Source organism: Pan troglodytes, chromosome 12 (assembly GCF_028858775.2).
Source record: "Pan troglodytes isolate AG18354 chromosome 12, NHGRI_mPanTro3-v2.0_pri, whole genome shotgun sequence".
NCBI lineage: Eukaryota > Metazoa > Chordata > Mammalia > Primates > Hominidae > Pan > Pan troglodytes.
In genome coordinates, this window is record NC_072410.2 from 27,813,739 (window position 1) to 27,880,171 (window position 66,433).

At 42.7% G+C, this 66,433-nt stretch overlaps 1 protein-coding gene across 1 annotated transcript; it reads right to left on the reverse strand.

Annotated features, from left to right (window-relative positions):
* Nucleotides 1-35,893: 35,893 nt before the first annotated feature.
* ZNF892 (zinc finger protein 892) lies at nt 35,894-52,387 on the reverse strand. The gene is made up of 5 exons (XM_515618.9): nt 52,056-52,387; nt 51,160-51,248; nt 48,069-48,171; nt 47,507-47,596; nt 35,894-45,436 (listed from the first exon to the last, which is right to left on the reverse strand). The coding sequence occupies exons 1-5, from the start codon at nt 52,072-52,074 to the stop codon at nt 44,169-44,171; spliced, it is 1,569 nt and encodes a 522-aa protein (XP_515618.3). The 5' UTR covers nt 52,075-52,387; the 3' UTR covers nt 35,894-44,168.
* Nucleotides 52,388-66,433: the final 14,046 nt, after the last annotated feature.

A 66,433-nucleotide genomic window follows, 5' to 3' on the forward strand; every position in this document is an offset into this window, starting at 1 on the left:
ATCACTGTGATTCAGCACTGCTGCTCCTCTACAGAGAAGCCCAGCACCTCTGCACTTAAAAGTTAGTCAAAGGCAGCAGACTGCCTGTCCTGGAGCCCAGGGCTCAGGTTTAGCCTATATTATCAAGAAGAATAGATCACAAGTGAAGCCATCGGATCATAACACTCGCCTCCCACTGGTGCCCCTACAATCAAGTTCTGTCCCAATGTTTGTTGGCCACCACAGCCAAGAAAATGCTCCATGTTCACTTTCCTCTCCCAGATGCTGGGGAAGATTGCATATTCCAGGCTCCATTGTAGTTGGCTCAGGGACATGTGGCTAATTCTGATGAGCAGGCTGTAAGTTAAAGTCAAGTGGGTTACTTCTTGGCTGAAGCACAGCAAAGTAGGTGTGAGGTCACCTGGCTTTCTTCTCCATGGGGGAGACCCTGAAGCAGCGTGCTGAGATGGTGATGTAATAAGATGGTGGTGCCTCCATCTGCCTGGATCTCTGGGGTCTTGTCAGAGCCGCCAAACTCAAGCCTCCAATCTCCCCCAAATACACACATACACACTCCAATCCCAGTGAAGAGTGGCAGAACATTCAACCCCAAAATAGGCCACTTTGACATAAGGATTACCTCAAGCTAAGGCAACTTGAAAACAGCAGATGCAACGAGGGCACTCTGATCTTCCTTCTCTCCCGGAAAACAGGAGACAAAAACTCCCACGTGAAAGGTGCCCTCCTTTCTCCAGAAGAAAGGAACATTCTTCAGTGGGGAGTTGTCGCCAAGAGAATTCCCTGCAAACAGACCTTGTTAAAGTAATTCTCTCCCTTGCACCTCGCCACATATCCAGTTATTCTCCGCAATCGCTTCTCCTTGTCTAACCTGATACACATGCAGGCAGGTCTTGCCATTTCTTTCAGCCTTTGATCCCTTATGAGAATTCCCATGTTATGTAAAACTTACATAAATGTGTTTGCTTTTCTCCTGTTAATCTGTCTCATGTCAATCTCATTCTCAGGCCCAGCAGAAATCCTAACAGGTGGAGGAAAAGGTTTGCCCTCCCTACAGTTTCTGGTGATGAGGATGGGACCCTAAAAGGTTAAGATGCCCCATTTGCTCTAGAACCTATGGACGGGGCCCTGGGAGAGGTAGGAATTCTTACGGAGTCAGGCATTGTGTCTGTTGTGCCTAGTCAAGGGATCCAGGTGTTGGATACAGTGAATTCCTCTTCAAAGGTTCCACTTTTTCAACTCCCTCGTTCTTTGTCCTCTATTTTCAAAGCCTAACTTCTTTGCCTCCTTGCCCCTAGTTACGGTAAACAACCTTCCAGCCATTGCCAATCTGTAACCCACATCTGTTCCCAATCTGTAACCCACGTCCATTCCCAATTTATAACAATCCACATCTGTTCCTTATTTGGCACCCTTAGTTTCAAAACTGCTCTTCCCACTGCTGTAGCCCCCAACCCTTGCTCCATTAGAAGTAGCCAATCAGGATCAGCTTAGATTGTGCCATCCAACTCCAGGCAGTGGGGACTGGACAACAGTAGCAGGGACTGACTGCATTAGGGATAAAAACCCCTTCCCTCCTTTGTTTGGTGTGCTCTCGCAGTGACAAGAGTGAGCAGCACCCTTCTGCAGAAGTAAATTTGCCTCGAGTGGAGCCAAGATGGCCAAATAGGAACAGCTCCAGTCTACAGCTCCCAGCGTGAGCGACGCAGAAGATGGGTGATTTCTGCATTTCCAACTGAGGTACCAGGTTCATCTCACTGAGGATTGTTGGACAGTGGGTGCAGGAGAGTGGGTGCAGCACACCAAGTGTGAGCCGAAGCAGGGCGAGGCATCACCTCACCCGGGAAGTGCAAGGGGTCAGGGAATTCCCTTTCCTAGCCAAGGAAAGGGGTGACAGACGGCACCTGGAAAATAGGGTCACTCCCACCCTAATACTGCGCTTTTCCAACGGTCTTAGCAAATGGCACACCAGGAGATTATATCCCGTGCCTGGTTTGGAGGGTCCTACGCCCACGGAGCCTCGCTCATTGCTAGCACAGCAGTCTGAGATAAAACTGCAAGGTGGTAGTCAGGCTGGGGGAGGGGCACCCACCACTGCTGAGGCTTGAGTAGGTAAACAAAGCAGCAGGGAAGCTCGAACTGGGTGGAGCCCACCACAGCTCAAGGAGGCCTGCCTGCCTCTGTAGACTCCATCTCTAGGGGCAAGGCATAGCCAAACAAAAGGCAGCAGAAACCTCTGCACTTAAATGTCCCTGTCTGACAGCTTTGAAGAGAGCAGTGGTTCTCCCAGCATGTAGCTGGAGATCCGAGAATGGACAGACTGCCTCCTCAAGTGGGTCCGTGACCCCCGAGTAGCCTAACTGGGAGTCACCCCCCAGTAGGGGCAGACTGACACCTCACATGGCCGGGTACTCCTCTGAGACAAAACGTCCAGAGGAATGATCAGGCAGCAACATTTGCTGTTTACCACTATCTGCTGTTCTGCAGCCTCCACTGCTGACACCCAGGCAAACAGGGTCTGGAGTAGACCTCCAGCAAACTCCAACAGACCTGCAGCTGAGGGTCCTGACTGTTAGAAGGAAAACTAACAAACAGAAAAGACATCCACACCAAAACCCCATCTGTACGTCACCATCATCAAAGACCAAAGGTAGATAAAACCACAAATATGGGGAAAAAACAGCAGAAAAACTGAAAATTCTAAAATCAGAGCGCCTCTCCTCCTCCAAAGGAATGCAGCCCCTCACCAGCAATGGAACAAAGCTGGACACAGAATGACTTTGACAAATTGAGAGAAGAAGGCTTCAGATGATCAAACTACTCCGAGCTAAAGGAGGAAGTTCAAACCCATGGCAAAGAAGTTAAAAACCTTGAAAAAAGATTAGACGAATGGCTAACTAGAATAACCAATGCAGAGAAGTCCTTAAAGGACCTGATGGAGCTGAAAACCATGGCACAAGAACTACATGATGAATGCACAAGCCTCAGTAGCCAATTCGATCAACTGGAAGAAAGGGTATCAGTGATGGAAGATAAAATGAATGAAATGAAGCGAGAAGAGAAGGTTTAGAGAAAAAAGAATAAAAAGAAATGAACAAAGCCTCCAAGAAATATGGGACTATGTGAAAAGACCAAATCTATGTCTGATTGGTGTATCTGAAAGTGACAGGGAGAATGGAACCAAGTTGGAAAACACTCTGCAGGATATTATCCAGGAGAACTTCCCCAGTCTAGCAAGGCAGGCCAACATTCAAATTCAAGAAATACAGAGAACACCACAAAGATACTCCTCAAGAAGAGCAACTCCAAGACACATAATTGTCAGATTCACCAAAGTTGAAATGAAGGAAAAAATGTTAAGGGCAGCCAGAGAGAAAAGTCGGGTTACCCACAAAGGGAAGCCCATCAGACTAAGAGCTGATCTCTCGGCAGAAACTCTACAAGCCAGAAAAGAGTGGGGGCCAATATTCAACATTCTTAAAGAAAAGAATTTTCAACCCAGAATTTCATACCCAGCCAAACTAAGCTTCATAAGTGAAGGAGAAATAAAATCCTTTACAGACAAGCAAATGCTGAGAGATTTTGTCACCACCAGGCCTGCCCTAAAAGAGCTCCTGAAGGAAGCACTAAACATGGAAAGGAACAACTAGTACCAGCCACTGCAAAAACATGCCAAATTGTAAAGACCATCAAGGCTAGGAAGAAACTGCATCAACTAACGAGCAAAATAACCAGCTAACATCATAATGACAGGATCAAATTCACACATAACAATATTAACCTTAAATGATAAATGCTCCAATTAAAAGACACAGACTGGCAAATTGGATAAAGAGTCAAGACCCATCAGCATGCTGTATTCAGGAAACCAATCTCAAGTGCAGAGACACACATAGGCTCAAAATAAAGGGATGGAGGAAGAGCTACCAAGCAAATGGAAAACAAAAAAAGGCAGGGGTTGCAATCCTAGTCTCTGATAAAAAAAGACTTTAAACCAACAAAGATCAAAAGAGACAAAGGAGGCCATTACATAATGGTAAAGGGAACAATTCAACAAGAAGAGCTAACTATCCTAAATATATATGCACCCAATACAGGAGCACCTGGATTCATAAAGCAAGTCCTTAGAGACCTACAGAGAGACTTAGACTCCCACACAATAATAATGGGAGACTTTAACACCCCACTGTCAACATTAGACAGATCAATGAGACAGAAAGTTAACAAGGATATCCAGGAATTGAACTCAGCTCTGCACCAAGCAGACCTAATAGACATCTGCAGAACTCTCCACCCCAAATCAACAGAATATACATTCTTTTCAGCACCACACCACACCTATTCCAAAACTGACCACATAGTTGGAAGTAAAGCACTCCTCAGCAAATGTAAAAGAACAGAAATTATAACAAACTTTCTCTCAGACCACAGTGCAATCAAACTAGAAGTCAGGATTAATAAACTCACTCAAAACTGCTCAACTACATGGAAACTGAACAACCTGCTCCTGAATGACTACTGGGTACATAACGAAATGAAGGCAGAAATAAAGATGTTCTTTGAAACCAACGAGAACAAAGACACAACATACCAGAATCTATGGGACACATTCAAAGCAGTGTGTAGAGGGAAATTTATAGCACTAAATGCCCACAAGAGAAAGCAGGAAAGATCTAAAATTGACACCCTAACATCATAATTAAAAGAACTAGAGAAGCAAGAGCAAACACATTCAAAAGCTAGCAGAAGGCAAGAAATAACTAAGATCAGAGCAGAACTGAAGGATATAGAGACACAAAAAACCCTTCAAAAAATCCATGAATCCAGGAGCTGGTTTTTTGAAAAGATCAACAAAATTGATAGACCGCTAGCAAGACTAATAAAGAAGAAAGAGAAGAATCAAATAGATGCAACACAAAATGATAAAGGGGATATCACCACCGATCCCACAGAAATACAAACCACCATCAGAGAATACTATAAACACCTCTATGCAAATAAACTAGAAAATCTAGAAGAAATGGATATATTCTTCGACACATACACCCTCCCAAGTCTAAACCAGGAAGAAGTTGAATCTCTGAATAGACCAATAACAGGCTCTGAAATTGAGGCAATAATTAATAGCTTACCAACCAAAAAAAGTCCAGGACCAGATGGATTCACAGCCGAATTCTACCAGAGGTACAAGGAGGAGCTGGTACCATTCCTTCTGAAACTATTCCAATCAATAGAAAAAGAGGGAATCCTCCCTAACACATTTTATGAGGCCAGCATCATCCTGATACTAAAGCCTGGCAGAGACACAACAAAAAAAGAGAATTTTAGACCAATATCCCTGATGAACATCGACGCAAAAATCCTCAATAAAATACTGGCAAACCGAATCCAGCAGCATATCAAAAAGCTTATCCACCATGATCAAGTGGGCTTCATCCCTGGGATGCAAGCCTGGTTCAACATATGCAAATCAATAAACGTAATCCAGCATATAAACAGAACCAACAACAAAAACCACATGATTATCTCAATAGATGCGGAAAAGACCTTTGACAAAATTCAACAACGCTTCATGCTAAAAACTCTCAATAAATTAGGTGTTGATGGGACGTATCTCAAAATAATAAGAGCTATCTATGACAAAACCACAGCCAATATCATACTGAATCGGCAAAAACTGGAAGCATTCCCTTTGAAAACTGTCACAAGACAGAGATGCCCTTTCTCACCACTCCTATTCAACATAGTGTTGGAAGTTCTGGCCAGGGCAATCAGGCAGGAGAAAGAAATAAAGGGTATTCAATTAAGAAAAGAGGAAGTCAGACTGTCCCTGTTTGCAGATGACATGATTGTATATCTAGAAAATCCCATCGTCTCAGCCCAAAATCTCCTTAAGCTGATAAGCAACTTCAGCAAAGTCTCAGGATAAAAAATCAATGTGCAAAAATCACAAGCATTCATATACACCAATAACAGACAGATAGCCAAATCATGAGTGAACTCCCATTCACAATTGCTTGAAAGAGAATAAAATACCTAGGAATGCAACTAACAAGGGACGTGAAGGACCTCTTCAAGGAGAACTACAAACCGCTGCACAATGAAATAAAAGAGTATACAAACAAATGGAAGAACATTCCATGTTCATGGGTAGGAAGAATCAATATTGTGAAAATGCCCATACTGCCCAAGGTAATTTATACATTCAATGCCATCCCCATCAAGCTACCAATGACTTTTTTCACAGAATTGGAAAAAACTACTTTAAAGTGCATATGGAACCAAAAAAGAGCCCACATCGCCAAGTCAATCCTAAGCCAAAAGAACAAAGCTGGAGGCATCTCGCTACCTGACTTCAAACTATACTACAAGGCTACAGTAACCAAAACAGCATGGTACTGGTACCAAAACAGATATATAGACCAATGGAACAGAACAGAACCCTCAGAAATAATGCCACATATCTACAACTATCTGATCTTTGACAAACCTGACAAAAACAAGAAATGGGGAAAGGATTCCTTATTTAATAAATGGTGCTGGGGAAACTGGCTAGTCATATGTAGAAAGCTGAAACTGGATCCCTTCCTTACACCTTATACAAAAATTAATTCAAGATGGATTAAAGACTAAATGTTAGACCTAAAACCATAAAAACCCTAGAAGAAAACCTAGGCAATACCATTCAGGACATAGGCATGGGCAAGGACTTCATGTCTGAAACACCAAAAGCAATGGCAACAAAAGCCAAAGTTGACAAATGGGATCTAATTAAACTAAAGAGCTTCTGCACAGCAAAAGAAACTACCATCAGAGTGAACAGGCAACCTACAGAATGGGAGAAAATTTTTGCAATCTGCTCATCTGACAAAGGGCTAATATCCAGAATCTACAATGAACTCAAACAAATTTACAAGAAAAAAACAAACAACCCCATCAACAAGTGGGCAAAGGATATGAGCAGACACTTCTCAAAAGGAAACATTTACACAGCCAAAAGACACATGAAAAAATGCTCATCATCTCTGGCCATCAGAGAAATGCAAATCAAAACCACAATGAGATACCATCTCACACCAGTTAGAATGCCGATCATTAAAAAGTCAGGAAACAACAGGTGCTGGAGAGGATGTGGAGAAATAGGAACACTTTTACACTGTTGGTGGGACTGTAAACTAGTTCAACCATTGTAGAAGTCAGTGTAGCGATTCCTCAGGGATCTAGAACTAGAAATACCATTTGACCCAGCAATCCCATTACTGGGTATATACCCAAAGCATTATAAATCATGCTGCTATAAAGAAACACGCACACGTATGTTTATTGTGGCACTATTCACAATAGCAAAGACTTGGAACCAACCCAAATGTCCAACAATGATAGACTGGATTAAGAAAATGTGGCACATATACACCGTGGAATACTATGCAGCCATAAAAAATGATGAGTTCATGTCCTTTGTAGGGACATGGATGAAGCTGGAAACCATCATTCTCAGCAAACTCTCACAAGGACAAAAAACCAAACACCGCATGTTCTCACTCATAGGTGGGAATTGAACAATGAGAACACATGGACACAGGAAGGGGAACATCACACACTGGGGCCTGCTGTGTGGTGGGGGGAGGGGGGAGGGATAGCATTAGGAGATATACCTAATATTAAATGATGAGTTAATGGCTGCAGCACACCAACATGGCACATGTATACATACGTAACAAACCTGCACATTGTGCACATGTACCCTAAAACTTAAAGTATAATAAAAAAAAGAAAAGAAGTAAATTTGCCTCACTGAGAAATCCTTTGAGTGCTCATTTTCTTTGCGACTCCGAACTCTTATTTACAACACAGGCCAAGGTTTTTCCTTGTCCCTTCCTTTCCAAATTTGGATTGGAAGGAGGAAAACATTTGTAAGAATTAGATATTTTAATTGCAACACTTGTGAATTTGGTTCTGGGTACCCACTGGTCATTGATCCACAGCCTCCCTAAAGAGTCTTCGTTTTCTTGTCTCTGACCTTTGAAAGTGTGATTTGTCACAGGGGGAAAATCCTAAGAAGAGATTCTCCTTTCATCTTGTTTCATGTCCTAAGAGTTTTGCTTTGTAACCAGCAAAAATATTCTCTGGTCTCTGTCAGATAGGGACGCAAGTGATCAGGCTTCCATCAGGCGCCAGCCTGTGGCTAGCAGTCCAGAAGCTCTTGGGGAAGCTCATCCTAAAATCGGGGTCACAGTCCACAGGGGTCATTGCCGTCTCAGCCTTCCTTGCCTTGTTAACAATGAGGGTCTCTGCTTTCCTAGGCTCTCATGGGGACAGTCTTTGCATTGGGGAGTTCCACATCCTTTGCACACTCTTTGGGGATGTCTCTGCCTCTATAGGTAGTCCAAGAAAGGCTAACTAATGTTAAGCCTAAAAAGGCTTATTGGCTTTGAGTCATAATTAAAGTAGGTGTACCTTGGAAGATTTGGATTTTTATATCTGAAAGGATTGTTTTAGAGAGTTCTCATCCTCAACAAATGTCTTATTGTTACCTACAGGAAGATCAGACTGAAAGGAAAAAGTGAATAAGGCCAAGGTGAGAATCAATGTTTATATAAATTAGTAAGTTTGTATTCCTGTATTTATACCTAACTCATGGCTAAGATTTAAGATGAAAACTGTAAGATCTCTGTTTGCATTTGTATGTTCATATCTACATATGTATGTTATGTATAGGTGATTTTTTTACCACCAAATGGTGATTGCCAAAATTAATTTGTAAAAGAGCTCTACTGAACTGGCTTAAAGAATAATAAGCATTTATTAATATGTAATATTTATTATTTAAGCATTTATTACATAAATAATAAATATTTATGTAATATTTATATAAGCATTTTTTATATAAGCATTTATTTACATAAGCATTTATAAATACATAAATGCTTATATAAATAAGTATTGACATCAATGCTTATTTAAGCATTTATTAATATGTAATATTTATTTATTATTTAAGCATTTATTACATAAATAATAAATAACTGTGAATATTTATAATTATTTATAAATAATTTATGAATATTTTATATTTATAAATTTATAATTTATGAATATTTTATATTTATAAATTTATAATTTATGAATATTTTATATTTATAAATTTATAATTTATGAATATTTTATATTTATAAATTTATAAGTAACTTATAAATATAAACAAATAATAAACGTTTATTACATAAATGCTTATTATTATAAGTATTCTTAAAACTCTCAGACATATAGAAACTAACCCAAATGTTTTTCATGTTCATATGATCTGAGATAATGTTCCATAAATAAAAGCTAGTTTAAGTTTGTTGGTTTAATTAAATCAGGCATGTCTTGAGAGTTGTCAACATTAACTGTACTGCAGACATACAACTTATTCTACCTGGGTTTACTAATCAAGTAAACTTATATTATCTTTACTAGTTGTTCAAGATTATAAAATTATAAATGCAACCTAACAATAAAATACACAATAAAAATAGATTGCTTGACATATGCCAACTGCTGCAATAAAAAGAAAAACGAAGAAAACATTGGAAAGAACTTATTTTAACCTTTATATTCTTACTTCCATGATTTTTAAAATATTGCCTGATTTATCTACAAAATAAGATGACTACTAGCTTTGTTTAATGTCTCATGAAATTTTCACAAACAATTCAAACATAATTGTTAAAAGCAAGTAAATTAAGTGACATAAAAGTTTATAAATGGACTTTTTAACAATGGTTATGTTTTATATGTCTGTTTAAAAATAAGTTCCAAAATCTTTTTGGAAATTTGAAACTTTAAAGTTCTACTAAGTTAAAAGATGAATATTCATTGACTATCTAGATCATTTCCAAATAAGATAAAATACTGAAACATTATTATGCGTGTTTAAGTTTCTCTAGTTTTTGGCTTCCTGTTTTTTGTAGAGAGACAAAGGCTATTTCATTCTATTAATAAATATGTTATTTTTGTCACATCAAAAAATTACATTACGAAAAAGAACACACCTAAAAAATGATGAGATGGTATATTGGTAAAATGTGCTGGTATACTACAGGATGTTAATGTTGAGATGATTCAAATATTGTTTACTTTCTAGGTTGCTCTGTAAAAGAAAGGTTATTAATGATTAAAAATTATAATCAAGGCCGGGCACTGTGACTCACGCCTGTAATCTCAGCACTTTGGGAGGCTAAGGCGGGCGGATCACAAGGTCAGGAGTTCAAGACCAGCCTGACCAACATGGTGAAACCCCGTCTCTACTAAATATACAAAAAAAAAAAAAAAAATAGCCAGGCGTGGTGGCGGGCGCCTGTAATCCCAGCTACTGGGGAGGCTGAGGCAGGAGAAACGCTTGAACCCAGGAAGCAGAGGTTGCAGTGAGCCGAGATCGTGCCACTGCACTCCAGCCTGGGTGACAGAGCAAGGCTCTGTCTCAGAAAAAAAAAAAAAAAAATATATATATATATATATATATATATACACACACATATAAAATCAATATATGTAAATGAAACTATTAGAAACCAAAAGGGTGAAGGGTAAAAACCCTGTGTTCAAAGTATGGGAGAAAAACAGGATGTGTTTTTATATTAAAAGTCTGCAGTCGGATGCTGTGACAGGTCCCTGCAGTCCCAGCTACTTGGGAGGCTGAGGCAGGAGGATTACTTGAGCCCAGGAGTTCACATTCAGCCTGGGCTATGTAGTGAGACCCCCAATTCAATCAATCAATCAATCAATCAATAAAGTATGCAAAAAAGTAGAATGTGTTTTTGATTTTAAAAAGAATGAAGGGCATGTTTCCATTAGGTGAAAGTAGAGTAATTTTGTCCTAAAATAAAATGACCGGTTATTCCAAAATAAAAGAAAAAGATGAAACCTAAATGAATATAGAAAGTTGCAGAAGTTCTGAGGAAAAGAAATTTTGTGTTGCAAGGTCAAAGCTGGCTAGGATTAAATAGATTTACTTATAAATATTTTTAAAATGTGCTGATATAAAATTAGAGATTAGTTTTTTTTTCTCTCTGTTAAAATAACCAGGTTTCTTAGGTTATTGGTCTATTCCTAATAAGAGATTATGAAGGGTTTTTCTTTACTTTTTTAGGGATCTGCCTGGGAAACAAAAAGTCTATATCCTATCAAAATAATTTGTTGTGCTTCGTGTTCTTTTTAAAATATAATTTCATCTGTTGTTTTAGATTCAGGAGGTACATGTGCTGGTTTGTTACCTGGGTATGTTCCATGATGCTGAGGTTTGGAGTATGACTGATCCTGTCACCAAGGTGCTGAGCATAGTGCTCAATAGTTAGTTTTTCAACCCTTGCCTCTCTCTCCCCACTTACTCCTCCCTCTAGTAGTCCCCAACATCTATTGTTTTCATCTGTGTGTCCATGAGTACCCAGTGTTTAACTCCCACTTATAAGTGAGAACATGTGGTATTTGGTTTTCTGTTCCTGTGTTAATTTGCTTAAGATAATGGCCTCAGCTGCATCTATGTTGCTGCGAAGGACATAATTTTATTCTTTTTTACAGCTGCATAGAATTCCATGGCATATGTTCCACATTTTCTTTATCCAATCCACTGTTGATAGGCACCTAGTCTGATTCTGTGTCTTTGTTATTGTGAATAGTGTTGCAATGGACGTATGAGTGTGTGTGTCTTTTTGGTGGAATGATTTATTTTCTTTTGGATATATACTCAGTAATGGGGTTGCTGAATTGAATAGTAGCTCTGTTTTAAGTTCTCCAAGAAATCGCCAAACTGCTTTCCATAATGGCTGAACTAATTTACATTCCCACCAGCAGTGTATAAGCATTCCCTTTTCTACATAGCCTTCCCAGCATCTGTTATTTTTTGTTTTTAATAATAGCCATTCTTACTGGTGTAAGATGGTATCTCATTATAGTATTGATTTGCATTTCCCTGATGATTACTGATGTTGGGCATTTTTTCATATGTTTGTTGGCCACTTGTATGTCTTTTTTTGAGAAGTGTCTGTTCTTTTGCCACTTTTTAATGGGGTTGTTTTTAATTGTTTAAGTTCCTTATAGATTATAAATATTAGACCTTTGTTGGATGCATAGTTTGTTAATATTTTCTCCCATTCTGTGGGTTGTCTGTTTACTCTGTTGATGGTCTCTTTTGCTATGCATAAGCTCTTTAGTTTAATTAGGTCCCACTTGTCGAGTTTTGCTTTTGGCACAATTGCTTTTAAGAACTTAATCATATATTCTTTCCTGAGGCCAATGTCCAGAATGGTGTCTTCTAGGTTTTCTTCTAGGATTCTTATACTTTGAGGTCTTACATGTACATCTTTAATCCATCTTGAGTTAATATTTGTATATAGTGAAAGGTAGGGGTCCAGTTTCAATTTTCTGCATATGGCTTGCTGGCTATTCCAGCACTGTTTATTGAATAGGGAGTCCTTTCCCCATTGCTTATTTTTGTCAACCTTGTTGAAGCTCAGATGGCTGTAGGTATGCAACTTTATGTCTGGGTTCTCTATTCTGTTCCATTGGTCTATGTGTCTGTTTTTGTACCAGTATCATACTGTTCTGGTTACTGCAGCCTAGTAGTACAGTTTGAAGTTGGGTAGTGTGATGCTTCCAGCTTTGTGCTTTTTGCTTAGGATTGTCTTGGCTATTTGGGCTCTGTTTTGGTTCCATATGAATTTTAAAATAGTTTTTTTCTAATTCTGTAAAGAATGTTGATGGTAGTTTAATGGGAATGCCATTCAATCTATAAATTACTTTGGGCAGTATGGCCATTTTTATGATATTGATTCTTCCTATCCATGAGCATGGAATGTTTTTCCATTTGTCTGTGTCCTCTCTAATTTCTTTGAACAGTGGTTTGTAGTTCTTGAAGAGGACCTTCACTTCCCTTGTTAGCTGTATTCCTAGGTATTTCATTCTTTTTATAGCCATTATGAATAGAAGTTCATTCGTGATTTGGCTCTCTGCTAGTCTGTTGTTGGTGTATACGAATGCTAGAGATATTTGCACATTGATTTTGTATCCTGAGACTTTGCTGAAGTTGCTTATCAGCTTAAAAAACTTTTGGGCCAAGATGATGGGGTTTTCTAGATATAGGATCATGTCATCTCCAAAGACAATTTGACTTCCTCTCTTCCTATTTGAATACCCTTTATTTCTTTCTCTTGCCTGATTTCCCTGGCCAGAACTTCCAATACTATGTTGAATAGAAGTGGTGAGAGAGGGCATCCTTGTTTTGTGCTGGTTTTCAAGGGGAGTGCTTCCAGCTTTTGCCCATTCAGTATGATATGGCTGTGAGTTTGTCATATATGGCTCTTATTATTTTGGGGTATGTTCCTTCAATACCTAGTTTATTGAGAATTTTTAACATGAAGTGATGTTGAATTTTATCGAAGGCCTTTTCTGCATATTGAGATAATCACGTGGTTTTTGTCTTTAGTTCTGTTTATGTGATTAATCACATTTACTGATTTGCATATGTTGAACCAACCTTGCATCCTGGAGATTAAGCCAACTTGATTGTCGTGGATAACCTTTTTGATGTGCTGCTGGATTCAGTTTGCCAGTATTTTATTGAGGATTTTTGCATCAATGATCATCAAGGAAATTGGCTTGAAATTTCTTTTTTTGTTGTATCTCTGCCAGGTTTTGGTATCAGGACAATGCTGGCCTCATAGAATGAGTTAGGGAGGAGTGCCTCCTTTTCGATTTTTTTGAATACTTTCAGTAGAAATAGTACCAGCTCTTCTTTGTACTTTTGGTGGAATTCAGCTGTGAATATGTCTGGTCCTGGGCTTTTTTTCATTGGTAGGCTACTTATTACTGCCTCAATTTCAGGACTTGTTATTGGTCTATTCAGGGATTTAATTTCTTCCTGATTCAGTCTTGAGAGGGTGTATGTGTCCAGTATTTTATTCATTTCTTCCAGATTTTCTAGTTTATGTGCATAGAACTGTTTAAAGTATTCTTGATGGTTGTTTGTATTTCTTTAAGGTCAGTGAAGATATCCCCCTTATCATTTCTGATTGTGTTTATTTGATTCTTCTCTCTTTTCTTCTTTATAGTCTAGCTAGTAGCCTATTTTATTAATTTTTTTTTTTTTTCAAAAAACCAGCTCCAGGCTGGGCACGGTGGCTCATGCCTGTAATCCCAGCACTTTGGGAGGCCGAGGTGGGCGGATCACGAGGTCAGGAGATCGAGACCACCCTGGCTAACATGGTGAAACCCCCCCCCATCTCTACTAAAAAATACAAAAAATTAGCCGGGTGTGGTGGTGGGCGCCTGTAGTCCCACTTGGGAGGCAGAGGCAGGAGAATGGCATGAACCCGTGAGGCGGAGCTTGCAGTGAGCCAAGATCATGCCACTGCACTCCAGCCTGGGCAACAAAGTGAGACTCCGTCTCAAAAAAAAAAAAAATCAGCTCCAGGATTCATTGATTTTTTAAGGCTTTTTCATGTCTCTTTCTCCTTCGGTTTCCCTCTGAGCTTGGTTATTTCTTGTCTTCTGCAGTTTGTTTGCTCTTGGTTCTCTAGTTCTTTTAGCTACGATGTTAGGATGTCAATTTCAGATCTTTCTAGCTTTTTCATGTGGGCATTTAGTGTTATAAATTTCCCTCTTAACATTGCTTTAGCTGTGTCCCAGATATTCCGGTATGTTGTCTCTTTGTTCTCATTAGTTTCAAAGAACTTCTTGATTTCTGCCTTCATTTCATGATTTACCCAAGAGTCATTCAGGAGCAGGTTGTTCAGCTTCCATGTAGTTGTGTGGTTTTGAGTGAATTTCTTAATCTTGAGTTCTAATTTGATTGTGCTGTGATCTGAGAGACTGTTTGTTATTATTTCAGTCCTTTGCATTTGCTGAGGAGTGTTTTACTTCCAAATATGTGATCAATTTTAGAGTATATGCTACGTGGTAATGAGAAGAATGTATATTCTGTTGTTTTGGGGTGGAGAGTTCTGTAAATATCTATCAAATCCACTTGATCCAGACCTGAGTTCAGGTCCTGAATATCTTTTTAAATTTTCTGTCTCAATGATCTGTCTAATATTGTCAGTGGTGTTAAGGTCTTGCACTATTATTGTGTGGGAGTCCAAGTTTCTTTGTAGGTCTCTAAGAACTTGCTTTATGAATATGGGTGTTCCTGTATTAGGAATATATATTTATAATAGCTGTTTTGGTTTAATTGAATGCGTTATCATTATGTAATGCCCTTGTCTTTTTTTTAATCTTTGTTGGTTTAAAGTCTGTTTTGTCAGCAACTAGGATTGCAACCCCTGCTTTTTTCTGTTTTCCACAGGTTTGGTAAATTTTCTTTCTTTCTTTTTTTTTTTTAATTGATCATTCTTGGGTGTTTCTCACAGAGGGGGATTTGGCAGGGTCACAGGACAATAGTGGAGGGAAGGTCAGCAGATAAACAAGTGAACAAAGGTCTCTGGTTTTCCTAGGCAGAGGACCCTGCGGCCTTCCGCAGTGTTTGTGTCCCTGGGTACTTGAGATTAGGGAGTGGTGATGACTCTTAACGAGCATGCTGCCTTCAAGCATCTGTTTAACAAAGCACATCTTGCACCGCCCTTAATCCATTCAACCCTGAGTGGATACAGCACATGTTTCAGAGAGCACAGGGTTGGGGGTAAGGTCACAGATCAACAGGATCCCAAGGCAGAAGAATTTTTCTTAGTACAGAACAAAATGAAAAGTCTCCCATGTCTACCTCTTTCTACACAGACACGGCAACCATCCGATTTCTCAATCTTTTCCCCACCTTTCCCCCCTTTCTATTCCACAAAACCGCCATTGTCATCATGGCCCGTTCTCAATGAGCTGTTGGGTACACCTCCCAGACGGGGTGGTGGCCGGGCAGAGGGGCTCCTCACTTCCCAGTAGGGGCGGCCGGGCAGAGGCGCCCCTCACCTCCCGGACGGGGCGGCTGGCCGGGTGGGGGGCTGACCCCCCCCACCTCCCTCCCGGACGGGGTGGCTGGCCGGGCGGGGGGCTGACCCCTCCACCTCCCTCCCGGATGGGGTGGCTGCCGGGCAGAGACGCTCCTCACTTCCCAGACGGGGTGGCTGCCGGGCGGAGGGGCTCCTCACTTCTCAGATGGGGCGGTTGCCAGGCAGAGGGTCTCCTCATGTCTCAGACGGGGCGGCCGGGCAGAGACGCTCCTCACATCCCGGACGGGGCGGCAGGGCAGAGGCGCTCCCCACATCTCAGACGACGGGCGGCCGGGCAGAGACGCTCCTCACTTCCTAGATGGGATGGCGGCCGGGAAGAGGCGCTCCTCACTTCCTAGATGGGATGGCGGCCGGGCAGAAACGCTCCTCACTTTCCAGACTGGGCAGCCAGGCAGAGGGGCTCCTCACATCCCAGACGATGGGCAGCCAGGCAGAGACGCTCCTCACTTCCCAGACGGGGTGGCGGCTGGGCAGAGGCTACAATCTCGGCACTTTGGGAGGCCAAGGCAGGCTGCTGGGAGGTGGAGGTTGTAGTGAGCCGAGATCACGCCACTGCACTCCAGCCTGGGCACCATTGAGCACTGAGTGAACGAGACTCCGTCTGCAATCCTGGCACCTCAGGAGGCCGAGGCTGGCGGATCACTCGCGGTTAGGAGCTGGAGACCAGCCCGGCCAACACATCGAAACCCCGTCTCCACCAAAAAAATACGAAAACCAGTCAGGCATGGCAGCGCGCGCCTGCAATCGCAGGCACTCGGCAGGCTGAGGCAGGAGAATCAGGCAGGGAGGTTGCAGTGAGCTGAGATGGCAGGGGTACAGTCCAGGTTCGGCTGGGCATCAGAGGAAGACCGTGGAAAGAGAGGGAGAGGGAGACCGTGGGGAGAGGGAGACCGTGGGGAGAGGGAGTGGGAGAGGGAGAGGGACTCCAGGTTTGGTAAATTTTCTTCCATCCCTTTATTTTGAGCCCATGTGTGTCTTTGCACATGAGATGGATCTCTTGACAGCATACTGATGGGTCTTGGCTCTTTATTCAGCTTGCTAGTCTGTGTCTTTTAATTGGGAGCATTTAGCCCATTTACATTTAAGGTTAGTATTGTTATTTGTGACTTTGATCCTGTCATGATGCTAGCTGGTTATATTGCAGACTTGTCTATGCAATTGCTTCATAGTGTCACTGGTCTGTGTACTTCAGTGTGTTTTTGTAGTGGCCGGTAACAGTTTTTCCTTTCCATATTTAGTGCTTCCCTCAGAAGCTCTTGCAAGGCAGGCCTGGTGGTGATGAATTCCTTCAGCATTTGTTTGTCTGAAAAGGATCTTATTTCTCCTTTGCTTATGAAGCTTAGTTTCGCTGGATATGTAATTCTGGGTTGGAAATTCTTTTCTTTAAGAATGTTGAATATTGGTCCCCAATTGCTTCTGGCCAGTAAGGTTTCTGCTGAGAGGTCGGCTGTTAGTCTAATAGGCTTCCCTTTGTAAGTGACCTGGCCTTTCTCTCTGGCTGCTCTTAACATTTTTTCTTTCACTTTGACCTTGGAGAATCTGATGATTATATGTCTTAGAGTTGATTTTCTCATGGAGTATCTTACTGGGGTTCTCTGCATTTCCTGAATGTTGGCCTATCTTGCTAGGTTGGGGAAGTTCTCCTGGATGATATGCTGAAGTATGTTTTCCAACTTGGTTCCATTCTCTCTATCTCTTTCAGGTACCGCAATCAGTCGTAACTTCAGTCTCTTTACATAACCTCATGTTTCTCAGAGGTTTTGTTCATTCCTTTTCATTATTTTTTTCTCTATTCTTGTCTGCCTGTCTCATTTCAGAAAGATAGCCTTTGAGCTCTGAGATTCTTTCCTCTGCTTGGTCTATTCTGTTATTGATACTTGTAACTGTATTGTGAAGTCCTCATGTTGTGTTTTTAGCTCCATCAAGTCAGTTATGTTCCTCTCTAAACTGGCTATTTTGGCTGTCAGCTCCTGTATCATTTTATAATGATTCTTAGCTTCTTTGCATTGGGTTACAATATGCTCCTTTAGCTCAGCAAAGTTTGTTATTACCCACTTTCTGAAGCCTACTTCTGTCTCTTCAGCCATCTCAGCCTCAGCCCAATTCTGTGCCCTTACTGGAGAGGTGTTGTGGTCATTTGGAGGAGAAGAAGCACTCTGGCTTTTTGAGTTTTCAGCACTTTTACATTGATTTTTTTCTCATCTTTGTGGGCTTAGCTACCTTCGATCTTTGAGGTTGCTGACCTTTGAATGGGATTTTTGTGGGGTCTTTTTTGTTGATTTTGTTTTGTTTTCTGTTTGTTTGTTTTTCTTTTAATAATCAGGCCAGTATTCTTTAGGGCTGCTGCAGTTTGCTGGGGTCCACTCCAAACCCTAGTTGCCTCAGTTTTTCTTGTGCCTGGAGATATCACCAGTGAAGGCTATGAAACAGGAAAGATGGCAGCCTGCTCTTTACTCTGGAAGCTCCATCCCAGGGGGGTGCTGACCTGTTGCCGGCCCAAACATGCTTGTTGGGGGGTTTGACCCAGTCAGGAGAAATGGGATTAGGGATCCACTTAAAGAAGCAGTCTGGCTGCTTTTTGGTAGAGCAGGTGTGCTGCTTTGGGGGCAGTGGGGTGGGGACCCTTCCAGGTCTGGACAGTTTGGACTCTCCAAAGCCAACAGGCTGGAATGGCTGAGTCGACCAAATCACAGAGATAGCTGTCCCTCCCCTTGGGAGCTCCATCCCTGGGAGAGATCAGAGCTCTGTTCGTATAACCCTGGCTGGAGTGGCTAAAGCCCCTGCAGGGAGGTCCCACCCAGTGAGGAGGAATGGATCAAGGTGCTGCTTAAAACAGTCTGGCCATGATCTGGCAAAGCAGCTATGCTGCATTGTGGGGGACACTTCCTCTTCCGCACCATTTGGACAGGCTGGAACGGCTGAGTTGACTGAACCACAGAGGTGGTGGCTGCTGCCCCGCCCCTGGGAACTCTGTCCTGTCTCAGGCAGACTCCAGCCAGTTGCTGTTGGCTGGCTGGAATTCCAAACCAGTGGGTCTTATCTTAAGAGATGCCATGGAAGTGGGGCCTGCAGAATGATACTGCTTGGCTCCCTGGATTCAGCACCCTTTCTAGAGGTATGTACGAGTGGACCTCCCGCCTTGCTGGGGATCCCAGGGCTGGAGTATGTAAAACTCCTGGGTCTCTGTGTATGCCTGAGTTGCTGCTTTGCTGAGACTCCACACAGCTTTGTGTATTGGACCCTAGGCCCTGGTAGTGTGGGCTCACGAGGGGATCTCCTGATCCACAAGTTGCAAAGATCCATGGGAGAAGCATGGTTTCCCGAGTGGGGTCACACAATTACTCACCGCTTCCCTTGGCTGGGGGTGGGGGTTCCTTTGGCTCTGTGCTGCTCCTGGGTAGGCCATTGCCCCACCCTGCTTTTCTTCATTCTTCATGGGTCAAGTCATTTGCCTAGTCACTCCCAATGTGAGAACCTGGATATTTCAGTTGAAGGTGCTGTATTAACTTGCTCCTTTGATTCCTCTCCATGAGTGCTGCAAACCGCAGCTGCTTCTAACTGGACATCTTTGCTCCTCCCCAAAACCAAATTCTAAATAAAGTCTTTTTTTTTTCAACCTTGAACTAACTTCGGAATTTCCCAGAGAACCCCTGGAAGATCTTAAAGGATTTGTTTCTCATCTTATAAAAGTAGATCTACTAGACTACTTAAGCTTATTTGATATGTTAAATATTGCAATAAAGCAAGTGACACAAATTTTTTGTTTCCTAGTGCATATAAGTTATGTTTAAACTATCCCGTAGGTCAGACACAGTGGCTCACACCCGTAATCCCAGTACTTTGGGAGGCCGAGGTGGGTGGATCACCTGAGGTCAGGAGTTCAAGACAAGCCTGGCCAACATAGTGAAACCCTGTTTCTACTAAAAATACAAAAAAAGTAGCTGGGTGTGGTGGCAGGTGCCTGTAATCCCAGCTACTAGGGAGGCTGAGGCAGGAGAATTGCTTGAACCCAGGAGGTGGAGGTTGCAGTGAGCCAAGATTGCACTATCGCACTCCAGCCTGGGTGACAAGAGCTAGACGTGCTCCAGCCTGGGCGACAGAGTGAGACTCCATCTAAAAAAAAAACAAAAAACTATCTTTTTGCTGGTGGAGGGTCTTGCCTCAATGATGATGGCTGCTGACTAATCAGGTCGGTGGTTTCTGAAGGTTGGGGTGGCTGTGACAATTTCTTAAAATAAGACAACAGTGAAGTTTGCCACATCAATTGGCTCTTTCTTTCACAAAATATCTGTGTAGCATGCTGTCTGATAGTGTTTTACTCACAGTAGAACTTCATTCAAAATTGGAGTCCCTCCTCTTAAACCCTGCTGCAGCTTTGTCAACTAAGTTTATGTAACATTCTAAATCCTTTGTTGTCATTTCAACAGTGTTCACAGCATCTTCACCAGGAGTAGTAGATTCCATCTCAAGAAGCTACTTCCTTTGCTCATCCACAAGAAGCAACTGTGTGTTCAGGCTTTACCATGAGATTGGCAACAATTCAGTCACATCTTCAGGCTCCACTTTTTTTTTTTTTTTCTTTGAGACGGAGTTTTGCTCTTGTCACCCAGGCTGGAGTGCAGTGGTGTGATCTCGGCTCACTGCAACCTCCACCTCCTGGGTTCAAGCGATTCTCCTGCCTCAGCCTCCTGAGTAGCTGGGATTACAGGCACGCGCCACCACGCCCTGCTAATTTTTGTATTTTTAGTAGAGACGGGGTTTCACCATGTTGGCCAGGCTGGTCTCGAACTCCTGAGCTCAGGTGATCCACCCACCTCTGCCTCCCAAAGTGCTGGGATTACAGGCGTGAGCCACCGCACCTGGCCCAGGCTCCACTTCTAATTCTAGTTCTCTTTCTCTCTCTGCCATATCATCAATTACTTCCTTCACTGAAGGCTTGAACCCTGCAAAGTCATCCATGAGAGCTGAAATCAGCTTCTTCCAAACTCCCAGTAATGTGGATATTTGATCTCCTCTCATGAATCATGAATGTTCTTGATGGCATCTAGCATGGTGACTCCTTTCCAGAGGCTTTCAATTTACTTTGTTCAGATCCATCAGAAGAATTACTGTGGCAGCTATAGCCTTACGAAATGTGTTTCTTAAATAATAGTAAGGCTTGAAAGTTGAAATCACTCCTTGATCCATGGGCTTCAGAGTGGATGTTGTATTTGCAGGCATGAAAATATTAATCTCCTTGTGCATCTCTATCAGAGCTCTGAGGTGTTTAGGTGCACTGTCAATGAGCAGTAACATTTTTCTAAGCAGTAGGTCTCAGCCCTGGGCTTAAAATACTCAGTAAACCATGCTATAAACAGATGTGCTGTCATTCAGGCTTTGTTGTTCCATTTATAGAGCACAGGCAGAGTAGATTTCACATAATGCTTAAGGGCCCTAGGATTTTCAGAATGACAAATGAGCACTGGCTTCGATTTAAAGTCACCAGCTGCATTAGCCCTAACAAGAGAGTCAGGCTGTCCCATGAAGTTTTGAAGCCACACATTGACTTCTCTCTAGCTATGAAAGTCCTAGATGGCATCTTCTTCCAATAAAAAGCTGTTTTGTCTACATTGCAAATCTGTTGTTGCGTGTAGCCCCCTTCATCAATGATCTTAAATATCCTGGATAACTTGCTGCATTTTCTCTGTCAGCACTGGCTGCTTTCATCTTGCACTTAATTTATGTGATGGAGCTGGCTTCTTTCCTTAAACCTCAGGAACCAACCTCTGGTAGCTTCAAACTTTTCTTCTACAGCTTCCTTACCACTCTAAGCCTTCATAGAATTCAAGGTTTGCTCTGGATTAGGCTTCGGCTTAAAGGAATATTGCAGCCGGCTTGATCTTCTATCCAGACCACTCAAACTTTCTCCATGTCAGCAATAAGGCTGTGTTGCTTTGTTATCATTTCAATGTTCACTAGAGTAGCACGTTTAATTTTCTTCAAAAACTTTTCCTTTGCATTCACAACTTCGCTAACTGTTTGGTGCAACAGGCCTAGCTTTCAGCCTGTCTCGGCTTTGGACATGCCTTCCTCACTAAGCTTGATCATTTCTAGCTTTTGATTTAAAATGAGAAACATGTGACTCTTCCTTTCTCTTGAACACTTAGAGGCCATTGTAGGGTTATTAATTGGCCTAATTTCAATACTGTTGTGTCTCAGGGAAATAGGGAGGCCCTAGGAAGGTGGGGAGGGAAGTGTCTGGTCAGAGGAACAGTCAGAACACACATTTATCAATTAAGTTCACCATCTTAATGGCGGTTCATGGTGCTCCCAAACAGCTACAATAGTAGCATTAAAGATCACTGATTGGAGTTCAAGACCAGCCTGGCCAACATGGTGAAACTCTGTCTCTACCAAAAGTACAAAAATTAGCCAGGCATGGTGGCGGGCACCTGTAGTCCCAGCTACTCGGGAGACTGAGGCAGGAGAATCACTTGAACCCAGGAGGTGGAGGTTGCAGTGAGCCGTGATCGCGCCACTGCACTCCAGCCTGGGTGACTGAGGGAGACTCTAGTCTCAAAATAAAAAAAAAAAAAAAAGCTCACTGATCATAGATCACCATAACAGATCCAACAATGGTGACAAAGTTTAAAATATTGTGAGAATTACCAAGATGTGACACAGAGACACGAAGGGAGCACATGCTGTTGGATAAATTGTGCCCATGCAGGGTGGCCACAAACCTTCCATTTGTAAGAAACACAATATCTGCAAAGTGTAATAAAGAATCAAAGTGCAATAAAAATGACATATGCCTGTATGTGAAATTCCTAGAAATTTTTCAATGCCCTTAGTGTCCATATAATCAGTCATAATTCTATGTATCTTAAGGTATTGTATTCCACAGAAATAATAAAATTTTCTTGCCAACTCTATTATAGTAAACTCTCACCATATCCTCAATCATGACTATTCTAGAAGGTTGTTATTTTTTGTTTGTTTGTTTTGTCTATCACAGACAGTTGTTATACTCTGATGCTTTCCTGAAAGCTCTTACAACCAGCTACAGACAAAAGTGTTTCATCTTCAAAGAGATTCATGGAAAGACTCTGACAAGTACTATGCAATGATACAGGCTCCTGACAATGTTCAGATCATACCACTGAATGTGGTAAAAATTTCCACAGCTCTAATGAAAAAAATGGATGGATTCAGAAAACTGCTAATCCAAGATAGAGCAGAACGAGAATTAATTACATGGAACTAAATGAACCAAAGAAGATGATTGTAGTTTTTATAACTGTTTAAAACATTGGTGATTCTTTAATGTCTTGTTTACCATATTTAAGGACACCCTTTTCTCTTTTCTCTTAAGCTATCTATACCTTACAGCAGTCTGGTAAATTATACCTTTGTAAATAACGTTGAGACATTTCTCCTTTACTTCCTACTTGATTCCTCCAGAATTCTGGAAACTTTGAGTATTCTTATTTTTATGGCAATATAGTTGTTTGCATAGGTTCAACAAGAATCTAAAACAAGACACAATTTGAAAACATTAACTATATTGCCAAGGCTTTGACTGGAATGTCCTATTTTCAGATATGACCAGACAGATTTAAGGAACTAGAGGTGACTTCGTGGAATCAGTAAAGCCCCCTGACTAAACCAGCCTGGCTCCTTGCCCACAGAGTCCCCTGCCTTCCAGGTGAATAAAGAAGGCTACTTCCTAGTGGGCCCAAGCAGTTCAGGAGATCTCTGATGAAAATGGAGGTGATTGTAGGAAGACAGTTCTGTTTCAACTAAAGCTGTAACCTCTGGGGAGGCGTTGAACAGTACTGTATTCACCACCTTTGAGCTTCTTCCTCTTTTGAACTGGCTCCTGTTGTTTTATACATTTCCAATTTTTCTCCCGCCCTTCTGATTTGGAGGCATTAAAAAGTAAAACTTCCCTTTTCCTGAAACCCTAACAAACTAAACTTGACCACTTGATATAAACTTCAGAGAAATCACCACAACAAATCCTATATGGACAAACTTCATGCCTGCTGTTGTCTGGGCCACTGAGAAAGTTTACTGGGGCCGGGCGCGGTGGCTGACGCCTGTAATCCTGGCATTTTGGGAGGCCGAGGTGGGCGGATCACAAGGTCAGGAGATCAAGACCATCCTGGCTAACATGGTAAAACCCTGTCTCTAGTAAAAATACAAAAAATTAGCCAGGCATGGTGGCTGGCGCCTGTAGTCCCAGATACTCAGGAGGCTGAGGCAGGAGAATGGCGTAAGCCCGAGAGGCGGAGGTTGCAGTGAGCCGAGATTGCGCCACTGCACCCAGCCTGGGCGACAGAGCTAGATTCTGACTCAAAAAAAAAAAAAAAAAAAGTTTACTGGAACATCCAGTGCCATAACTGAAGACATTCCAACTGCAAACCAGGAGGTGCATCAAACTACAACTGCTGTCTCCATTCTATCATCCAAGGATGCTCTGAGCTCAACTCTAGAAATCTTGACTGGATGCCTTCTGAACTCAGAGACTAGGCGTCCAATTATTAATCTTTGTGAAAGTCTGGAAAAAAACAACACTCAGTTTGCTTTTTCCTGTTCTCTCCCTCAGCAATAACCAACACAGAAGACTTCTGTGACCAAATGTGTGGGGATTTCTCCCCACATGCCAAGCAAGCAATGAGTTGTGCAGCGGACACCAGCTGGGTGACCTCCAATTCAGTTCAATTCTGATGCTGTCCACCCAGAGATAGCCCAAGAAACCACAAGGTGAGAACTCACTCCCACAAGGCCCTCCCCTCCTTCTAACCAGCCACAAGTCCAGACCTCCGGAACTTCTGACCCACCAGATTCATGTGTTTCCCGGAGTCCTGTGAGCCGCTCCAGCAAATTACGATAATAAAACCCAAAGAGGGTTAGTTTTCAGAGAAACACTTCTGTTTACCAGTTTATTACAAAGCACATTTTAAAAGGTACAAGTAAACAGCCAGATGAGGAGACATACAGGGTGAGGTCTGGAAGGGCCCCCGTGGAGTTGGAGTGCTCCACCCTCTGGGCACAGGAAAGAGTTTTGTTCACCTTCCTGTGAGCCCCCATGTGTTCAGCTATCTGGAACCTCCTACCCTGTCCTCTTGGGCCTTTTATGGAACCTTCATTGGATAGGCATGACTGAAGCCTGAACAACCATGTAGAAATGTGATTGGACAAGAAGAGCATGATCAAATGCTAATAGACCGAGTGGGAAGCCCTGCCAGGCCCGTCCGTCCAGAGTCTCCTTGGCCTCTCTGTGCGGCACTCCTTCTTCCAGGGTGAGTGAGGCAGGACCTTCTCTGAAATGAAGGTCTTAGACCCACAATCAGATTAGAGTCCTGCCTTGGGCAGGTGAAAGAGGCATAGGAAAATGTCAGAGAGAGAAATTACTTTTCCTGGGGTCTTCTTCTAATCATAATAACCACTTTGTTTTTCTTTTGTTTCCAAACAAATGCTCCTCATTGAGCGCCTGACTGCTGGCGCCATATGGAGACCTCATCCAAATGGACACCTACTCCCACCTGCACCACTGCCTCCTGGAATAAGACACACATATTTCACAAAACTAGGAGGCTGAGGCAGAATTGCTTGAACCCGGGAGGCGGAGGTTGCAGTGAGCCGAGATCGCGCCTGCACTCCAGCCTGGGCAACAAGAGCGAGACTCCGTCTCAAAAAACAAAAAAAGACACACATATTTCACAAAACTGACCTATTCTCAAAATTAAGAAATGAGCCAGGCACAGTGGTTCATGTCTGTAATCCCAGCACTTTGGGAGGCCAAGGCAGGCAGATCACTTGAGCTTAGGAGTTCCAGACTAGCCTGCCCAACATGGTGAAACACCATTTCTACAAAAAATACAAAAATTAGCCCCCAAGACATTTCAAAGGAGTTGGGGGAAGTTTCGAAGGAGGGCCAGGCGTGGTGACTCATGCCTGTAATCCCAGCACTCTGGGAGGCCGAGGCAGGGAGATTGCTTGAATTTGACAGCAGTTTGGGCAACATAGCGAGATTTTTTTTTTTTTTTTTTGAGATGGAGTCTCGCTCTGTCACCCAGGCTGGAGTGCAGTGGCGCGATCTCAGCTCACTGCAAGCTCCGCCTCCCGGTTTCACGCCATTCTCCTGCCTCAGCCTCCTGAGTAGCTGGGACTACAGGCGCCCACCACCACGCCTGGCTAATTTTTTGTATTTTTAGTAGAGATGCGGTTTCACCGTGTTAGCCAGGATGGTCTCCATCTCCTGACTTCGTGATCCACCCGCCTCGGCCTCCCAAAGTGCTGGGATTACAGGCGTGAGCCACCGCGCCCGGCCGAGATGTTTTTATTTTTTTCAAAAAATAGCCAGGTCTAGTGGCACGTGCCTGTAGTCCCAGCCACCCGGGAGGCTGAGGTGGGAGGATTGCTTGAGCCCCGGAGTTCTAAACCACAGTGAGCTATAATTGCACCACTGCACTCCAACCTGGGCGACAGAGTGAGAATCTGCCTCCAAAAAAAAAAAAAGAAAAGGAAAAAATAAAATGTAAGTCTGGTGTGTATGTGTAAAACTAAAGCAAAAACAAAAAAACTAATTTGGAGTCCTTAAAGAAACTCTGGACAAAGGTGTGCTTCCAGAAAATAAAACCAGAGGCTCAGGAGGTGACCTGAAGTCATCCCTCAGGAAAGTGCCTTTCAAAACCAATCAGGCAGGAAACAGGACATCCCACATAATGAGGCAAACTAACTAGGGAGCTAAACATAATTTCAGGTGCCTTTTGCCAAGAATTCAACAGGCCATTCAGCTCGCAAACCTGTACTTAGTACCCATTATGTATCCTCCACCACACAATGAGCAAGAGGGAATGGAGGAATATTTCTGCAACTCTATTCCCTTAAATACATACATATACATACATGTGTGTGTGTGTGTGTGTGTATATATATATACACATACATACATGTATATATAGGTATATTTAAAGCAGTCTATATTAGCATTTAAAAGACCAGGGTACAAACATGTGCTAAGTAACGATGATAAAATAGAATCCTTTTCCTGTTGCTATTGTTGCTGCTGTCCATAGACAAAGCCTCTAAAGAGACTGACCTCCTTACAGTGTGCTTTGAAGCAGATAGGCTGTAAGTGGCAGCTCCAATGTCACCAAGTACACGAGATGTACCAAGAGAGACAAACACTGAGCTGGGGAATCCACCCAAGATTTTAAAGAGATGAAGAACAAAATACTGTAATGGAAATGTTTGCCAAAATCTCTCTCCTATCATTCTGCTCAGCCACTAGGCTAGGAGTGTCCCAGGCGCCCTGCCTGGATTGTAGCCTGGAGTAGACTGTCTGGTCAGGCCAGCTGCCTTCTCACAAGCACTGGAATGTCACAACGCCCGTTGGCATCTGTTTCTTCTCCTGAAAAATTGGGATATTCATAGTCCCTACCTGCTAGACCAGAAATGATATCATGTATGTTCAACAATTAAAACCGTGCCTGATGCATGGTAAATGCTCAATACATGTGAATAATCATCAGTGAAGCCCAGGGCCCCCCGGTAAAATCGAAAGTCGCAGAAGTATGTCTCTGTGGAGGGAAATCATTTCCATGTTTCCAAACCCCTCCACAGGGAATCATGCCGCACACAAGTCTTCCATTTCGGGGAAGCTTACATGTTGGATTTGGGAGCTCTTCCTCCACCCAGCTTTCCATGGGGCCTCAGGCACAGTCTTTTGAATACCTGCAAATGTGGCACATTTGTGCCCCAGATATAATTTTTGGAAAAAGATAAAAAATGTCCAGCTAAGCCTGGTGAATGAGTATGAGTCATAGTCTGCTCAAAGACCACTGATGATGACACAATAGCACCCGCTCTCCAGCTGCTCCAGAGAGCACCAGGGTCTCCTGAGAGCTGACCTTTCTCAGGCCCCTAGCTGATATGACACTGCCACCTGGTGAGGCTGAACGGAACTACAGGGAAGTTCTTGAAGCAAACAAATCCCTAAAAAAAAAAAGTAAAACCAAAGCTGAGCCCCTGGATGACAGCCCTGAAGCTCAGTAATAGTACAGAGAACTCCAGTTTCCCCTTTTGCCAAATGTTCCCCTGGAGTTAAATTAACTTGATCTACTCAGCCAACTTCAAGCTTTTGCTAGGCAGTTAATATTTCTGTTCTTCCTTTTTGTTTTACACTTGGAGACATAATTTATACACACACTCGCATATTTATACGCATTTTAGGAAAATTTTATATACATTGCATATGTAAATCTTAACTGTACAATTTTGACAAACAGATACACAGTTGTATGCACACCCCAATCAGGATAAGGAACGTCATCGCCCTAGAAAGTTTGTTCTGCCCCTTCCCAGGCAGTCCCCCTCAAAGTAGCAGTGACTCTTCTACTTTCTGTCACTATAGATCAGTGCTGACTTTTCTAGAGTTTCATATAAATGAAATAATGTAATACGTACTGTAGTGTTCTGACTTCTTTCACTCAACATGAGGTTTTGAAATGAGCTCATTTGTTTTATTGTTGAGTAGTCCATTGTGTGAATACACTGTAATTTGTTTTTCTATTATACTGCTAATGGACATTTGGGCTGTTTCCAGTTGTGAAGAGCATTGCTAGGAACATGCTTGAAGAAGTCTTTTTGTGAACATATGTGTTCATTTCTCTCGGGCTAACATCCAGGAGTCAGATTGCTGGGTCAATGGGTATCTTTATAAGAAATTATCAAACCATTTTCCAAAGTGGTAGTAGCATTTTTATCTTCCCACCAGTAGTGTGAGACCTTCCTTATATTTTTTTAGGTTGGAAGGGGTCCAATTGTACATGAGCAGCAACATAAGTGCTAAGAAGCACTCACAGACACTATCGTGTCAGCACTGGGTGAAGTGGGCATTCTCTACAACTCCCCACACTTTAAAATGGAAATGCTGGATTAAAACATCATAAATCAGCTCATGAAAACATAAGAGCAACCCCCAGAGCTTTAAAAACACATAGTCCTTCCTCACTAAAAGGAGCCAAGGATCCTTGGCTGATTCCAGATTTGGTGCAAGGAAAGAACAAAGTGAGCCTGAAACCTCCATCCCATCGGAAGCAGGGAGGCACCCAGAGGCGGCGACGGAGGAGCCAGCGCGGAGGTCTGCCACTTCCCGTCTCACCATCGCTGAGTGCTGGGAGACAATGTTCCCAATGCAGACGGCTACCAGAGGACTTGCATTAAGAATACAGATAAAGAACTTCCGCAAAGCAACTTAAAACACTGAATTTTTTTAAATGGATAAAAGATTCAGTCACTTTTAAGAGAATATAACCAATATCCAATAAATACTTGAAAAAGTGATCAACATTAGTAACACTCAGAAAAATGAAAATTTATTTTATTTATTTATATTTCAAATTTTGGAGGGAACAGGTGGTGTTTGGTTACATGGATAAGTACCTTAGTGGTAATTTCTGAGGTTCTGGTGCACCCATCACACGAGCAGTGTACACTGTACCCAATGTGTAGTCTTTTATCCCTTATCTCCTTCCCACCCTTTCCCCCTGAGTCCTCAAAATCCATTATATCATTCTTATGTCTTTGCATCCTCATCGCTTAGCTCCCACTTATAAGTGAGAACATACAATGTTTGGTTTTCCATTCCTGAGTTACTTCGCTTAGAGTAATGGTCCCCAACTCCATCCAGGTTGCTGTGAATGCCATTATTTCATTCCTTTTATTCCATGGTATATATATATATATATATACCACAGAAAAATGAAAATTTAAACCAGTATGAAGAGACCACTGCACATAAGCCAGATGGTTAAAATGTAACAGACTAAAAGTACAAAGTGTTGACAAACTGGAACTCATGCCTAGCTGACAGAGGTGCTGTAAACTGGTAAAGTCAAAACCATTTGACATTATCTTCTAAAGCTAAACATCTGTCTGCTCTATGACTCAGGAATTCTACTCCTAGGTATATGTACCCAAGAGAAATGCATATGCTTACTAGGAATGTTCATAGCACTTATATTCATGAAAGCCCCCAAACTGGAAACAATTCAATTATCTATCAACAGTAGAATGAATAAACAAACTGTAGTATATTCCTACAGTGGAATACCACACCATCAGTGAAAAAGAACAACTGATACATACAGAATGGTTGAATCATACAAAATGTGGGGTAAGGAAGCCAGATACAAAGGAGTATATACTACAGGATCTTATTTAAATAATGTTCAAACAGATAAAACTAGTAGAGGAGATAGAAACCAAACCAGTGATCACCCACAGGGATGGGGAGGTGAGGCATTGGGACGATGAGGTGGGGTGGCGTGGGGTGGATTAACTGGGAAGGGAAGGGCATGGAGGAGCCTTCCAGCAGAATGAAAAGGGTCTGTATGGTTAGTTGTTACCTGGGTTTATAGACATGTAAAAATTCACCAAGCATATACTGAAGATCTATACATGTTACGAATGTTAACCCTCAATTAAAACTTTAAAAGGAATCCATGGACCCATAGTGATACCGTGAACCTGGAAAATCTGAGACAGGTCTCAGTTAATTTAGAAAGTTTATTTTGCCCTGGTTGAGGACACGCCCATGACACAGCCTCAGGAAGTCTTGACGACATATGCCCAAGGTGATCGGGGCACAGCTTAGTTTTACACATTTTAGGAAGACATGAGACATCAATCAATCTATTAAGAAGTACATTGGTCCGGTCTGGAAAGGCGGGACAACTGGAAAAAAAGGCAGGAAGACTGCAAGTGGGGAGGGAGGTTCCAGGTCACAGACAGATGATACACAAATGGTTGCATTCTTTTGAGTTTCTGATTAGCCTTTGCAAAGAGGCAAATCAGATATGAATCTATCTCAGTGAGCAGAGGGGTAACTTTGAATAGAACGGGAGGCAGGTTTGCTCTAAGCAGTTTCCAACTTGAGTTTTCCTTAATGATTTTGGGGGCCCAAGATATTTTCCTTTCACAATATATTTAAAAAAAAATACCACCAGGTGGAAAGTGGAGATAGAAAGCTCCTCTTTTCATAAGAATGCCTGCACTAAATGTGGGAGGAATAACAGAATTATAAAAACACCATTTTGTAGGCACTAATGTAATAATTGATTCAGGCAAGTATCATCAATGGAAAGCAAAAACACTAGGTGAAAAGTTGTTAGGAGCCAAGATATTCATAGATTATTTTATTAAGTACAAAGGGAGAAGTTATTAATTACAACTAGAGAATTTGGACAACATGTGAACAAAGTAATCAAATTTAGCATTAGGAACAGGACAAATTGGCATCTTGAGTCTCTTGATGTGATGCAAAAAAAATTTTTTTAAAAACAGGGTCTCACTCTGTTCCCAGGCTGGAGGGCAGTGGCATGATCCTAGCTCACTATAACCTTGAACTCCCAGGCTCAAGCAATCCTCTTGCCTCAGCCTCCTGAATAGCTGAAATTACAGAGGACAGCCACCAAGCCCAGCCCTCCTGTCATTTAATGAAAATCACACATATATGTAGATTTCTTGTCAAAATTGCTTAATCTGGATCTAATCATGAGGAAATAGACAGAAAACGCAGATGGTGGAACATTCTACAAAACAACTGGTCTGGACTTCTCAGAATATTAATGTCATGAAAGACAAAACGAGGTGGAAAGACCATTCCAGACTGAAGGAAACTAAAGAGGCAGGACAAATAAATGCAGTGTGTCCCAACTGATTGGAAATTGGACAGGGAGCTGTACATGACATTTGGGGATAACTGTGGATAAATTTAAACTAACTGTACGTTAGACAGTAATCTTGCATCAGAGTTAGATTGTTTGGGTTGAATAACAGCATTGCGATTATGTTGGAGAATGTACTTGCTCATAGAAGACACATGCTATAATCCCAGCACTTTGGCAGGATGGCTTGAGCCTAGGAGTTTGAGACCAGCCTGTGTACCATAGCGAGACCCTATCTCTACAAAGAAAAAAAAAATTACTTGGATGTGGTGGTGTGTGCCTGTAATCCCAGATACTCGGGAAGCTGAGGCAGGAGAATTGCTTGAGCCCAGGAGTTCAAGGTTACACTGAGCTATGACCATGCTGCTGCACTTCAGCCTGGGCAACAGAGCAGAGACCCTGTCTCTGAAAATGAAATATCTGGGCGCAGTGGCTCAGGCCTGTAATCCCAGCACTTTGGGAGGCTGAAGCAGGTGATCACTTGAGCCCAGAGTTTGAGACCAGCCTGGGCAACATGGCAAAACACTGTCTCTACAAAAAAAAAAAAATTAGCTGGGCATGGTGGTGTGCACTTATAGTCCCAGCTACCTGGGAGGCTGAGGTGGGAGAATCACCTGAGCCCAGAAGGTTGAGGCTGCAGTGAGCCATGATTGCGCCACTGCATTCCAGCCTGGGAGACAGAGTGAAACTCTGCCTCAAAAAATAAAATTAAATTAAAAAATACACATGCTGATACATATTCTTGTAAGATACAGGACATGAGTAGTAAAATGTCATGATGTCGGCAATCCTGTCGCAAATAGTTCAGCAAAAGGAAAACATGCATAGACAAAGATAAAGCAGATGTGCTAGAAAGAAAAAAACAAGGAGAAGGAAAGAAGGAAGGAAGGGAGGGAGGAAGGAAGGAAGGAAGGGAGGGACGGAGGGAGGGAGGGAGGGAGGGGAGGGGAGGGAGGAGAGAGGAGCCTCAGGTCCCTCCTTTCTAGGGCCATATCAATAAATTGTGGTAGCGATTATTTCATTGTCTTGGAAAATAATTCATTTAATAAAATACTTCATTTATAAGGACAAAAGAAACCAGAAATTTCCTGCCTTGCATGCTACTCTTAACTCCCTGGGACTTTGGGACTCAAGAGCCACTTAAGCCAGGAGACCAGAACCTGGGCATGAGCAGGGCAGTGATTTGGATCCAGGACACCACAGTGGATTGAGACCCTTAGTGAAACAGGTGGTAGAAAATGCATCTAACCACTAAAAATGGGGGCCCACAGGGACACGTGGGCCTAAGCAACCCCACACTTGGTGATGAGAGTTGGGAATGGGGTGTTCTTCCCTTAGTGAGTCAATAACCACAGACCTGTCCCAAGGAGAGTTTGGCATTTGAGGTAATGTTTCCCGCTTAGTCCAGGAAATCTCAATTCAAGAAATAAATTTATTTAATTCTTCTTCAGAGAAACACCCCACAACACAGGCCTTCCAGAATCCCTACATACTAAGGCCAGTAAAACGTAAGCTCACAATTCATGATTATAAAACCATAAGAAGCTAAGTCGAACCAAAGTAGGACACTGTCTTTAAAGAGATGAGAGAAAAATAACAGCAGCCTAGAACTTAACATCCAGTGAAAATACATTTCAGGAACTGAGGCAAAAATGTCAAACAGAAACAGAAATGTCATCAGTCAACAGAAACTGACAATTTATCAGCTACCGATCCTCACCAGACTAACTTCTATTCAACATAGTACTAGAGGTCCTAGTAAGAGTAATTAAGCAATAAATTGGAAAGGAAGAAATAAAATTATCTGCAGATGACCTGATCTTAAATGTAGCCCTAGATTTCCAAGGATGTCATGAACAGCCTGGGGCAGAGACTTGTTACAGGGGTGGAGCCACTGTAAAGAGACCCCACTAAGGCAATGCCCAGTGGAACTGTGGGATCAGAGCCACTGCATAAAGTCCCCCACTAGGCCTAGAAGAGCTGTGGGGGCAGGGCCATTCCCATGACCCCAGAACTGTAGAGCTACCAGTGTGCAACACCAGCCTGGGAGAGCTGCAGGCACAAGATTTCAACCCATGAGAGCTTCTGTGTGAACTGAGCCCAGGAAAGCCACAGAGTGGACTTGCTTAGGATCTCCTCTTTTTTTCTGTGTCTCCTTTTTGGAATGCAAATGTCTATCCTATGACAGTCTCACCATTGTATTTCAGAAGCACATAACTTGTTTAATTTCACAGGCTCAGAGCTGGAAATTTGCCTTAGGATGAATAGTGATTTGAGTCTCACCCATATCTGATTTTAGATGAGACTCTGGGCTTTGGAATCTGAAGTTGATTATGAAATCAGTTAAGACTTTTGGGGATATTGGGATGGAATGAATGTATTTTGTATGTGAAAAGGACTAAAGTTTTGGGGAGCTGGGGTGGAATGCTATGGTTTGAATGTTTACCCCCTCCAAAACTCATGTTGAAATTTAATTGCCGGTGTTAAGAGTTTAAAGAGGCAGGACCTTTTAAGAGGTGATTAAGCCATGAGGGCTTCACCCTTGTGGGTGCAACTGGTGCCATTACAAAAGCGTGAGTTCAGTCTCCTCTTGCTCTCTCTCTTACCCTTCCATGTTCCATCATGGGATGATGCTGCAAGGAGGGCCTCATCAGATGCTAGCCCCTTGATCTCGAACTTCCCTGCCTCCAGAACTGTGAGGCAATAAATTTTCCACCCTTATAAATTACCATCTGTGGTATTCTGTTATGGCAGCACAAAACAAACTAAGACAATGGTTAAGAGGGTAAATTTTATGTTATGTGTTTTTTACCACAATAAAAAAGTACTATCACATTTGAGATTTTTTTAAAAAAGGAAAGAATGTCTTTAAAATAAATGAAGCACTAATATATTCTATAACATAAACCTTATGAAAACATTATGGTACGTGAAAGAAGCCAATCACAAAGACCATGTCTTAGCCCCTTTTGTGCTGCTATGACTGAATGCTATAATGGGTAATTTATAGCGAATAGAAATTTATTTCCTCACCGTTCTGGAGCCTAGGAAGTCCAAAATCAAGGAGCTAGTATCTGTTGAGGGCCTTCTTGCTGCATCATCCCATGGCCAAAGGGCAAAGAGAGGGCAATAGAGGAGCAAGAGGGAGCCAAACTTGTTCTTTTGTAAGGAACCCACTCCTGTGATAACAGACCCACTCTCACGAGAATAGTATTAATCCATTCATGAGGGTGGTGCCCCCATAATCCACTGACCTCCCATTAGGCCCTACCTCCCAGAACCACCTCACTGGGGATCAAGCTGCCAACACATGAACTTTAGGGGACACATTCTGATATGGTTTGGGTCTGTGGCCCTGCCCAAATCTCATGTCAAATTGTAATCCTCAATGTTGGAGGTGGGACCTGATTGGAGGTGATTAGATTACGGGGGCAGATTTCCCCCTTTGGTGCTATTCTTGTTATAAGAGTTCTCATGAGATCTTGTTGTTTTAAAGTGTGTGGCACCTTTCCCCCTCTCCTGCTCTGGCCATGTAAGATGAGCCTGTTTCCCCTTTGCCTTCCCCCATGATTGTAAGCTCCCCGAGGCCTCCCCAGCCATGCCTCCTGTAAAGCCTGTGGAACCGTGAGCCAATTAAACCTCTTTTCCTTATAACTTACTTAGTTTCAGGTTATTTATAGCACGTGAAAACGGGCTAATACACCTTCAAACCACATCAGATCATATACTGTATGATGACTGTATGATTCCATTTATATGAAATGTCCAGAACAGGCAAATCTACAAACATAGACAGTGTATTCATGGTTGCCTAGTGCTGGGGAGAATAGAGGAGTTAGGAGTTATCTTAGTCTGTTCCAGCTGCCATAACAAATGCACCATAGACTGAGTAGCTTATAAACAATAAATGATTTCTTACAGTTCTGGAGGCTGGGAAGTCCAAGGCACGAGCATAATGAAATTTGAGTGAGAACCCACTTTCTAGCTCACAGATGACTGTCTTTTCATTGTGTCCTCACAAGGTCGAGAATGGGTGAGTGATCTGTTTGGGGCCACTTTCACAGGAGCACTGAGCTCATTCATGAGGGCTATGCCCTCTTGACCTAATCACTTCCCAAAGGCCCCATCTCCTAATGCCATCACCTTAGGGGTTAGGATTGCAACTTATGAATTTCGAGGGTACACAAACATACAGACCATAGCAGAGGTTATAGCTAAAAGTTTTATTTTAGAGGTGATAATGTTCTAAGATTTATTGTGGTGATGGTCATACAACTCTGTGAATACACAAAGAACACTGAATTGTACATTTTAAATGGATGAATTTTATGGTATATAAATTATATCTCAATAAATCTGTGGTGGAGCAGAGTGGCTCATGCTTGTATTTCCAGCACTTTGGGAGGCCAAGGTGGGCAGATTGCTTGAGCTCATGATTTCAAGACCAGCCTGGCCAACATGGTGAAACCCCATTTCTACAAAAGATGCAAAAAATTTAGCTGGGTGTGGTGGTGCATGCCTGTAATCCCAGCTACTCGAGAGACTGAGGTGGAAGGACTGCTTGAGCCCAGGAGGTTGAGGTTGCAAAGAGCCAAATTCGCACCACCACTGTACTGCAGCCTGGGTGAGAGTGAGACCTTGTTTCAAACCTCCTCCCCCAAAACCCCAATATTATCTGTTATAAAGTATTCTTATGTTTAAAGAAAGTTGCTATGTAATGGGAAAACATTCAAATCACCAGAGATATGACAATTCTTAGCCTGTATTCGGATAACAACTGAGTGTCAAAATATATAAAGTAAAACTTGACATAATATATAGACAAATATATGACAGTGGAAACATATAAATTAGAAAAAGAATAAATTTGAAGGGCTTACATTACCTGATTTTGAGATTTACTACAAAGCTACAGTAATCAAGACAATGTGTGGCTTTGGCAAAGGGATGGACACATAGATCAATGGAATAGAACAGAAAACTGAGAAACAGACCCACTTAACTATGATCCATCAATTGTTGACAAAAGGGCAAAGGCAATTCAATGGAGAAACACTGTTTTCCACAAATGATGCTGAAACATCTGGATAACCACATGTAAAAACAATGAGCCTGGGCCTTTATTTAACACCTTATATAAAAATTACCTAAAATGGATGTAAGTGAAAAACATTATCATTAAGCTAGTAGAAGAAAAATTTCCTAAACATTAGTTAGGGATGGGGTTCTTAAATATGACATCAAAGTATGGTCCATAGAGGGAAAAACTGGACTTCATTAAAATTTAAAACCTTTGCTTTATAAAAGACACTGAAATAAAAATTGAATAAAAGAGAATAAAAAGACAAGCCACAAACTACAAAACTAAACTAGGAAAACAAACAATAGAATTCTTTTAAAATGGCAAAAGATTTGAACACTTCATCAAAGATACACAGATGGACAATAAGCACACGAAAAGATGCTCAACATCATTAGTCATTAGGGAAATGCAAATTGAAGCCACATTGAGATACCACTACACATCTACTAGAATGGATAAAATAAAAACAATGAGAATACCCGGTGTTGGCAAATTATGGAGCAACCACATCTTCTTACGTTGCTGGTGGGAAAACAAAATTAATCAATCATTCTGGAAAAGGTTGGCCCTGTGTTACAAAGGTAAACATACACTCACCATATGACCTCACCATTTCACTCCAATATTTACCCTACAGAGATGAATATTTATGTTCATACAAAAACCTAATGTCTCTAATAGTTTTATTCATAATCACTAAAAATTATAAACAACCTAAATGTGCTTCAGTGGGTTAATGGCTAAGAATATTGTGGTACCTAACATGGAAAACTACTCAGCAATAAAAATGAATAAATGACACAACACTGATGAAAATCAAAGCTTTTACACTCAATGCCGGGTGGGGAGCCACTCTTAAAAAAAAGCAGCACAGGTGGAATTTGTTGGTGCAGTGGAATTGTTCTGTACCCTTTGTGGTGATGGTGACACAAGTCTACATAGGTCATTTTAAGACAGAACTGTGGAAGGAAGAAAGGAAGAAGGGAGGAAGAAAGAGAAAGGGGTGAAAGGAGGAGGAAGATAGGGAGGAGGAGGAGAGAGGGAGGGAGGAGGAGAAGAAGGAACTATTATAACCACACACACAATTATGGTGGTAGTTACAAGGGTAATATCTTCATCCACCATAGCAAACACCTTTAAGTGGGTGAATTTTATTGTGCACTTTGATAAAAGTTGATTTTTGCAAAAGTTCAAAAAGTCAGTTATTTTAAAAGACTAGTAAAGTTGACACATCTCTAGAAACATTACCAAGAAAGGATACAAATAAGCAATATCAGGAAAGAAAAATGGGACTAAGTTCAAACAGAACAAGTACTTGAAAATAAAAATATTTTAAACAACTCGATGACCAAAAAGGATACATTTTTAGAAAAACCTACAACTTTCTAGAAGAAACAGTAAATCTAAATAGCCCCTAAAACCAACCATACCACACACTACAAACACAATAATCCCAGTTTAACAGATGAATACAACTAAAATTCAAGGGACACAAACTCCCCCAGAGATGGAGAAAAAAATCATGAAATTGCATCCCAGAAGTGCGAGGATTCTTTAACATCAGAAAATCAATGTACTTTACCACATTAATAGATTAAAAGGAACCATATGATTATCTCAAAAGCTGCAGATTTTAACAGGATCCCAGAAAACTTACTTAAAAAGATAAAAAGCCTCATTCCATTATATTCACAGTTGTTTTTATTGGGCTACACCACTGTGAAGCATACATGATGGATATGTCTTCTAAATGACTATATGAATAATACCTAATAGTTACGTAGCACCTGATAGCTTACAAACCACATTTGCATCCATTTTCGACCTAACTCTTGCAATCATTCTCAAGTAGGCATTAAATTTTAAAACATATATCTATGAGGAAACAGATTTCAAAGGATGAAGGTGACTTGTCCCAAATCTCAGTTATTTTCATTCTTTATTTTGTTGATTCTCTATGATATCATATGTCATATGGCAAATTAAAGTGAACAGATAGCCACATGTAGATAATATATAATTGGAAAAAAATCCGAAATTCTGAGTCCAGTTCTCCAGTGCTTCTCATATGTTTTTCAAACAAAAATACAAATAAAAAAAATGTAACCCTACAGTTTACATTCTTAGTCATAGCTATTCTTCTCCAGTTTATAACCTACAATTAAATACTGGTGTTTCCTCAATTTATAAACTATTGTTCCTTCAAAGCTAGATGAAGCAGGCTGATAGTTTCTACCTATCAAATTGGCAGCTTATCTTCAGGACAAATGACCTGTATATACCACAAACCCTTAGGTTATATACCACAAACCCTATATATACCACAACTTGATGTGTGATTTCAGTGTCAAGCACAAGGATGTCATGGGAAAGATGGAGCACTACTTTCTCCTATTGCTCTCACTAACTACAACTAAAAATCCAGGATATTATATACAAAGCAAACATAAGAAAGTTCTAAAAGGTGGAGAGAGAATGGACTGGCCAGGGACCTCAGAACCTGAGGAAGAACACAGCAGTGACTTTCTTGGGCTTTCTTATTGCCTCATCTATCCCAGATCGGGTTCTAGAGAAGCTGGTAACCCGGAAACGCCAACAGGCACAGACCAAAAAAAAAAAGCCCCAAGAAAAATCTGCTTTTTCTAGCCAAAGGACTGGGAAGGGAGCAGCCTAGCAAGACAGAAAATGTTTAGAAAACCACAATCCTACTTCAAAGACCACAGAAGAAAGCTATGGTCCTATCCCCGCCAACAAACACCTATACTTCCACCCTCACCAGGCTGTAACAAGGCTCCTCAGTCCTCCACCTTTACCCTGGGGTGGTATCAGAGAAGACCAACTGAGCAGACAGATTTCTAAAACCCACCCCTCCCCACACATTGCCCTGGCAGCGTCCCCCCTACCCAGAGCCATCTCTCTTCTTCCTTACTGGTGTGGTCTCAGTGGAAGCCAAGTGGGGGGTCAGGACTTACACCAATTCCCAATAGTAATGATGTTACCCTCAACCCCACACCATGCTGTCAATCGAGGCCATGTAAGTAGCAATAACAAGGCATTCCTGATCTTCCCCAGCCAGTGTGGTGTCAGCAGAGGCCTAGTGGGGAGCTGTAAATCCCACCCTTGCCCAGCAGTATTAAGGACCCCTGCCCCAGGAGTCATTAGAGGTCAACGGTGAACCTGGACTTCCAACATCAACTTAAAGTAATGAGGCAGCACCCCCTGCAACACTTTCTCCACCACAGTGGTATCAGAGGAGGCCTGTCAATGCAGAAGACTTAAATAGGATACCAAATCTCATACCAAAATACTCAAAATGTCCAGACTTCAACTGAAAATCACTCATCACACCAAGAACCAAGAAAATCTCAACTTAAATGAGAAGATAACCCAAAGATGTCAACACTGAGACGACACAGATTAACATCTGTTATCCTAACGGATAACCTGCGAGGATTTTAAAGCAGCCATCACAAAAATGCCTCAATGAGTAATTACAAACATGCTTAATACAAACAAAATAAGCAAAGAAAGGCTCTCAGCAAGGAAACAGAACAAAGAATCAAACAGAACTGAAAAATACAATAACTGAAATAAAACTCAAGGATGGTCTCAACAGCAGAATCAAAAGGACAGAGGGAAGATCTAGTGAACTTGAAGATATAAAAACAGAAAATACTTGGCCGGGGCGGTGGCTCATGCCTGTAATCCCAGCACTTTGGGAGGCCGAGGTGGGCGGATCATGAGGTCAGGAGATCGAGACCACCCTGGCTAACATGGTGAAACCGTGTCTCTACTAAAAATATTAAAAAAAAAAAAAAAATTAGCCAGGCATGGTAGCAGGCGCCTGTAGGCCCAGCTACTTGGGAGGCTGAGGCAGGAGAATGGCATGAACCTGGGAGGCGGAGCTTGCAGTTAGCCGAGATCACACCACTACACTCCAGCCTGGACGAGAGCGAGACTCCCTCTCAAACAAACAAACAAACAAACAAACAAAAAGAAAATGCTCAATCTGAAGAGAGAAAACTGTTATGAACTATGGCCCCACGACCCCAATTCATTATGTTGACACCCTAACCCTCAATGTGACTATATTTGGAGATAGGTTCTGAGGAAGTAATTAAGGTTAAAAGAGACCTTAAAGGTGGGGTCCCAATCCAATTTCTCTCCACACCTATGCACTCAGAAAATGTCATGTGAGAACACAGTGAGAGGGCAACCATCTACAAGCCAGGAACTGAACGCTGTTGGACCCTGATTTTAGACTTACAGCCTCCAAGACTGTGAGAAATAAATTTCTGTTGTTTGAGCTGCCCAGTCTACGGATTTTTGTTATGGCAGAACAAGCAGATTGAGATTTTGGTACCCAGAAGGGGGATGCTGCTGTAACAAATACCTCAAAATGTGAAGGCAGCTTTGGAACTGGGTGATGGGTAGAGGCTAAAAGAGTTTTGAGGTACATGCTAGAGATATGGATATTAAAGGCCACTCTGGCAAGGTCTCAGATGGCAATGAGGTACATGTTATTAGAACTGGGAAAAAAAAAAGGTGGTTCTTGTTATAAAGTGGCAAAGAACTTCTCTGAACTGTTCTAGTGTTTTCTGAAAGGCAGAACTTGAGAGTGATGAAAGTGTTTATTTAGGAGATTTCTAAGCAAAGCACTGAAGGCACAGCTTGGGTCCCCTTAGTGCTTGTAGTAAAATGTGAGAGGAGAGACATTAAGTGAAAAAGGAACTGTTAAGAAACAAGGAAGCACAATTAAAGAGATTTGAAAATTCTATCCATATCACAAAAATATGAGAAAATTTGCTACGAAGAAAACACTAAGAGTGTGGCTTAACAACCATTTGATAAATAGATCAGATGGGTTTAGCAGCCCCAGGAGAAGCCAGGAATATAAATGGGATTATAACAGCAGAAACACAGCCACCTGGCACTAAAGGGGACAGAAAAACAACAAAATAAAATGAAGGCAGGCTTTAGGACTTCTTAGATCCTATAGAACCAGACTAGAGAGCCATTTGTCTATGAATATGTGTTATCCTTCAAGAAAAGAGAATGACCCTGAAAGCAATTCAGAGACCATTGGGGATGCCTCCTGTTTCAAAGGGTGGAACCATCACCCTGGTCTCAACAGAACAGAAAGCCTCCAACTGAAGACTTAGGGGCAGAATTGTCCTGCAGAGGCTTAGGAGAGGGGCTACCTGGCAGTACCACAGAGATAGGACCACTACCCCAGTGGATCTGGAAGGCAGAGCATTGAGCAAAAGAGGGTTATTCTCACAAGATCTGACGAAACGAAGGCCTAATGTAATTTGCCTTGCTAAGTTTTAGACTTGCTCAGGATGCATCCCTCCTCGTACTTTCCTATTTCTCCCCCTGTGGAATGGGAATGCCTACATTATGTCCAGATCACAAATGTATTTTGGAAGCACATAACTTGTTTGGTTTCACAGGTTCACAGCTGCAGAGTAATTTTGCCTCAGGATGAATTGTATCTTGAGTCTTAGCCATATCTGATTTAGGTGATATTTACCTGAAGGTCTTGACTTTAGAGCTAATGCTAGAATGAGTTAGGGCTTTGGGGGCTGTTGGAATGGAATAAACGTATTCTGCACAGAAGGACATAAATTCGGTGGGGGGCTGGGGTGGAATGTTATGGACTAAACGTATCCCCTCTTCCCCAAAATTTTGTTGAAGTCCTAATCCCCAGTGTGAATTCATTTGGAGACAGGGTTTTCAGGGGGGTAATTAGGGTTAAATGAGGTAATAAGGGCAGAGTCCTAATCTGCTAGAACTGGTGGACTGATAAGAAGAGGGAGCTATTTCTCTCTCCCTTTCCCAACTGGCCCCCCATCTGCATGCACTACAGACATGAGAAGACACAGTGAGAAGGCAGCTATCTGTAAGCCAGGAGGAAAGCCCTCACTAGAAGCAGAGTCAGCAGGCACCTTGATCTTGGACGTCCCAGCCTCCAGAACTGTTACAAATACATATTTTTTTGAGCCACTCAGTCAGTCTATGCTATCTTGTTATGGCAGATTGAGCAGATTCAGACAAAAATCGTCAAGAAAAAATGAACAGAGCCTCAGGAACTTGTGAGACTACAACCAAAGAGCTAACATTTCTTTCATTAGAGTCCCAGAAGAAAAGGAGTAGAAGGTGGGGGCTAAAATGTATTTAAAGAGATGAGGGCTGAAAATCTCCCAAATTTGGCAAAAGACATAAACCTACAGATTGAAGAAGCTAAGCAAACCCCAAACAGGGTAAACTAAAAGAAATTCACACCAAGATACATCATAGTATAACTTCCTAAAATTAAAAACACTGCACTCAAAATAATATGTCCAATAATCTTCAAAGTTTCAATGAAAAAATTATAAAAAGATGCCACCTGCCTCTACCCAAGAGTAAAATGGTAAAAGGTATGTCAAAGTCTTTTCGAGTTTTTCATAATCTAATATGCAGTGTCAGTGCAAATCTACAACTAAACTTTACTATAAGCTATAAAAAAATCTAAGGTACAAACTAGATACAACTGAGGTAAATCTTTGTAAATAAGCACATTCTCAGGTAACTCAGATAACTTAAAACAGTTTGAACACATCAAAGGTCTCTTCTGTACTCAATTTTCTAAGCTGTTGTTCTTGACCCTTGGAATTAACATGATTTAGTAGGCAATGTCTCAATAAGCAAGGTCTAAAAGACAAAAAGTCCAAAAGCAAACACCCTGCATTACCCTGCAGCCAACATTCCTTAGTTGCAGGGTAAGGCTACCCTCACAGAAACTTTTCAACTGACCAACTAGCAAGTCTATATTTCTCATGGTTGTGAATATTCAGTTGAGTAGTTCTCATAATCAACATTTCTTGGGTTCATTCCCCTAGCTCTTTTTTTCTATCCTTTCCCTCTACTTCCTTTGGCTCCTTAAACTTAAGAATGAAGGACAACTTCCCTTCCACCACCACTCCTGACTCTGGACAAACTCATTGTGAATTCTCAATCTCTTTTTTCTACCCATGCAACTTCCCTAAAAGGATAACTTGTCTATTTAAAACTTATATTCTTAGTATTATGAAAATACCTGGCACAGTCAAGATGTCCCGTTTCCACCATGGCACACCCCATTTCTCTCCCAAGGATATGGCAATTTACATACACGTTAGGGTGTTACAAATAATTTTCCTCTTTCCTGAGGGAATGTCAGTGTCCTCTGCCAGAACACTTTTAAAAATGTAAAACTATACTTTCACAGTCTAATCATGCTACCTCCCACATCAGCAATGACTTGTCAATAACTTTTTTGCAACACAGTCTTAAATTTCTTTGTAGACCCCCACAGCAAGTATGGTAAATGCTCAATAACTATGTTCTGAATGTACCACATTTACATAGTCTTTATCCAGTATGAATTCTCTTGTGTTGGCCAAAGGTTAAATGCTCACTAAGAGCTTGGACATATTTCTTGGTTTTCACTCCAGCATGAGTTTTCTGATGTTGAGAGAGGGATGAACTCTGGCTAAAGGCTTTTTCACATTCCTTACACTTGTAGGGCTTTTCTCCAGTGTGAGTTTTCTGATGCTTTGTAAGAGATGAGCTCTGGCTGAATGCTTTATCACAATCTTTACATTTGTAAGGTTTCTCTCCGGTGTGTGTTCTCTGATGACGAATAAGGGCTGAGCGGTCACTGAAGGCTTTGGCACAATCATTGCATTTATAGGGTTTCTCCCCAGTGTGAGTCCTCTGGTGCTGAGTCAGGGCTGAGCAGTAGCCAAAGGCTTTCCCACATTCGTTACACTCATAAGGCCGCTCCCCAGTATGAGTTCTCTGGTGCTGGATAAGACCTGACCGATCACTAAAGGCTTTGCCACATTCATTACACTTATAAGGTTTCTCTCCAGTGTGAATGACCTGATGCTGGGTAAGGAATGTGCTTTGGCTGAAGGCCTTCCCACATTCATTACACTCATAAGGTTTCTCTCCAGTATGAATTCGCTGATGTTGAGTGAGGTATGAACTCTGATTAAAGGCCTTCCCGCATTCATTGCATTCATAGGGTTTTTCTCCAGTATGAATTATATGATGCCGAATAAGGGCTGAGCGGTGACTGAAGGCTTTCCCACACTCATGACATTCATAGGGTTTCTCCCCAGTATGAATTCTCTGGTGCAGAGTAAGGTGTATGCTCTGGCTAAAGGCTTTACCACATTCGTTACATTCATAGGGTTTTTCTCCTGTGTGAATTCTCTGATGCAAGACAAAAGCTGAGTAGTAACTGAAGGCTTTCTCGCATTCATTGCATTTCCAAGGTTTCTTTCCTGCACAAATTCTCTCATGCCTAATTATATCTGAATTTTGTTTTAAGTTATTTTTAAATGAATCACAATGATGTAGTCTCTCTCCTTGCTGCTGAACAAGTAAGGACCTCTGAGTGCAATTTCTTCTAAATTCATCAGATTGGTAGCTTCTCTCCCTAGAAGATTTCTCAGTGACAGCCTCTTGTATTAAATGTTTCTCATGGTTTTCCTGCTGACTCTCTAAAGAATCCTCACATTCACTAGAACTTTCCTTTGAAAATCTTACAATTAACACCCCAGGAGCCGATTCTTCTTCAGAAATATCCTTCTCTGGAGTTAGCTCCTTGCTTTCTGGTATTGTTTCCCAGTCTGAAATAAGCAAAAATACACATGTGTATCATTTCCTACACTGAGAGAAAAATAACTGCTGTGGTAGGAAATTTATGAGACATGTTTGTTTCATTCTTTGTTAGGAATATTTACAGGGAACACATGAACTTGAAAGCTCTCAAAAATAGTCTTGCAATCTTGAGAGAACACAAGAAAAAAAAGATGACTGGACAAAGAAGTACGACTGCATAAAAGGAGTGTGTGTGCAGGTACTCAACATTCCTCTATGCAGCAGGATAAGAAATAACAAAAAATAACAGAATGAGACTAAGAAGAGGTGATATGGAGAAATAGCAGATTTTTTTTAAAAAGGATCTAGAGGAGATAGATCCTTTAGAGGAGATAGGATCAGAGAAAGATGGTCTTCCAAAGACTCACTGTACCCATCTGACCAGAGCCTTATCATTTCATGCCTCAAGAATGACCATCTTTAGCTAATCTCCTTGCCACCAATCTTTTCCTACTCCAATATGTCCCAACCACTGCTAAAAGACTAATTGCTCAAAACCATCTCCCTTTCACAAAAATCTTTTGGTTCTACTGTCTCAAGATAAGACACAAATTCTAGAAGCTAGCATTCAACATGGTCCAGGTCTACAAACTCAAATGACCACAAAGCTTATTAATTGGAAAGCAACTAATCACCTCTGATTGCTTACCATCACCCTAGACCCAGCAAACTGGAAAGAGTAAAACAGAACCAAGAAGAAAGAAAAAAGAGAGAAAGGAAAGAAAGAGAAAAACAGCAGTGTTTTTCTGCAGTGTTTTCTGGGAGGGGAAGGTCAAAACTCCATGTGTTCAGATGAGTCCCCAACCTCTCAAGATATCTACCCCAAGTTCCTGGGCTTCCTAGTAAGAATTTGAGGGGGAAAAGCTTCATTGCTAAAAACGTTTAAATACTTCCAAGCTTAAATGGTCTTTAACACCCATTCCAATCATGTCTCTACAAGAAATAAATTAATACAATACAGTGTTCTCAACTAGATATATTCAGGGAAGTGCCTGGGATTTTAAAGGACAAATAGGTAGAATAGGTTAAAAGCAAATGGACATCCAGCTAAGGGGAGTGGAAAAAAATTAAAGCCCCAAATGTTCATGAACACACAGTTAGTGGAGGATAGTGAGGGACTTGCCTATCTGATGTTAAGAGTTCAAGTTGAAGAACAGAGAAGGCAAAAAAGTTAGGCAGGTAGACTAACAACGGCTTTGAAAGCAGGTAGAGGAATACAGAACTGGCAGAGTAAGCAACTCAATGGGGAATCTAGCAGTATTATGCTGCCTCAATTTTACAAGGGTAAGAGTAAAAGGAAGTATGATTAGCCAACAGTCTTTTGCAGTAATCCAGTTTGACAGAAGTAACAGGGTCAAATCCATAACATCTTTCAAAAAAGTTACTAGGACTTAATAGCTATCTTTGCTTAGCATATAGCCAGGTACTGTTTAAAACATTTCTCTTGGATTATTTCCTTTGATCATCACCAAAACAGTATAAGCTCTGTGCTATCATTATCCCCATTTTAATTTAAGTCACAGAGAACACAAGTCATTTGTTAAAGGTCACAAAGCTAATGAGTAGCTAAGATCAGCTTTAAACCAAGGAAGCTTAGTTCCAAAGTCTGCAGTCTTAACCATCATGCTATGCTGCCTCTGCTTAGACAGAGAAGGTGGCAAGGGAAAACCCAGAGATGAATTTACAGTCATTGATCTGAGACTCAAAAAAATGGCATCCGGCAAAGATAAAGTAACACATGTAAAAAATCCTGCTTTAGAGCCTTGAACCCAAGCAAGTTATTAACAAACATTAAAATGTTGGTTTCATTTTACCTTATTTGGGAAAAAGAATTGGTTTGAAAGAGTAGAAAGTATTTACTTTCTAAAAAATCAAATTATAACTTTATAAACAGATAACCATCCATAGAGCTAGGATGTGGCATAGGGGTGAGACAGGGACTTCAACTTTTCCATGGGTCTAGCAAAATCTGGACAGGCTCCTCCACAAGCATTTGCATTGACAATCTGGGTTTTACTTGCACTGTTTCCAACACTCACGCTTTTGACTGGCTGCCTTTGAGACTTCTCTCTCCAGCTCTTCCTCATGCTCCAACTGAGAGATTACATCAGGTGTGGAAATTGGAAGCCCTATTCATAGGGAAAGAAAAAGGAGTCTGGTGAAGACCTCAGTGTTCATTCCCTGGTCTTTAGGAACATGGTAAGAGAGGGAGAGAGTAAGGTCAGTTCTCCATTTCTTCCTCAACAGTGTTCACGAGGTAGGAAGATTGATAGGGGTTTGAGTCCCTTATTAATTTTACCTCCGCCTATTTAAAGAATAAGCATCCATTCTCTTAAGAGTTGTTTTCATTAGCACTTTGTCTCCACATCCTTGGTCAAGGAGTTGAGAAGAAGGATGCTACAGGTCCATAAAATAAAGGTGTTTATGTCTAATTCCAGGAGTGTTAAAACTATATTCAGAAACAAAAGGCAGAAATTGCCTGTCTCAGGCCCTACTAGAATTAAGAATCATTGAATATAAGGACCTTGGAGCTCCTAGGAACTGAGGAGGCCAAGGTACCACACTGGGTAAATTCACAGGCATTGGGGGAGCCATCCTTACCCAGCAAGACCAGATTCCTAGGCTTCTCAGGCACATCTCCCTGAGGAGAGTTCAGCTGCCTCCACTGGGTGAGAGCCTCGGCCATATCCCTGATCATCAATTCCTGAAAAACCAAACACATTGGTGCTCACCAATGAGCCTCCTTACAGAGGCCTCTGAAGAGGAATAAAACTGACAGCACAGGAGGAGGAAGACAGAAAGGATAAAAAAAGGACAGACAACATGGCCTTGGCCACCCTTTCCAGTACTAAGATTCTCTGGTGAATATGTAGTCCACAGACTCACTCTTTGCCTCCAGGCAGCAGAAATGCATATTACCTGTAAGTAGGAAGGAAAGCACCTTCAATGTAAAACTTGAAGGTATGAACTTTTTAGTTTATGTATCAATAAATTACAGAACTACAGAATTTGCTACTACTTATACAGGAAAAAGGAGAGAAAAATGTAATTATGAATTAAGTATTTTCCTTATGGTATAGTTTTTAAAACATATGGGGTTCAAGAAATTTAAGTATTTTTTTCTCTAGTTTTCCTAAGAATGAAATCAGTCCCATATATATTAAAAATTAAGATGTTTCCTACACGTCACAGAATATAGACTTATTTGTAAAACAGTATCTGAAGCCCAAATGATTATGAAAGTTCCCAGAGTGTTCTTGTCATTTTTCACAACGACCCTGATCAATCTGCCCGCGTCCCCCAGTTGGTGGCATTCTTTCATCTGCTTGAAGTGTGTGTCCTATTCCCGTTAGCCCCTTTACACATCCTGCTTCCTATTCCTGAATATTCTGCCCTCTGCCCCATCCTCTCAGCAATGTGAATCCTTCTCTCCCTTCAGATCTCAGCTCGGGTGTTACTTCAAGGGAAGCCTTCCCTGACTCTCTAGTTAGAACATATGTTCCTTCCATTCCCTTGGGTTGTACACATAGAGGGGATCTTGTGGCTAACATAAACTCCACAGGAGCAGAGGCCAGGTCTATTTTTGCTCACTGAAGCAGCCTAGTACTTGGCACAGAGCAGAAACTCTGTAAATATTTGTTGAATATTTGAATGAAAGAAAGGAAGGAAGGAACAAGAATTAATAGAAACAAGTTTAAATGGGGTGTTCTATAAACGTGTGCATGGGAACAGAAGTGGGGAGGAGAACAGAAGCCTATTAAACATTGAAAACACTGCAGGAGTATTTAGCCTAACCTTCATCTAGATGACAGGCACAAAGTTTAGTTTGTTTACTAAAATACTGAAATAAGGGAGTAGGGCAGGTAATGCTCTTTTGAATCTGTTAGTGCTGATAAGACAAATGTCTAATAATTTTTCAAATTCTATTTTTAAAATTTCTATGCAACTACAATTTAACTTAGAGTAAAATAAACCATCCCTTGGGTTAGCAAATGAATCAGTTTTACCGCTCTTTAAACTACCACTTGGGCCACAGCCCCTTGAATATATATATACATATATATACACACACACATATATATACACATATATATACATATATACATATATACACACATATATACACACATATATACACATATATACATATATACACATATATACATATATACACGTATATACACGTATATATACATATATACACATATATACATATATACATATATACACGTATATATACACATATATACATATATACACGTATATATACACATATATACATATATACATGTATACACATATATACACACATATACACATATATACACACATATATACATATATATATATATATGAATCGAACGGTTAATTTTGTTTATATTCAGCTTTCTAATGCATATTTCAGTCTTTCAAAAATGACTGGTAAAACAAAGCACATAATGACATAAAGTTAAAAGAACTACCTACTCTGAAAATCCTCTGCCCAAAATACACTCTTTAACACTTCAAGTAAGAAATCCCACACTTTTAAGTTTATGGCCCCTTAAGGTCATATGCCTCAGGAGTGATCAGCACAAGTAATATAACGTGCACCATCTTCGTTCTGTACAAACAATGCTAACACTAACAGACTAACAGGCAGTTGCTTTCAGACTTCAGTTCCCTAAGAAAACCTCAGCAATCAACTCACAGGCAGGCCAATCAGACACTGTCAGCAGGTGCTACTGACTTTCTCTCCCCTCATCTTTCTGAAAGCGATCTACCAACTCACAGATCAAAATCAATACTGGCATTTTCTCCCATGGTTTATAAGGATCATCAGTACCTGTATGCTGTTAGGCCTGGTGTGACGGAAACAAAGAGTCCCAGCACCTGAACCAAGGGGTCTGCCAATCTCCCACTGTCTTGGCCAGATCTTACAGAAGCATCTTTACTAATCCTGTCTCTCCAATCAGCTATGGCATGTTTCATCTTGCTGGGCCTCTAAAAACCTTCATGAGGCCTTCATTTGCCTCTGGAATAAGATCGAGTGTAGACTGTCCTGGGGTCTGGGTACAACACAGCCGAGCTTCCCTCACCACAGTCTAGGTCAACCCACAGTGACTCACACATCCACACATCCTCGGAAGACCTCCAACTCCCTCATCATTTGAAGACTTTTTTTTTTATTTTTTGGCCAAAGCTGTTCTGTCTTGTAATATTCCCTTATTCTACCCTCCAACTACCCACTCTCTCTTGTTTTTCAAAGTACAGATTTATCCCACACTTCTCCCAAACAGATGATAAAAAAAAAAACTCTTTCAGAGACTTTCATGACTTGTCTGGACCAATCATTTCTATGTTTAAAAAATACCTATTTCTTCGTGTTTAACTATTTTATTTATATATCTCTCACTGCCTTAGTAAACTCCACGATGCAGGAGCAAGTGGCTTTTACTTCTTTGCATCTCACCAAGGCCAATTACAGTACTCAATGTGTGTGCAGCAAACACTCAGTGGGCAGAGAGAAAGCAACGCTGGGAAGAAAGTTCTGCACAACTGAAGAGCACTTCCTTTGGGGTCATCAGTCATCAGTTTATCAGGATGAACCCAGTGGTCTAGGCATCAGGGCTGAGCAATTCCATAAGCACTGGAAGGAAAGATATCCTTGCTCTGAGAACAGAAGGAAAAGAAAGAAGAAATCTAAACTTACTTGGGACCCAGGGGTCAGCAGCACAGCAGTCACGTCATTTTCTTTTGGGTTTCCAGCATGGAGAAGGTCTGAGTCCTCAAAAAGTGATCCTAAAAGTGGAGACAGGAGCCATGATGATTACTCTGTCCTGGCAATAAACTAGCAGGAAGTGCCACACACCAGCTAGTTGTCATCTAAGAAGAGTCAACACTGGGAACCAAACGACAATCGCATATCTTTTAATCAAGACACCTTGACCATTGCTGTCTCAGGCTCCTCCTGTTCTCTGCCCTTAAACTCCAGTAGAACTCCTATGAGCATCTGGACATATAAATTAAACATATTTTTATATTGCATGTGCTAAGTAGTCAAAATAATACTCAAAGTCTTTGTATGTCCACGCCTCAGTGATTCATCTGTGTTGTATTCCAGGCTCACAGGATAAACGAAGACTAAATTCTTTTTGAACACTGACTTTTCAGATATTAATACAACACCGCCTGACTCAGAAAAGCGATGTGTCTTATGGAAAAACCACCACCACCACCAAAAACAAAACAGGATTGTAAACAAATTCCGTGACTTCTCAAATCCCTGCTTTCCCTACCTTCCAAAAGGGTCGGATAGTTCAGTTCCTTCCTACTGCCTTATGGGGCTCCTCTGAGATCAAAAAAGAAGTCATTATCAAAAGCCAAATTGTCAGATGTGTTGATATTTTCCCTTGGGCAAGGGAGGCATCCAGCGCCCTACAGACCAGGAGGGCAATGGAAGTGGCAGGCTAGCCCTGAAAACCCCAAGGGAGACCGGCTAGTAGGAAGGGGCTCGTGACGCTACTCCTTCCTGAGCCTGCGCCAGCCAGAGGTAGCCTTTCTCCCTTTGCAGCGGGCACCAAGGCCGCATCACTCCCAAATCCTCACCTCTGCCCCCAGGTTCCATGGAAACTCCTTCCTCCGGCCCGCGCTGGAGGCAACCGCGACAGGGGAAGGGGCCGGAGGTCCGCCGCTCGAGTCTCCCAAGAGGCCGGGAACGCACGCGTGGGCAGCCTGGCGCCCCCACCCGGGGGTCCTCCCGCCACCCTCCTCCCGGACACTCAGATTAAAAGGGGATGCGTTCAGCCCTCCTCTACCCTGGGTTCGACCTCCAGCCACACACTGAGGAAGCCGAGCCCGACGACAAAGGCATCTAACAACCGGCGGGGACGCCTAGCGCCCGCCAACCATGAGGCCGAACTACCACTCCCAGAATCCTCCGCGGGGCGCGGCTGACGGCCCTCACTCCCAACACCGCTTCCCAGAGGACCCTGCGGCCACCTGCTCCCGGGGCTGCGTTTCTTGCCGCGGCACGTTCCTGACCGACCTGGAGGAGCGCTGACCAGCTGGCTGAACCCTGCCAGCGACTCTGGAAGGGCCGCTCCTCCCTCGGTGCCGACTCTGGGCCCGGCGTGGGACTTTTCGCATCTCCGCTACTGTGAGGGCGGAAGGCGGCGCCCTTGACCTACGCAGGATCCTTCCTGGGCTGCGGTGCTCCATCGGAGGGGAGGCGCCCGGCGGTGTCCCCGCTGCTGCGCCTCCATGCATCGGCCCTTCGTGGCCAACACAGAGGTGATCTCAGTTTACTTTAACCAGGGATGTTTGTACCATATTGCACCTCGGAATAAAGAAAAATGGAATTTCAGTCCCGAAATCACCTCAACCCCAAAAACGGCCACGTCTCCAAGAAGAACCAGTAAACTAGTCTTGCTGCCCCAAGGAGGCTGGAGCCTGGAGGTCTTGCTGAAATCCCTAACCTTGTTTTTACTCTAACTCGTTACTTTGAATTTTATCCTGCTTGTCTCTTTAATCACCTAGCCTTGCTTCTCATGTAAATAAGACTCTCTCTAGCTGGGAAAGCCGGACAAACTCCAATTGACCCCTTAATTTACAAGACACTAAGGGCTCCTTACCCAACCCCCTTCAGCGAGGAGTTGACCTGTGTAAGCAGATCCTCAGCATTTCAAAGGAGCCCAATTAATTGATAAGGTATTAGCACCAACAATGTATGAAGTTCCCAGGATTTTTCTCAAAGAGATAACATAAAGCCTTGAGTTCGTGTCCGGCATACCCCGTATATCTAATTATAATGAAAGATTTAAAGCCTTGCACCTGGTACCGTTGCTCTTCTTGTAACCGTTTGTCTTTTAAATTGTTTATCACTTTGTAACCATTTGTTTTTTGATTTTTGCATGTTTTTACTTCTGTAGAATTATTGCATTTGAGTTCCCCTCCCCTTCCTAAACCTAGGTATAAAAGTTAATCAACTCCCTTCCTCGGGGCCGAAAGAATTTTGAGCGTTAGCCGTCTCTTTGGCCGCCGGCTTAATAAAGGACTCTTAATTCGTCTCAAAGTGTGGCGTTTTTCTCCAACTCGCCTGGGTACAACATTGCAGACTCCCCAGGAGCTCTAGGGGTGGGCGGGTCTTCAGGCTAGTGCGTGTTTTCACTTACCTTCCCACAATAAAGTGCCAGGTTTCTGTCCAGTTCAGATTCCCAAGAGAAAATTTAATTAGCTATGTCCTTGTGGATACAAGCCACAATGTCCAATTGACCTTTCTCCAGCAGAATCTCCAATTTTTAGATAGGCTCAAGGCTTCCCAAGGCTTCTCATTATTCCTGCCCTTTGCCCTCCCCAGCACCCACAGCCCCTTGCTGACTAGAACGTAGGAAATCATCATGGGCTGTGTGAACTAGGTTAAGACCCTAGGGATGGTAAACCAACAAGATAGAAGGAACGGAGCCCCGGGTAATTTGTTGGAACAGAGCTTGGGCTTTAGCATGAGAGAGATGCAAACTTCTATTTTGTATAAGCCAGTATTATTTTGGGTTTCTTCTGCACAGATAACCACACTTAACCTCTAACTGGTCCGTAGATTGGCTGCATTTGGTCCAGGCAGCTAGGGCTGGTGGAGATAAAGGACTTGTGGTAGAGACACAACCCTGCCACCTCAAATGACAGCCAAAGGGAGTCTCCCCACCCTTCCTTCCGCAGGAGATATGGGATGGGCAGTTTCCTTTAGAAGATGCTTCATATGAAAGACACTACTCGCTGATGTTGCTACGGAAACCCCAGGGATAAGGTCTAGGCCCTGCAGCTTGCTGCACAAAAAAAGCCAATCACTGAGAGGAGTATTGCCAAGGAAGAAGGCTTTAATCAAATGCTACAACCAAGGAGATGGGAGACCAGCTGTAAATCCATCTCCCTGACCTACTAAAACCAGGGGTCTATATAGCAGGGAAGAAATGTAACTGTGTGGGGGAAAACAGGAACTAGGGAGGAATAAGGAAGCAATCATGATGAATGAGGGGTCTGGTGTATCCTTGTCTGGATGCCATCATCTGGTGTTTCAGTTCTTTGATACTTGTTTTGTTTTTTTTTTCATCAAATGCTCTCTCAGAATCATCTTTTCATACTTTTTTGAGAGGCTTGAGGGTCCTTCCTGAGGAAGGAACTATGATAAAACAAGTATAAGCTTCAAGCTTTAAGACCAGAGAGTCTGCCGGGCGCGGTAGATCATGCCTATTATCATACCCAGCACTTTGGGAGGCCGAGGTGGGTGGATCACTTGAGGTCAGGAGTTTGAGACCAGCCTGGCCAACATGATGAAACCTCGTCTCTACTAAAAACAGAAAAATTAGCCGGGCGTGGTGGTGCACGCCTGTAATCCCAGCTACTCAGGAGGCTGAGACAGGAGAATCGCTTGAACCCATGAGGGGAGGTTGCAGTGAGCAGAGATCATGCCAGTGCACTCCAACCTGGGCAACAGAGCAAGACTCTGTCTCAAAAAAACAAAAAACAAACAACAACAACAACAAAAACCACCAAAGAGTCACTTTCTATGTTTATCCAAAATAAAGTCTATGGGACTATTGACTGGTTTCAACGTGTCTAGAGTACCCCTTTCTTCTTGTTGCTAACCATCCCCATCACAGATATCCCTTCTTTGTTACCATATCAATTGTCAGTCCTCATCTCACTTTATTAACAGCAGGTGATAACACTTGGCTACTCCCTGCTCCTGGAAATACTTCCTGGTTTTCTTCCTCCTTGACTGGTCACTCTTTCTCAATCTCATTAGGTATTTCCTCTTCTACTCACCTCTAAGCCAGTGTTTTCCAAACAACAGTCATGCATCACTTAACAACCAGGATACTCTCGGAGAAATGCATTCTTAGGTGATTTTGTTCTTGTGTGAACGTCATAGAATGTATTTATGAAAACCTAGACTGTACCACCTACTGCACACCCAGGCTATATGGTATAGCCTGTTGCTCCAAAGCTATAAACATGCACAGCAGGTTATGTGGTGAATACTGCAGGTCATTGTAACACAATGGTATTTGTGTATCTAAACATAATATAGAAAGGATAAAACAAAATATAAAAGATATGGTACCCCTGTATAGGGCACTTACCATGATTGGAGCTTGCAAGACTAGAAGTTACTCTGTTACCAAAACACTTTCATCTCCTAAGATAGCAATGCCTGCTTCCAGGATACCTCCCGAAGGATCTCTCTGAGGCTGTTTTACAGTTAACTTTTTTCTTGTAAGTCTAGGTCCTGCCACTCACAGCACAAGAAGCCGATGACTGAGACCATAATCTCACCGCACAGGAAGCCAATGACTGAGACGATTATTGGGTGCTGCAGCTGTGAAGATGGGAGATCAGTATCAAATCCATCTCCCCGACCCACTAAAGTGAGGAGTTTATATAGCAGGGAAGAAATGTAACAATGTGTGGGAAAATAGGAATTCAGGAGGGGTAGGTTAGCAATCATGATGCATGAGAGGCCTGGTGTCTCACTGTCTGGATGTGGTGATCTGGTGAGTTTCCGTTCTTTGATACTTTTTTATTTTATTTTATTTTTTTCAGAACGAAGTTTTACTCGTTGCCCAGGCTGGAGTGCAGTGGCGCGATCTTGGCTCACTGCAATCTCTGCCTCCCAGGTTCTAGCAATTCTCCTGCCTCAGCCTCCTGAGTAGCTGGGATTATAGGTGCCCGCCACCACACCCAGCTAATTTTTTGTATTTTTAGTAGAGACGGGGTTTCATCATGTTGGCCAGGCTGGTCTCAAACTCGTGACCTCAGGTGATCCACCCACCTCGGCCTCCCAAAGTGCAGGGATTACAGGCATGAGCCACCGTGCCCAGCCCGTTCTTTGATACTTTTGAGAGGCCTAGGGTTCTTTCCTGAGGAAGGAACTCAGATAAATTTAAGTTTCAAGCTTTAAGAGTAGAAAGGAAGGCTGGGCGTGGTGGCTCACGCCTGTAATCCCAGCACATTGGGAGGCCGAGGCGGGCGGATCACAAGGTCAGGAGATCGAGACCATCCTGGCCAACATGGTGAAACCCTGTCTCTACTAAAAAAAAAAAAAAAAAAAAAAAAAAAAATTAGTTGGGCGTGGTGGGGGGTGCCTGTAGTCCCAGCTACTCAGGAGGCTGAGGCAGGAGAATGGCATGAACCCAGGAGGCAGAGCTTGCAGTGAGCCGAGATTGCACCACTGCACTCCAGCCTGGGTGACAGAGCGAGACCGCGTCTCAAAAAAACAAAACAAAACAACAACAACAAAAGACTAGAAGGGACACATTCTATGTTTATCAAAAAAAAAAACTTGTCTGTGGGACTATTGGGTCGGTTTCAGCTCTGGGTGTGTCAGTGAATGGTGAGTGAATGTGAAGGCCTATGACATTACTATACACTACTGTAGATTTTATAACTATTGCACACTTAGGCTACATTAAATTTATAAAAAGAATCATCCTTCAACAAGTTACCTTTTCTGGCCAGGCGCGGTGGCGGGCAGACAACCTGTCAGGAGTTCATGACCAGCCTGGCCAACATGGCGAAACCCCGTCTCTACTAAAAATACAAAAATTAGCCACGTGTGGTGGTGCTCACCTATAATCCCAGTTACTGGGGAGGCTGTGAACAGGAGAATCTCTTGAACCCAGGAGGTGGAGGTTGCAGTGAGCTGAGATCACGCCACTGCGCTCCAGCCTGAGCGATGGAGCAAGCCTCCGTCTGAAAAAAAAAAAAAGAAGAAGAAAAGAAAACTAAGAACTAAGACACAAACACATTAGCCTAGGCCTATGCAAGGTCAGGGTCATCAATATCACTGTCTTCCATCTTCACATCTTGTCCCAGTGGAAGGTCTTCAAGGGCAATAACAGGCACGGAGCTGTCATCTCCTAGGATAGCAATGCCTGCTTCCGTGATACCTCCCAAAGGACCTCTCTGAGGCTGTTTTACAGTTAACTTTTTTTCTTAGAAGTAGGAGTATACTGAGTATACTCTAAAATAACGATAAAAGGTATAGTATCGTAGGTACATAAACCAGTAACATAGTCGTTTATTATCATTAGCAAGTATTACATACTGTACATAATTGTATTGCTGTACTTTTATACAACTGACAGCGCAGTAGACCTGTTTACACCAGCATCGCCACAAGCACGAGTAACGTATTGCCCTAATGGCTACAACATTACTAGGCAATAGGAATTTTTCAGCTTTATTGTAATTGTTTGGAACCACCATCACATATGTGGTCTGCCATTGACTGAAATGCTATTTTGTGGCACACAATTATATGGTAATCAGAATCATCTGAAAGTCTTGTTAAAATGCAGTGCTGAACTCCACCCCCATTCGGGTGGTCCGAGGTGATTCTGAGAATTTGTGTTTCCACCAACTTCCCAGAAGATGCCGAAGCTGCTCATCTAAGAATCAACCAAATGTTGAAATGCCCCAGAGCTCAGGCCTTGGGCCTCTCTTCTTCTGTCAACACTAGGATAGCAGTGCCTACTCTTAGATGATCTTGTTCCACCCACATGCTCTAAATACCACCCAAATGTGGTCAGCTCCCAATTTATATCTCCAGCCTGGGCTTTTCCCCTGACCTTGAGCTGTCTTCTCCACCTCTTGACTTGATGTTTCATAAACATCTTTAACGTAGCATATTCAAAAGTGAACTCTGGTGTTCCCCCTCCTCCACTGCCAAACCTCTTCCCCCTGCAGTTTCCCCACCTCAGTAAATGGCAACCTGATCCTTTGGTTGCTCAGTTCAGATACCTTGGAGTCATCATTTTCTTTATCTCATGCCACATATCCAGTTGCTTTGGCTCTACTCTCTCTTTTTTTTTTTTTTTTTTTTTTTTGAGACGGAGTCTCACTCTGTTGCTCAGGCAAGAGTGCAATGGTGCGATCTCGGCTCACTGCAACCTCTGCCTCCTGGGTTTAAGAGATTCTCCTGCCTCAAGCCTTCCAAGTAGCTGGCACTACAGGCGCATACCACCACGCCTGGCTAATTTTTTGTATTTTTAGTAGAGACGGGGTTTCATCACGCTAGCCAGGATGGTCTTGATCTCCCGACCTCCTGATCCACCTGTCTTGGCCTCCCAAAGTGCTGAGATTATAAGCGTGAGCCACCGTGCCTGACCAGCTCTACTCTCAAAATACATGCAGAATCTAATGACATTTCACCACCACCACCATGACCACCACCACCCCCCATGGTTCAAATCATCATCTTTTGCGTGGATCACTGCAAATGCCTGCTAACTAGTCCCACCCCTTCTACTCTTGTCCTGCACATTCTATTCTCAACACAGTGGCTCCCTCATCTCAGAATAAAAGCCAGAAGTCTTTACGATGGCCCACAGCCCCTTCATAACCTGCACCACCCACCTCCACTAGCTCTCTGATCTCTTCTACGACTTGCCCCTTGCTTGCTTTGTTGCAGCCACGCTGACCTTCTTGTCCTTCTTCAGTCAGGTGAAGCTTCCACTCTGGAGCCCTCTGCCTCTTCCTCAGCCTGCATAATCCTTCCCCCACATGACCACCAGGCTTGTTCTTTCACCAGCGCCAAGCCTCTGTTCACCGTCTCTGTGAAGCCTTTTTGTCCTTCATTACTTTCTTTACCATAGCAGCTATCTCTTTCTAATATTATAATTATTAATTTTATTTCTTTAGTATCCCCCAGTGTGCATGCACCAGGGATCAGGCTCCATGGGGAAGGAATATCCCCAGAGTATTTACTGGTACTTACATGATCAGTAACTGAAGGAGAGTATACTCTTCTCCGTATGATGCGGAGAAGGTAAAAGTACCTGAAGCTAATATGGTTCTCATTGCTTTTCTTGGCTTTAATTTGTGTGCTTCTGGAAAATTCAGACTTTCTTCACACACGGACACAGGCACTACTTTAGAATAATGTGGCCTTGAACAGCAGTGGCACCTCTCTCCCACTGCAGCACATAAATTGGTGTCACACAGCAGTAGGGTGGAATTGGAACACCTTGTAATAAAAACCCATGAGTCCTCATTGTCTCTTACAGGTAGATTAACCCTGAGTTCTTCAAAACTTATGAGAACATCTATTTCCTTCTAATAGGTCTGACATCCTGTCAGGAAAGCATCCTTGCCTTTCTGAAGCAGCAGTAGTGCCATAAAAGGCCATTTACTTTGATGTGAAAGCTGATGTTAAGAGAAATGAATATGGAATCTGTTCATCATCATGGAAGAGGGCAAAGCCAAAAATGTGAAGGAAGGATTTGGGTGGCAAACGGGTGAAGATTTGGGGTACATGAGATTCAACATAACAGAGAGAGGTGCCAAAGGCCTCAGATAGTGTGAGAGGCAGGCAGACCTGAGGCAGGAAGTCAGGCTTGGAGTGAAGCAGCAGAGGGAGTTCATTGGGCATGTGTCTTGTGCCTCATCACATCCCTTAGCCCTCTGCACAGACCCTCGGCCATTTGCTCCACCTCAGCTGCCAGGGCCTGTGAACCCACTCAGCTCTTCCATTTGCACCACCTGCAGCTGGACGGTTACCTACCTGGGAGTGCCAGGCTCTCCTCCTGCCAGCCGAAGGCCAAAGAGCTGCACACTCAGGTTTCGGACCCCTCACACCACTTCCAGCCTTATTGAAGGGCTATACAGTGGGTTGTGGGGGCTGGCTTCCCTAGGAGTGGCTGGGTGATGCCATCTGAAGGGCGGGGGCATCTGAGAGATGGAGGAAGCTGATCAGATTAATTCCTTTGGCTTCCCTTTACCCATTATTGCTTCGAGGCATGGTTGCTCCATGTACACTGGAATGTGGACTTCTTATAGAGCCAAGCAGATGCACATGCTGAATAATCTCTCCTTCCCAGCTGGTGAAGTAGAAGTCGACAGGCAAACGGATCGTCTTGCATTTCTTCCCATCCTTTCCTATTTCACTTCCTTTTCCTCACTCATGTTGCCCTAGGTTTGCACCTCATAAAGCACCAGCTCTTAATCCTTGCCTCAAGCTCTATTTCCTAGGGAATTTGGGCTAAGACTGGGAGCATGGCTGCCTATGACCCCTGGTCCCTCTAATGGCAGCATTTTTGAAAGGGACAACTGTGGGCGAGGAGCAGTGACTCATGGTGGAGCAGGAGCAGTGGCTAGGATCAAGTGATGAAGGCAGAGGCACAGGCCTGGATCGAGGAAGGAGGAACCTGGAGACAAGTCCCTGGGGGAGAATGACAGAGGGGCTCTGATCCTAGCACCAGGAACTTCAAGGAAGCAAATCCCTTACTGTCTTAGAGTTGCTCAAGGAGCCTTAGTGTCGTGGCCAGATCCTTAAAGAACTCTAGTATAGCAGGAATTTACTTGTGAAATTTCTGACCATCTCTGACTGATGAAGTTGCGCTGATGGTAGAGGAGCTGTTGCAAACAGCAGTCCAGAAAAGAGCCACAGAATGAGGCCAAGACAGCTGCTGACATCACAAGCAATAACCAGATGGACTTCTGGAACCTGATAAATGTTGATCTGGCATTTTATCTGGTATTTGAAAGGAGCAACCATGACGACTGAAGAATGCAAAGGTATCTGGGACATGGAGGTCTGTCTGGGCAGTTTCTGTCAAGCCAAGTGATACAGTGGTCCACATCCGCTTTGCCCAGACACAGGACATTCAGGGTTGGTTTTAGCTTGTCTTTGGTTTGCTGATATCTGCTTGGCTTGTTCCCCCACAATAGCTAAAGGAGTATTATGGATTCTTTGAAACTCATAAAGTCATAATGAATAGAGGAGATCTTATTTCCATCCATGCTTCCATCAGATAGACTTACTGATATGCCTTTTCAAGGAAGTTACAGAAAACTCCCATTTCCTAGCAGAGTAGCTGTTGGGGGTTATTAGGAAAGAAATAGCAGGAATGGCCATGCATGTTGTGAGGAAAGCAAGTAGACCTTTAGATGAGAAGCAGCTTCCAGCCTATATCATGTCATTCTCTTGCACCAAGAGGATGCTTGGGATGTCCCTTTCACCACCTCCAAACAACAAAATGAGATAAGTAGTAGACCCGGAGGGTCATCAGGCATCTCCACAGCCAGGTGTAATAATAGTCAAGAACTCCATATTGAAGTGACTCTTGGCAACCAGTTAGCCAACTGTGAATAGTGTTGTTGTATATTTTGTTTGTAATTCATTCTGTGTGTACTTTGAAAAGACAGTTTTATATGGATGAATGGATATATTTTTAGTAAGAGTGGCAGAGAAGTTGGCCTGAAGAGAACCAGCCAAAGGATGTTTGAAAGATGCTGGGATTGAACTATCAGATACTTATGAGGGATTTGCAAAGAATGATGCTGGGCTATGGGGACAGGGAAGGTCCACACCTCCTCTGTGACTATTATTCTGCCCTTATGAGCTACAATCCTGGAGGCGTCAGTGCTCCGGAGCTGACCGTAAAGCTTCTGAGGTCAGGCCAGCCGCACAGTGAGGTACAGCTCACCTCCCTTCTGGTCCCAACATGAGGATGGAAGAGTTAGCTCTTTTTCTGTGGATTCTATGTATTGTTTTGGAAAGTTTAACAGGAACTTTCTTTGGCTGTAAGTACAATGGTTAATTACATTAGGTTTTATTCTCTCACATTCAAGTCCAGAAGTAGGCAGTCCAGGGCTGATATGAAGCCTCCGTAAGATTATCGGGGAATCAGGCATCTTCTGTTTTTCTCCTCTGCCATCCTTAAGGCATGGCTTATGTCCTCAAAGTCACAAGGTGGCTGTTGGGGTTCCAGCCATTAAATCCACATTCCAAGTAGAAAGAAGGAAAAGGCAAGGCCAAAAGGGAGTGTCCTAGCTGTCACTCTTTTAAGTACCCTTCCAGAAGTCCTATCCAAAAAATTTGAATTTTATCAGCATAGCATTCACCTGATATTTGATATATCAATATTTCATTGGCCTGATTAGCTATATCTAGCTGCAAAAGAAGCCAAGAAATATAGTTGGGTGCTCTGCTGCTCAGAATAGAACCAGAGTTCCTATCATTAAGGAGGTGAAGAATGACTTCTGGCTAGACAACGAACAGCTTCTGCCGCAGTAAGCATTACTCAATGCTCATTGTCAACACTTTAGCTCTTGCAAGTTACTTTATCATGAGCATCTATAAAGTGGCTCGAAACACTGAACCTCTGATCTTAGAGTAGATGGTCTTTTGCATCTTCTGCAGACTCTGCACAGGTTTTGTACACAAGTGTGATGGAGAAGAATCCACATCTTTATATGGCACCTCTGGCATGTTCAACAGGCTGGGTACCACACCAGGGGCCAGATAGTTGATCATTATGAGGACTGATTTTTTTGAGGCCTCTGCTACTGGGGTTCACCATCACTCCATTTATCCTGCCTGAAGTTCCACATTCCTGCCCATTTACAGGATGAAAGAAGGGAGGGCCATGCTAATTCTCTATCCTTCATCCACAGGAGTGCCAATATGGGATAAGAAATTAAAATAATTAAGCTTTTTAATGCCTGGATAGCAAGAGCCTATCCTCCTCCTCATCCTGGTGCTGACGCTCTCTCAGCTGCTGTCTGAAATTACTGCTTTACTCCTAAGCAGGAATTCTTAAAGCCATAGATGTGAGGAAGCTGATCTAAGTCTCTATTGTGTAGGTGTGGACAGGACAGTCTGTGTTTTGGCTTCATGGGTACTGATGTTGAGGGCAAGAAGGAGGACACCATGTCTCATAGGCCTGGCCTTCAGTCACATCCTCATGTCTGCTGCTTTGGTACTGAGGGATGACCATTTGTGGACGAGCAGTGTCTGGAGTTAACTTTGGCTTTGTGGTATTCTTTGAGATTAGACACAGCCCCATTTCCTGTAGCCATTTTCACAGTGGCTAACCTCTTCAGCCTGGGACCCCACCCAGCTGCCACAGCTGCGCCTGGATGCTGCAAAGGACTCCGAACTTTTTGGGATGAACATGTTTCCCTTCCACAGCTACAAGTGAGTATATGATGAGAAAGGGAAAGGCCCGGCACGGTGGCTCATGCCTATAATCCCAGCACTTTGGGAGGCCAAGGCAGGTGGATCATGAGGTCAAGAGATCGAGACCATCCTGGCCAACATGGTGAAACCCCGCCTCTACTAATATTAGCTGGATGTGGTGGCACACGCCTGTAGTCCCAGCTACTCAGGAGGCCGAGGCAGGAGAATCGCTTGAACCCGGGAGGTGGAGGTTGCGGTGAGCTGAGATCGTGCCATTGCACTCCAGCCTGGGTGACAGGGCAAGACTCCATCTCAAGAAAAAAAAAAAAGAGAGAAAGGGAAGGGGCTATATCCAGGGTGCTGTGGAATGGCAGAGCCAGACTAAGGAAGCTTGGTTATCAATAAAATTAAACAAAGATGAAACAACTACCACCACTGTAGAAACAAGGATAGTTGGGTGATGGGTTTGTCTTCCAGAATCCAGAGGTCAGGTCTGGGGCCAGAAGACCACAAGTAAAGGGAAACACAGGCTCCTGAGCCGAGTGAAGAACAGTAGCACATAACCAGAATCAGAGCTCCAGGAAGAGACAAGAGGAGCGGATGAAGAGCTCACAGCACAGCTGTAGTGAAGGCATTGGCAGCCATAAGTACATAGAAGCTTGATGTTTCTTATCTTTTTTTTTTAATTATTATTTTTTTGAGACGGAGTCTTGCTCTGTTGCCCAGGTTGGAGTGCAGTGGCGCGATCTCAGCTCACTGCAAGCTCCACCTCCTGGGTTCACACCATTCTCCTGCCTCAGCCTCCTGAGTAGCTGGGACTACAGGCACCCGCCACCACACCCGGCTAATTTTTTGTATTTTTAGAAGAGACGGGGTTTCACCGTGTTAGCCAGGATGGTCTCAATCTCCTGACCTCATGATCCGCCCGCCTCGGCCTCCCAAAGTGCTGGGATTACAGGCGAGAGCCACCACGCCCGGCCGATGTTTCTTATCTTTTTTTAAAAACAATTTATTTTTGGCGAGGCATGGTGGCTCACGCCTGTAATCCCAGCACTTTGGGAGGCCAAGGCGGGTGGATTGCCTGAGGTCAGGAATTCAAGACCAGCCTGACCAATGTGGTGAAACCCCATCTCTACTAAAAAAATACAAAAATTAACCGGTCGTGGTGGCGGGCACCTGTAATCCCAGCTACTCGGGAGGCTGAGACAGGAGAATCACTTGGACCCGGGAGGCGGAGGTTGCAGTGAGCTGAGATTGCGCCATTGCACTCCAGCCTGGGTGACAGAGTGAGACTCCATCTCAAAAAAAATTATTTTTAATTGTCGTGGATACATAGTAGGTGTGTATAGAGTACATAAGATGCTTTGATATGGCATTGCAATGTGTAACAATTGCATCATGGAAAATGAGGTACCTGTCCCCTCAAGCATTTATCCTTTGTGTCACAAACAATCTAGTTATACTATTTTAGTTATTTTAAAATCTACAGTTAAATTATTATTGACTACAGCCACCCTGTTGTGCCTGGCTAATTTTTTTTTATTTTTTATTTTTTTTTATTTTTAGTAGAGACAGGGTTTCACCATGTTAGCCAGGATGGTCTTGATCTCCTGACCTCGTGATCCGCCCGCCTCAGCCTCCCAAAGTGCTGGGATTACAGGCGTGAGCCACTGCGCCTGGCCCATTCTTTTATTTTTTTCTACCCATTAACCATCCCCACTTCCCTCCCACCCCCCACTACTCTTCCCAGCCTTTGGTAACCATCCTTCTACTCTCTATGTCCATGAGTCCAATTGTTTTTTAGATCCCACAAATAAGTGAGAGCAGGTGATGTTTGTCTTTCTGTGCCTGACTTATTTCACTTAGCATAATAACCTCCAGTTCTATCCATGTTGTTGCAAATGACAGGATCTCATTCTTTTTTATGGCTGAATACTACTCCATTGTGTATAAGTACCACATTTTCTTTGATGTTTATTTTCTTACTAAAGTTTCTAGTTGTATAAGTGCATTTGATTTTTGGCTCAAGTTCTCAGGTATTCATTCGTTTAGAAAATGCATGATGAGGCCGGGCACGGTGGTTCACGCCTATAATCCCAGCACTTTGGGAGGCTGAGGCGGGTGGATCATGAGGTCAGGAGTTCGAGACCAGCCTGGCCAATATGGTGAAACCTCATCTCTAGTAAAAACACAAAAGTTAACCAGGCGTGATGGTGGGCGCCTGTAGTCCCAGCTACTCAGGAGGCTGAGACAGGGAGAATCTCTTGAACCCAGGAGGGGGAGGTTGCAGTGAGTTGAGATCGCGCCACTGCACTCCAGCCTGGGTGAGAGAGCAAGACTCCAACTCAAAAAAAAAGAAAGAAAGAAAGAAAGAAAGAAAGAAAGAAAGAAAGAAAGAAAATACGTGATGAGTGCCAGGCCCCACACTGGGAACACATCAATGCACAGATATGAAGGAGTTCTTGTTCTCCTGCAGCATTCAGCCTTGTGATAAATAAATACATAATATGTCTGTTCCCTATCTTAGGGTCTCCTTCAAACACCTGCAAAGCATATTGATTGGAGAGCTTCTGACCAATTTGGGGATCCTCCAGGCATCATCTCAAATTTGAGATATCCCAACGAAGTGTATGGGATGGTTAATTGAGACTATTTATTAAGACTGTGGTACCAAATGGAGGCATAAGGATAAGCAGTTGTGTAGGGACCAGCCCCACAGGGTCGGTGGGTCTCTCCCTGTGTGCAGCGACGAGGGAGTGTAGAAATAAAGACACAAGACAAAGAGATAAGAGAAAAGGCAGCTGGGCCCGGGGGACCACTACCACCAATGCACGGAGACCGGTAGTGGCCCCGAATGTCGGGCTGCGCTGTTATTTATTGGATACAAGGCAGAAGGGGCAGGGTAAAGAATGTGAGTCACCTCCAATGATAGGTAAGGTCACGTGGGTCACGTGTCCACTGGACAGGGGGCCCTTCCCTGCCTGGCAGCTGAGGCAGAGAGGGAGAGGAGACAGAGAGAAAGACAGCT

What these genes read in the sequence shown, in the direction of transcription:
- ZNF892 (XM_515618.9), bottom strand. An exon ending in TGCTGACCCCTGGGTCCCAA is followed by an intron (nt 48,172 to 51,159) that starts GTAAGTTTAGAT and finishes TTGGTTTTTCAG; the next exon opens with GAATTGATGATCAGGGATAT. An exon ending in AAAGGCAGCCAGTCAAAAGC is followed by an intron (nt 45,437 to 47,506) that starts GTGAGTGTTGGA and finishes TGCTTATTTCAG; the next exon opens with ACTGGGAAACAATACCAGAA.